The sequence below is a fragment of the Pelobates fuscus genome, chromosome 1 (assembly GCF_036172605.1).
Source record: "Pelobates fuscus isolate aPelFus1 chromosome 1, aPelFus1.pri, whole genome shotgun sequence".
Classification (NCBI taxonomy): Eukaryota; Metazoa; Chordata; class Amphibia; order Anura; family Pelobatidae; genus Pelobates; species Pelobates fuscus.
The window spans coordinates 224,070,409-224,142,497 of NC_086317.1; the positions used below are offsets into that span (position 1 = coordinate 224,070,409).

General features: G+C 42.5%; 1 long non-coding RNA gene across 1 annotated transcript; it reads right to left on the reverse strand.

Moving 5' to 3' along the window:
- Nucleotides 1-11,192: 11,192 nt before the first annotated feature.
- LOC134591893 (uncharacterized) lies at nucleotides 11,193-49,531 on the reverse strand. Its single transcript, XR_010088600.1, has 3 exons — nucleotides 49,469-49,531; nucleotides 37,887-37,936; nucleotides 11,193-11,299 (listed from the first exon to the last, which is right to left on the reverse strand). It is a non-coding gene; the product is annotated as an uncharacterized LOC134591893 (long non-coding RNA).
- Between the last annotated feature and the right edge of the window lie 22,558 nt (nucleotides 49,532-72,089).

The window sequence follows — 72,089 nt, forward strand, 5'->3', positions numbered from 1 at the left end:
CAAAAACTTAAGGATGTACCAAGGGAAGCAGTTATGGAGTACTGTATAGACTTGCAGAATATTTTGACTGATGATAAATCAGGAGATGCTGATCTGGATGGAGCACAACTTTGTGAGGAACTTACAATATTGGCTCGTATCTTGAGGCCTACAGTGACACCCAGTCAGATTCTAGCCTATGCACTTAAAAATGGCTTTGCTCCCAATGTGTCTATTGCACTTCGCATATTGTTGACATTGCCAATATCTGTTGCCTCTGGGGAGCGAAGCTTTTCAAAGCTGAAGTTAATAAAAAATTATCTTCGGTCCTCTGTGTCTCAAGAGAGATTGGTGGGACTTGCAATGATTTCCATTGAAAATCAGATTGCAAAAGATTGATTTTAAAACTCTGCTTCATGATTTTGTAAATGCGAAAGCAAGAAGGGTTAAGTTTTTGTAGGCTACCATTCTCACTTTGTTTGTGTGCAATATCTGTTAAAGCACTTTGCACTTGCAGAAACCTAAAGCGTACAGTTTTATTCATTGTATAAAAGTTATTTATAGTAATTATGTTGATATTAAAGCACCTTGATACTAGTTGCACTACGTCATGCAGTTTGAGTAATAGTTATTGCAGTTTACATGCACTTGAATTTATTATTTATTATTGTTCTGTTTTATAATTTTTGTTTTGTTGAATAAATGTTAATAAAATATACATTACAAAACCACAAATTTGTTCTTATTTTTCTCAAAAAAACAAACAAAAAAACACATGTTAAATATATAACATAACTATAACGTAATGGAGTGGTTTTGGTTAAAAGAGCTTGTCCCTGCAGTCTGACCGATGTAAATATTGCATTTCATAAGAAAAGGCAGAGTTTACATTTGCTTCTAAGGACATCTCTAGTGGCTGTCAAATGGCTTTATCTCTTAAAAAGTGTTTATCTATCTAAATATCTTTACAATATAGTGTTTTGTCACACCTCTAAAACATTTTAGAAACTGCAAGAAAAATGTATGGTGGAGGGGGGGGGCGGCAAAATACTCCTTCGCCTGTGTAGACAAAATTCCTTGCACCGGCCCTGACAGGATGGTAAAGATGGTATTGATCCTCCAGATGAGAAAATGGAAATAAAAGAGAGAAACACTCTGATAGTGTAGTAAGTACTGTAAAACCAGGGAAGTAGAATAAAGTATTGTACTTACAATTTATAGAGCAAGACCTGCTCTAGTAATCACAGCATGGGTGGTACTATCCCCACCTAAGGATATGATGGCACCAGGTAGTCAGCAGGACATCAAATGCAGATAAAATAAAAGATAAATGGCTAAATGCAATAAAATAAACTATTTATTATAAAATGTTAGCATATAAAAGTATAGGTACAAATGTCCAAAAGGAGGGGTGTCCCACTTGACGCGTTTCGCCTCTCCAGAGGCTTTATCAAAAGTGTGGGGTGGTTCCTCAATGTCCTGTATAAATATGAGCAAGTTGATTGTAGAACGCTACCTGGTGAGTGTTTCTTCTGGTTCCGTGATGTATACCGGAAGTGATGTGGCAAGAAAGGAGACGGTCGGCAAGTTCCGGCCGTGATGTGCGTACCATCGTGGACCGCACGCGTCATAACCGGAAGTGACGCGGCGCGGCCTGAGACTCAGCGGTCACGTGTCTTCTGCTTGGAACGCACGCATAATAAAAAATGGCGTGCGTTGCGTTCCAAGCATAGATAACCGATATCTCCCATAGATGGGGATGAGAGGAGTGATAGAAGAGGGAGAAAAGCACAGTGTAAATACACTAAACTATGCATAAATAAAAATTATGAATCATAAGAACGTCATAAAGATGCATGATCGAAATCTTCAAAGTTTAACTGCAATTGCCATAGGAACATATTTAGAATAACAAATTTGTAGATGAAGAACATATAGATTAACAGGCAATAGATAACAAAGTATAAATATTTGGATATACACAATCCTAAATAGCTATTTAGGATTGTGTATATCCAAATATTTATACTTTGTTATCTATTGCCTGTTAATCTATATGTTCTTCATCTACAAATTTGTTATTCTAAATATGTTCCTATGGCAATTGCAGTTAAACTTTGAAGATTTCGATCATGCATCTTTATGACGTTCTTATGATTCCTAATTTTTATTTATGCATAGTTTAGTGTATTTACACTGTGCTTTTCTCCCTCTTCTATCACTCCTCTCATCCTCATCTATGGGAGATATCGGTTATCTATGCTTGGAACGCAACGCACGCCATTTTTGATTATGCGTGCGTTCCAAGCAGAAGACACGTGACCGCTGAGTCTCAGGCCACGCCGCGTCACTTCCGGTTATGACGCGTGCGATCCACGATGGTACGCACATCACGGCCGGAACTTGCCGACCGTCTCCTTTCTTGCCACATCACTTCCGGTATACATCACGGAACCGGAAGAAACACTCACCAGGTAGCGTTCTACAATCAACTTGCTCATATTTATACAGGACATTGAGGAACCACCCCACACTTTTGATAAAGCCTCTGGAGAGGCGAAACGCGTCAAGTGGGACATCCCTCCTTTTGGACATTTGTACCTATACTTTTATATGATAAAATTTTATTGCATTTAGCCATTTATCTTTTATTATTTTATCTGTGTTTGATGTCCTGCTGACTACCTGGTGCCATCATATCCTTAGGTGGGGATAGTACCACCCATGCTGTGATTACTAGAGCAGGTCTTGCTCTATAAATTGTAAGTACAATACTTTATTCTACTACCCTGGTTTTACAGTACTTCCTACACTATCAGAGTGTTTCTCTCTTTTATTTCCATTTGTTCATCTGGAGGATCAATACCATCTTTACCATCCTGTATCCTTAGACGGGGATTATACCGTCCATGCTGAACAAAGTAGAGCTCTTATATAGCTCTACCCTATGTGAGCGATTTTCCTATAGTTACCCAGCACAAATATTTGCACTGTTATAAACTGTATTGCACTATTATTTTTTCCTCGGTTTTATTACTCCAAGGTATTTACCAACTCTCCTCTCAGAGGTGTATGTACATATTACCCTTGGGCGCAGTATACGCCATATTTTATATTTTCTGTTTCACCAATACACAAGGTTTTGGGAATCCTTGTATTGTATACAGCAGCCCTCACTGATTCATCACGTTATAGCGAGCGCCTATACACCTTGTTTTTTCTTACACTGTTTTGATACAGTAGCTTGAGGCACAATTAAAAAGAACAGCACAGGTATCCCAGGACAACTTGCACACACCCGGCTACGACGGAGGGAGACCTCAGCTCTGCGCCAAGAGGAGCTGTTGGCAGTTAAGTACAGAGACAAGAAGGACGTCCTGTAAGCCTGTGTACTTATGCACAAAGCGTTGTACGATCAGATTACACACATGTGCCATGCACGGCACATGTTTTAACTTGCCCAACATCAATGCCGCCAACAAATTTGTTCCGTTGTCACAAACCACTTTGCCGATCTCCAGTTGCTGCGGAGTCAGCCACTTTTCCACCTGTGCGTCCAGGGCGGACAGGAGTGCTGGTCCGGTGTGACTCTCTGCTTTCAAGCAAGTCAAACACAAGAAGGCGTGACACTGCCGTATCCGAGATGTGGAATAGTACCTGGGGAGCTGGGGGGTGCCGTTGATGTCGAGCAAGACGCAGCAGCAGAACAGGACTCAGCCGAGGAGGTTATGGAAGATGGAGCAGGAGGAGTAGAGGAGGTGGCAGCATGCCTGCCTGCAAGTCATGGCGGTGTCACCAACTCCTCTGCAGAGCCACGCATTCCATGCTTGGCAGCCGTCAGCAGGTTTACCCAATGCGCAGTGTAGGTGATATACCTGCCCTGACCATGCTTTGTAGACCAGGTATCAGTGGTCAGATGGACCCTTGCCCCAACACTGTGTGCCAGACATGCCATTACTTCCTTTTGCACAATCGAGTACAGGTTGGGGATTGCCTTTTGTGAAAATAAATTTTGGCCGGGTACGCCTCAGACTTGTATGGTAAAAGCTGGAGGGCTAATAGTTCAGACAAGCCAGGTGTCAGACGCCGGGCCAGGGGGTGACTTTCTGACATTGGCTTCTTACGCTCAAACATGTCCTTGACAGATACCTGACTGTGGGCAGATGAGGAGGCCTGACACACAGACGCTTGGAGACAACTGCTATTCAATCTATAACAGTGAAAAAAGTTTTTTGGTCTTTAAATGCAAGCTATTGGGACACCAGATATGAGTGGCACAGTGAACTGGCAAAGGTTGGCAGAGTACACGTTGTAGGCCTGACAGACGCTTGGAGACAACCAACTGCTATTCAATCTATAACAGTGAAAAAAGTTTTTTAGTTTTAAATGCACGCTATTGTGACACCAGATATGAGTGGCAAAGTACACTGGTAGAGGTCTACAGAGCACACGCTGAAGGCCTGACACACCCGCTTTAAGGACACTGACTGCTATCAGCTTACACTGAAAAAAACTCTTTGTAAAAGCACGCTATAGAGACTCCAGATATGAGTGGCAACTGGCAAAGTACACTGGCAGAAGTCTGCAGAGCAGACGCTGAAGGCCTGACACCCAGACACTTGCAGACAGCTAACTGCTATTCAATCTATTACAGAGAAAAAAAGTTATTTTTAAATGTCAAGCTTAAGCTATTGTGACACCAGATATGAGTGGTGGCACTGGGCAAATAGGCACAGTATCCACTGAGCCTGACACAGAAGCTGGCAGGCAGGCAGGCAACTGCAATTACATTACACAAAAAAAAAAAAAGCAGACTGATGTTCTAGCCCTAAAAAGGGCTTTTTGGGGTGCTGTCCTTACAGCAGAGATTAGTTTAGTCCTTCAGGACTGTAGTGGACACCGAATACCCTAGCCTAGCTATCAATTTCCCTATCTAATGAGCAGCAGCTACACTTTCCCTCCTCTCACTAAGCATGCAGCTTCAGAATGAATCTAAAATGGATGCTGGGAGGGAGGTGGGAGGGTCTGCTGCTAATTTGCTTGAATGTGTCTGCTGACCGTGAGGCACAGGGTCAAAGTTTGCTCAATGATGACGAATAGGGGGCGGATTGAACCGCGCATGTGTTCGCCCATGGTGGCGATCGCGAACACGCTATGTTAGCCGGCGAACAGTTCGGTACATCACTACTTCCTACTACTTTTCTTGTGAATGGGTACATTTGCAATCTTCTGGGAATACTTCTATTAATGATTGGTTAAATAAATTGTTTTTTTTTTCTCAATGTTAATTTTTATTCAAAGTATTTTCATAACAAGGGTAAATAAATCTTTTAATTGTTTCGCTAGTAGACCACTAAGCTCTTAATAACTTTATGTATTCCATCAGGCCCCATTGACTTGTCTTTACTTTTGACAGTTGAAATAGAACCTCTTCCTCGGTAAACTCACATGTAACAAATTACTAATTTGTCCTTTTTCCTAACTGAGGTCCCTTTCCTTCATTTTCAGCTGTAAATAACAAAAATATTAATTGAGGCAGTCAGCTAGACCTGTATCCTCTTCTACATACCTTCCATTTTTATTTAACCAACTAAATCATGGTTTTACTTTCCTTTTCTCATTTATCTAAAAAATATCCAATTCTTTTCTTTACACACTGCTTTTTTCCCTCTTTGGTGGGTGCTTTTGAGGTGAGGCTCTTATAACTTGCTTTTCCCCTATCTGCCCAATTTTATAGATCTGTCTCTTCTACACACGGTTTAAAAAAAAAAAAAATTTGTAAATAAATATACATATATATATATATATACATACATACATACATATACACACACACACACACACACATACACATATATACACACACATACACATATATACACACACATACACATATATACACACACATACACATATATACACTGGGATATTAAGCCGTATCTGGAGTAGTAGGTGATGATTGCTAGTCGGTGTGCCTGAATCGACGATTGGGTAGGCCTGAAATAATGAGGGCAAAAAAGTTTAATGCTTTATAAATTCACATGATCAATTCCTTGAAAGCTTTCCTAAGTTCTTTTTCTGGTTGTGGAATATATTTGCTGTAAGTTGCTGATTTCCACCTTCCTAGTTTTGTAATGATGTGTACGGGTACATTATTGCTGGATGCAGCTGAAGCGGCGCCGATCCTAAATGAGTATCCTGAGATGGACATGGGGTTGTGACCTAGTCTGACTGCCAAGGCCCTTACGTAGTATATGAATTTAGCCGTGGTCAGGGGTTTGTCGGCAATTGTGAGTAGGGGTGAGTAGCTTTGTTTGTCTTTGAGGGAAAGGCAGAAAGTATCTAGAACGGTCACCGGACACCATTTATTATGGGTCGGGAAGTACTGGATCTCTGTAGGAGGTCCCAACTGATTTGTTTTGGATTGTCTTAAAAGCAGTATGTAGTGGTCCCCCAATTTTCGTAGATCCCTTAATCTGATGTAACTTGTGTTGACAGAGACTATGCACCGTGAATTCATTGGGCCTTAAGAACCTGTAGAACGTGCTGTACATTGCCGTTTTGAGTATGCAGTTAGTACTAGGTTCAAATGGGCTGGAATCTAACAGATCTGATAGATCCTTAAATTTATTCCCGTCAATTGGTTGTCTTTTGGCTGTTGAAGGGCTGTGTGTGCAAAATATACCTTTCAGGACTTTTTTCAGGAGATAGGATGACATGAAAGGTTTGTGGCAGGGAAATAAGGTGAGTAAGTGGTGTTGTAGGCCCATGAGGTAAAGTATGATGTTGTTATGTGCCAGTTTAAAGTGTAGGTGGCAGTGAGCGGTGAAAGCAAGTACCGTATCGATGGAAAAGGTGTTGGTGATGTGGTGTTTGGAAGTGAACCTGGAGAAAATAGTAAGTGCCCTATCGTAGGACTTCTTGGTGTTGTCTGACAGAGCAGATTTTGCCAACGTTAGTGCGTGTTGTTTTCCATATCAGTCCATTATCAGGTCCTGAAATGTGGGGGTCAGGATGTGGTATTAAATGCCTGTAATGTTGAGGTTTCGGATGGCCATGAGTCACGGAACCACTGGTTGTTGTATATGGCCTCAAACCCTGTGTGGGCTGCTGCATCGGTCCATATGACCGGGGAATCTACATCGAGTGGGGGTATGAACATTGACCTCCCATTCCAGGAGGAAAGAAAGCTGCCCCACATCAGTAAGTCTGCTTTGGCATTATCATCAATGTCAATGTGAGTATTGTCGTGGGGGGTCTCCGTTAGGAGGTGTAGCAAGCGTAAAATGAATGCAGATTGCAAAGTTTAGTGAGCCCAGGAGAGACTGTAGCTCTTTGCGGGAGCAATTGTTTTTCCTGCATTCTAGGGTGCCCCCCCCGGGGTTGCCACTAGCCCCGTGTGGAATCCTACCGTGAACCCTGTGGTAAGGAACTCGACCAAGTGAGGGGAGAGGTGGTTGGAGAGATAATAGGTGAGGTTGCTAACATTAATTTCCATGAGTCATTGTCTAGGGAAAAGCTTATTAGGGCACATGGTCTTTGCATGTGCCCTAAAGCAAAGGGAACAGACATGCAACAAACGACAAGCGCTGAAGCTACAGCCTCCCGAATTGAAGTTATTGCATATCTGTGCTTTACTGAGGAAGACAATGGGTCTGCCTAATTTGTCCTTGATCACCCTGTCTGATTTGGGGGTGAGCTCTGCATGGCTAGTGGAGGGTTGGCTCAGTTCAGAGGGGCACAAATTGGTGGAATGTGCAGTTGATGTGCAAATGGCACAAGACGGAGGCTTGAGGCCAGCGAAGTGGCGGCAGAACAGTACCATGTCTAGTTGGCTAGATAGTCTGAGCATATGTTAAACTGAATCAGCACTGCCGCCGCCTTCGCCGAGAATGACCTATGATAATCATAGAAAGAGTAGCCTCCGTACTTGTTGCCTTGGTCCACCAATATGTGGAGGTAAAGGTCCAGCTCCTCTCTGCGTTGAGGGAAGACAGAACAGATGACGTCCCTGTATGAGCCAAAAGCTATCACAAAATCAGGGATGGCCAGCTTCTTGTTAAGCCTAGGGTCCCTAGCCTGGAGTACAACAGATACCTCCCCATAGCAGTAAGCCTTGTTTTCTACCAAGTCTTGGGATGCTATGAGGAGTGATACCAGGTTGACATCTCTCCCTTCTAAAATGTCTTAAAAGCCTGGGGCACTAAGTGGGCAGGCGTGATGATGTGTGGGTGTAGGTGCTGGGTTGGAAATTGTGCAGTTACTCGGGTTAGGCAAAGTCTGTGGTAGCCTGGAGGGGATAGCTGCTGGGGTGATTATGGCCACTTGATTTTCAAGTTTCTCCAGTCTCTCATTAATGAGGTTAACTGAAGAAAGAAGAGCGGACATTGTGGCCTGAAGTCCAAGTGTGCTTCCGTCGATTGCCTGTGTGCTGGTGCCTGGTGTCGGGGTTAGCGTTCAGGAGGCGGTCTAGTTCCGCTTTGCAGGCAGTGGCCGGGTATGGTATGCCTCGTCTCCTGAGTTCAGCAGCGATCTTGGGTATGGTCCAGGAGCGTAGAGACTCTGGACTAGCCGTCTCTACATTATCCACTGGGGTACTTGGGCTGGAGATTCTGGCTGGGGTGCTGGGTAGGGAGACATCCTCGGCTATGTCCGAAGCGTGTGACATTCTATAACATTAGTAAGTACATGCGTTAGGGGACATTGATTTGATTGGGGGAAGAGTATTACTAGGAGAGTTGTTTAAGTTTTTTGCGGGGAGTGAACTTCCTTGTAATGGAGGAGTGATTGGGGTGCTCGTACGTGTCTATGGTGAGTTTGCCCGTGATGCCGTTGGGCGAAGCGATCTTTGTTTGTGAGGGCCAAATAAGCGTGATGACGTGCAATGTAGAGTGAACTATGGAACGATGTGGGGGTGTCATGCCTTGGTGGAGAGTGATGGATTTATCCACTAAATGTGGACATGGTTAGGGACCATGATTGAATGGTGCCGTTGTGTTGGCTTTTTAACCTGTTGGTCTGTCAGGTGCGTGTCTGAAAGGGTGATTACTTAATGGGGTGTAAATAGATGGGAAAAGAAACAGGATACTTACTTGTGGTTAGAGAGTTTGCGCAATTGCCTTGAACTGCGGGAAGAAATTCATGTTTTCCAGACTGTTATGGCACGTCGGTGGCCTCAGATGGCTTAGAGACCTATGAAGAGTTAGTTAAAAAAAGATTAATAATAATTCTGACGTACGTAAGTGTGGGAATGTATTACCTGCACGAAACTTGTCCGGTGGATACGGGGGTTGAAGTTTGAGGACTATGCGTTGTCCCGGAAAGCCTAATTGATGATTAGAGTGAGTATGCGACTGTGATATTGATATTGCATTGACAAGATTCTCTCTCTTACTTACCTATGTATTTGTGGTAGTGCGGTACGCAATGATTTGGTATCCAATGTTAGGGATTGCTTAGATAAAATACACGTATGGGGAACAGAGAGAGTGAGTGAGTGAGTGTGTTCCCTTTAATAACGAACTTCTCTCCCTCCCTCCTTCCCTCTCCTGCCCCAGACTTTGAATATATTGTTGTGGTTGTATATAATTATATTATATAATTTTGAGATTGGCTGCGGCTGATTGGATTGATGGCTGGTTTATTAGGGCAGGAGGAAAACTGTAATTGTGCATACTTTAAAATAGCCATGTGGATATATTTATTGTAGACTTAATTTAGAACAGGAAAGTGGTTACCATAACAAATGACTGGAAAGGAAACATGCACTAAGTGCAATTTGACTCATGAGCTAGTGGGGGTCTTTGTTTGTGAAGAGCGGGGGGAGGGGGGGTTCGGCATTCGGCACTTGTGAGTGTGTGCTTGCCGGGCCGCTCTGCTCCCCTGATTGGTGGACTGTGTATCCGACACGTATAGAACTTGTGTGTGTGTGTGGGGGGGGGGGGGGTTGGCATTTGGCACTTGTGTGTTTGCCAGCCCCTCCGCTTGCCTGACAGGTGGACTGTGTGTCCGGAGTTTAAGGAGCGACCCGGAAGAAAGGCGTGGGGGGTTTGGCATTTGGCACTTGAGTGTGCTTGCCAGCCCCTCCGCTCCCCTGACTGTGTGTCCGGAGTTACGGAGCAACCCGGAAGGAGGCGAGTGCTGGGTACTCACGTGACCGGTAGTAATTGCGGCCTGGAAGGGACGGTGGCAACGAGCTGGCGGAAGCACGGCAACTGCCCAAAATTTCTCGTGGTCCTAGTGCAGGACCTGCCTGCGGCTGGCTGAATGCCGTCGGGAAGGGGGACATTCCGTTCATCGGGATGGTGCTGGATGCGTGCAATAGGAGTTTCCTTGTTGATTTGAGGTGGCTGCTGGACCAGAACCGGAAATGGACGCAGTGGAGTCTGGGTCAATCTCAGCCCTGATTAGAGGTAGGTCTGGGTATAAATAGGCCGGTTAACGCCTCCCACAACTACAGGCTCTGCCTTAACATATATATTTACTAAATGCCAACACTTACTATTTTGGACACTGCTGCGGAGTTACACAGCGGTTTCATTTTTCTGCTCTTACTGACAGGCCTAATGGAATTATCTGTTGCTTTCAGTAATGCAACTTATAAATAAGCAAATTTCTCCTGCATTCTGTTTAAACTGTTCCAGTCTGATAATGACTCCTTTACACATATTCTAGTTTTAGAAAAGTCTGTTTTTCTAAAGTCTAAAACTTTTATTTTTGTGTGGCGACTCAGTCACGGTTCTTATATCAAACCACACTGACCAATGATAACTGGATCCTAAACTTTCACCTACAGTAATATCTGATAGCAAATCTCCATTTGTTAACACTAAATCTAGTATGGCCTCTTTACGAGTTGGCTCCTCAATGACTTGTTTTAGAGACAATCCCAGTAGGGAGTTCAGAATTTGTGTGCTCCTGGCACAAGCAGCTATTTTGGTTTTCCAGTTCACATCAGGAAGATTAAATTCACCCATGATGTGCTTGTGGTTATATCCCTTTCACACACCGAGAATATAACCACATGCACATTTGCTTATCAAACGTTGTTGTATTGTTAAAATATTAGGTTTTCTGATAATCGTAACAATCCATTCAAAACATTACTGTTGGCATGTCACTGTCCTTTTCAAACTTTCACCCAATCAAAATCAGAACAAGAAATCAAATAGCTGTCAATGTTACATACCTTTTTGTCAGATTTGTTTTGGGCATTTTTATCCGGATGTAAACATGGTATGGTAAAATTTTTCTTCTTTCTCCCACGTTTTTTTGGTAAGTCAGATTGACTACTTGTTTCATGCAGTAGAGGTGTGTATTTCTAGTAAAAGACGACATTTGTGAATTCTATGAAGTCAAAACAAAATCTTCAATATAACTCGTACTTTGACACAATACATATTTTCTATGTGAATCTATGAATGTGATGTAATGCTTTAGTTTTCTTCAAACATTTTAACCCCCAGTGTGCCAGTTACATTAAAGCTATATAAGTTGAGAAGGTATTTCCTTAAAATGGCAAGGTTTTAATCCTCCCTTATAAAGCAATGGTTATTGTATTCTAGTTTCTACAGTATTAGGACACATTTTGATGGTTACCACAACTTTGTGTGACTCATCACCTGATCCTTTTTAAAATGATGCTGCTATTCTGATCAACGAAGGTGCACCTGGCATGTATTGGTGCCTCCAAATACCATAAAGAGAAACGTTTTGTGCATAGTTTGGGGACTTATGGGTTGAAGGCATATACAGTGCTCTATTTGTCAGAACATTAGCACTTCTTCCAGTATGCATGATAATTGTTTCTACAGGTCTATGGCTATCAATATATACTTCAACTTTAATAGGCCAGCAAATCATCAAGGAAGTACTAGTGGTGTAACTTGTAATGTAGCTTTTTCATGTTCATTTTAATAATAAAGAAAATACATGTTTGCTCTAAAATTAATTTACCAACAGAAGAGAAATCATTTCCCTCCCCGCCAAATAAATAAAAAAGGAAGGAGTTGTAGTCCAATATGCTCGACAAGAAAGGATGTTTTTGTGTCTACCTAATATTTATGCCATTTTAGAGGATACAGAGAGAGCATTGCCCCCCTCCCTATTTTTACGCCTTGATGGTAGAATCCCTCCAAATGATATAGCTGGAGTTTTCCTCTTGATACATTCTTCTTAAAAAACTTAGGACTGATGACTATACTAAAAAATAAAAGTGAAAAAATATCATCCTTGGATAAAGAAATCAACATGAAAAAGAAAAACTCCCTTTTAGAGATGGGCAGGAATATAAGCAAAACTATTCTGATACTTAGTAAGATAGAAGGTAGAAAAAGAAACAAAACATTAAGATAAAAGATACATTAGGGATAAACAGGACTATGTGGGGGAAAAAAAACAAAATATAAACGTACGTCATATCACACCAATAGCGAGCCTTCTCGCACTTCACCAAATAAAGGGAGAAACCGCATTAAAATGAAATATCATCAAAAACATTTCCAACACAGACACTTATGTACCTGACCCCTTCGAAGAAAGTTACTTTCAGCACCCCAGATACTACAAATCTGGATCAGCCATGCAAAAAAAATAAAAAATACTCCACCACTGCAACGTCACCTCACCTCAACACCAACCGTATAAAAAAGTCTTGCACATTGACCAAATACAAAATTACTCCAAGGCATTTTCATACCACCACACGAAGAGATTTGACCACTGAATTCATATTGGATTTCGCTTCTCCTAAACCACTGTAACGGCACCGCAGGCATAAAAGGGGTTAAAAGCCGTTTAGGAGATATTACCCTTCCATATATACAGGCAGCTACCAAAGACACCAATCCGCCGAACAGCAAACCATATGAATGCCGTAAACAGCAGAAAAGGAAAAACCATACGAATAGGTTTACACTCCTATCAGTCAAACTGGAACAGCATACAATAAATCCGCCCAAGAACGAGACAAGGCTCCGTGTTGAGGGTCAAGCAGTGAACAGACACAGCTGTGGGTTTATTGTTCTTATATACACATTAGTACCACCCACAGGGTTTTGGAAAACAACCAATAAACACGTACAATACACTCAGACACTCATCCACATTGGTCCATTGCTTCAAAAGATAGATCGAAGTCCTTTGTGACCAAAGGAAGCATGGCTTTTCTGCCCAAAACCAGTTCCACAGAGTCTATCCTGGAGGTAATTGGGAAGTAATCCAATTATCTCCAAGGACAGAGGCAAAACTCCATTAAGCACATGGCAGTAAAATACAATAAAATACACATAAAATATTACATAAAATACAGACATGCAACATATCCCCAGATAGCTTAGGTCTGAGCGCACATTATTACTGAATGGCTCTCAGACCACACACATACAGTTCAATTGCCATGGAGCCAAAGTCTTTTATTACACGAATAGGCTCCATGGCATAGCTATCTGGTTTAAATTAGTTCATTCCGTAATTCCGAGAATCTACCGAACGCCAGAGCAGAAATACATGAATAGACCTTTCTGCATAGGAAAACAAAGTATTTAAATGCCGGTCCATAGTCAAAAGGCAGCAGGCAGGCAACCATGCTCCTTCAATGCACAGTGGCGAGATTGGGCACATCACAACCACAAAGAAAAAAACACCACCACTCATTTTCTAAGACCCAATACTTCCAATAGACCATTTAAAAAGCTCCTCTATCCCCTAATGATTTAAGAAAAAGAAACAGATTCTACACCCTTTCCTCCAATTATACAGAGGACCATTTTTAGAAATGGGTACCACCTCACTTACCATACCCCATAGAGGAAAGGAAGAATAAAAGAAGCTTAACGCCAGAGGAAGGAGGAAGAAGAATTCAAGAAATGAAGCAGAGAATAAAAACTACTCAGCACCCACATCTTACATCAACATCAGGTATTTTTAACTTATCTAACAAAGTTCTAAATGCTACAGAAATTGCAGTCCTTAGTAAATGACTCAAATATGCCCCTACCTGCAATTGCAATCATTCCTCTGCCTTCATAGACATTAACAAATTCATAAGACATGCTACTCTAAAAAGATTTTATGCAAGTCACGATAATCAAAATACCACTGATACGGCCAACTTTCCAAATATTAATGCAACTGATACATACATGAACCTTAAACCCAAATCTGCCTTCTTTTCGTCCAACTTAAAGTCTGGCAGTGTTGACCTTTTTGAAAATTAGTAATAAAAAACCTAAAGGACATCAAAACATGAAAAAAGGAAGCCTTAGAACACAAAAAAAAAAAAAAAAACACATCGTTCAACTTGACAAAGGTGGCAGGTTTGTGATTTTATCTTCAGAAGCTTACATAAAAGGAAGCACTTTCCCAATTAGAGGACAAAACTGTATACATAATGCTCCTCCCAACCTCTGACATAAAAGCCATCGTAACTTTTCTTTTTACAAAGGCTTATAAAATCAAATCATCAAGAATGATAATTCCATTCATTTTTTTTTTTACCAAAAAATAATAGAGTTCCCACAGTAACAGTGATCAACTCTATCCTGTCCAATCTATCAGAATAGCTCAACATCCACCTACAACCCTATGTGTCTGCTATGAAATCCCACCTCAAAGATGGAAGGAGTCTGTTAAAGTTTTAAATGATTTGATGTGGAGATTCTTTTGTTTTATTTACTAGTGATGTACAATACCTCTACACGATCATTCCTCACAATTTAGTGTGTACTTCCATTAAAAATATTCTTGGGGAGGGTGGCAAGAAGAGTAGGGAAGGACACCCAGATTTCTCCTTCTCTTATAGATTTTATTTTCAAGTGATTGGTCATAATTTTAAGAACTCATCATTTCTGGTTTTAGGACTTAATCTTCAACTACAAGGCACAGATTTTGGTATGCAGGTAGGGCCGAGCGACGCTAATCTTTTTATGGCTGATTTGGAGGAGACTTATCAAGAATAACTCTAAAGGGATAAAAAAAAACAAACAAAACAAAAAAAAACCACACTATAGAAGATATCTAGATAACGGGTTTGGTTTTAATCTCGGATGGGACAATAGATAAATTGTTTACGTTTTTAAACAATGACAGGAGGCATCAAACTACAGACTTCAGCACCACAAACATACCTTGCATACCAAAACATTTTTATTTTATTTTTTTAAGTACACACAAATACCTACATAAACACCTCAAGCTGCCACTACCTTTCCCTTCTTAAAGGAATTCCTAAGAGCCAGTTAGTGAGATTAAGTATTATTAGAAAAATTATAACAAGGATCATATAGACACCCTAATTAGAAATAATTTTGACAGGAATCACCTCATAAATTCACTCACTAAAAATATTGTTTTACCCATTGTTTAAGATGAAAAAAAATTAAACACTGGCATATTTTAAAAGAAGATTATATTTTAAAAATGTTATTTCCCCAATTTTTATTGATTTTTCATAACCGGTATAAGAACACAAGTGAAGAAGAGCTCATATTAGGTTAGTGAAACGTAAGTAGTGAGCAAGTATGGCGCTTCCAAGGGAATAAATTGCCTTAAGGGTGTAATAGGCGTTTCCCCAACACCTAAACCGTGAAATATAAAACAATGTGTATAACCACAGTGTATAATACACCCTATAAGTTTGTTAAAAAAAACAAAACAAATGTATATACTTAAACACACAGTATTGGAGATAGTAATATAGCTCAAATTCAACCTATATGGACAAAATGAAAATACAACACAGACTGTAAAATCAGCTGAATAGAAATGTACTCCATGGTTAAACAAACAAATTTGAGAGCAGTCGTAGGCTCTGTATGATATTCCCAAGGGTACCTGTATAGGCAGAAGAGGCAACTTGTAGACTGGTCCAGTTAAGGAGTCCACCCAGTAAGTAGACAAATAGCAGCACCAAGATCACTAAATGGAATTTATTCAGGACTTATATAAAACCATTAAAAACAAAGTAATATATATGAAAAGTCCATGAAGTAGAGATCATATGTTTCGACTGTAAAAAGTCTCTCCATGTCTCTGCAATGTCCTGTATCTGCTGCTGTTTAAATAGCCCGCTCCTTTACTTGTCAATAATTCACATGTGGGTGGGTTTTGATTGGCGAGGGAATTTGTGATCATTTCCTGTTTGGATGGCAATATCGGCAGGACGCCCTTCCATCATTGGGACAGGTCAGCCATCTTTGTTGTGGGCTTTCTGCCCAAATGTCACTCAAACACTAAGACTAGAGTTAAAAACTGGTACTTAAAGGGTGGAGGCTGACTGCTGAACTGGCTGGTCACACGCTGCCCGAGCTCTGGGCCTGAGAGAATTGAAAAAAATAAAAAATAAAATAAAAAACACCCTAAACAGTTTCATGTCGCAACAAGCCATTCGTACACTTTCTGGGGACACCGGGCTTGCAGCTTCACAGCAGATGGTCAGTAACTCCATGTCAGATCAAAACTGCGGCCTGCAGGAGGGAGAGGCAGCTGCTTCCCTTGTCCTCAGGTCGACTATGGAACTCAAATATGATCCCACCCCCCAACCTATGGACTGGCAAGGGTTATATCGGTCCTCCCTGAGGGGAAACCATACTCAAACCGTCCAGACCCAAGGGGTCCAGTAGAGCCGGAATCCTGCACATTGAGAGCCAATATGGCTACCGACACGATGCCCAAGACCTAGGCCACACAAGTAGACAGCATCGCAAAGGCCTTTGCAAACTTCTAGTCTCAATACTGGGGAAAAACCCTACAGAGCAAGACAAGGTCTGCAACTGCAGCTCTGACCCAAACCAACTCCTCACGGAATGAAAAGACACCAAGATGGGCAGGGCTCAGGGCTACCACAGTACGGCTTGGAAGGAAGCAGAGGCATCACAAAAAAAGTCCCCACGCAGACAACTCTGACCAAAAGAAACCTGCTAAATAATAAACAAGCAGATGTTTGCTTACCCTTTTACTGTAAGAATATATAAATCTTGATGTAGGGCAATATGTAAAGAAAAAAAATTATAGAACAATTCTAGTGCAGATAGTACTTAAAAACAGTGCTGGATCCAAAATACATATAAGTAGACACTCACAATATTCAGTGCCTGAGGATAAGGCACTATATGAATGCAGATGTGCTTTTATAGGAAGCACCACACCACCTTGGATGAAATTAGGATCTCAAGGCAAGCAAAACAAGAGATTACGGTGCAGTAGGTATATATCAATCAGACTTGGGATCACTTTATAGAAGGGACTCTCACCTTAATAAGAGCCCATATGTGCCTTGGCTCTCAGGTGTAAATGCCTAGTGTCAAATTGTGGGGTGACACTCCCCAATCTGGAACAGGACAGACCTTCAGAAGATGCTAAAATCCACTATCAAAATAAAATCTTCATAAAAATACTTAAATAAAAGGGAACCTATCAGTCTATGGTAGTGCAGTCCTTGTGTGCCAAAATGCGTTTCGCGGTGAAAGCTTCTTCAGCTGGCTGTGAGGTCTTCCAGGTCCAGGAGTGCATTTAAATATCTGTGCTTAATTCATCTATTGCAGTCACGTGATGTATGTCCTCCAACCATTGAGCTTGTGGGCAGAATGCCCTTGCTGTGCCGAATGTGGTGCTTATTCTTCGTACGCCGGAAGTGAAATCACTTCCTGGTGGTCTTTGACGATGTCTGTCTCCGGCTGAGTCCACCGGAAGTGATGCGGCTAAACTTGTGGCGCGTCACTTCCGATTTCGTCAGTTAGTCTATCAGCAATACTCACAGTCCCCTATGTATATCTTCCCCCTCAGTGAAGTTAAAAACGTCTATGTTGGAAATAGGAAGGAAAAGGGAAAGGGAAAGAGGGGTATAAGGAGAATGTCAGACTGGGGTATTTATAGTAACAAGTATGGTAATTCATGTAAGCACATAAATGAAATAAGTATTTTGTACACTTATAAAAAGGTGCTAGAAGGAATTGTTAATACAATAAAAGATGACAGATACAAATTTGCGGTTTAATAGAAAGGTGTGTAGCTCAAAGTCGGCATTAAGGCCACCTAGTTGTAATGAATTTAAGTTAAAGATCCATTCCATTTCAGCCTTGCCCAGTTTTTTTTTTTTTATTCTTTATTTTTGTTCGTGCATAAGGGTAACAGGCGAATTTGTACTGCCACAATAGCTGGTACAGTCAAGTTTGCATGCAGTCTTAATCACATGGCATTAATGACATTGCACGTTTTTTTATTTTAAGTAGTTATGTAAACAAGATAATATCGTAAGCTTAGTAGTGATAGCAAATTAAAGACTTCGACAGACAGAGAAACAGTTATGTGTCCTATTAACTTTGCACAGTTTTATGGGTTAATACAGGAATGTAGGAGCATGCTAAGTCTATTGAGGCTATGGAGTGTTATGCAGGCTGAACATTATTATACATAGCCCTATAGAGTGTGTATAGGTTGTGCTTTGTTAAAAGTTTGGCACATGTTTATACTAGTGTTCGTCGATAGGCATACAAAAGAAACTGCAGTGGGTTAGCGTGTGAGTTGCAGAGCATAGCATATGAGCATGGGAGTAACACTATTTCTCAGGGGAACAAGAAAATGTCCTTAGTAGCAGGTAGGGACTTTATGAGGCATAGGGTGAATGATTCATCTGTGTTGTCAAATGTCCCAGTCAGCCAACACCTGCCAGATATATGTCACAGCCATATGCTTTGCCGCCTCTCGGGGGAGTGAGTGGACCAAACACTCCCGTTCGTTGGGCAGTGAGTTGGCTACGTGCTGCCTCTAGGTTTCCTGGTGGCTTGGAGTGGTGAGTGTTTGGGAGTCCTGTGTGTGCCTTTAGACCTGGAGGGTTGCTGTTCTGAGACGGAACCTGCCTGAGTGTGCTAGGGCGGTTCTTAGAGAGGACTTTTTGCGGGTGAGAGGGGTGGTGATGGGGCAGCCCTGGAGATCTTCTCCGTTGAGGCTTTGGGCAACTCACCAGCGATCTAAGAGTCGGGCACTGGGGCTTTCGGCGTTTCTTCCGCCTCTCACTCCCTGCTGTCTCGATCTTTCTCTGGTTCTGCACCGGAGCTGCAGGCTGCTGTGTAATGTCCTTTGTGGCTAATGCCGGTGGGACTTGTGTCCGGGTGTCTCTGCGGCTGGTGAGTTTGGGCCAAAAATTGCTGAATAGACGGTCTAGCGGCTCCGACAGTGGAGGCAAGCTGGGCTTGGATGCTGAGATCCACGTGGTCTCCGCCATGTCGTGAGTCAGCGGTCCGGCGGTGCAAGGTGGCTGAGCTCTGTTTCTCTGTCCTGATCCACATGCTCTGGTTGCCGGGATATCCCTCACCGGCAGGGGGGGGAGAGAGTGTTCTGGGGAGACCTCCTTTGTTACAGGCTGCAGTCAGCTGAGGAATCGTCCGCCTCCCCCATGCTTCCTGAGTAGGCCTCAGGTCCATCCCCTGGAATCGGTCGCATTTTGTGGTCCCAGGCTCGGTTATGCATTGTCTGGATATTAAGCCCCAGTGTCTGGGATGTAAAGGCATTGAATTTGCAGGTTTTGCAGCGATTTTGCTCATTTTTCAGGCTATTTAGACAGGAGCTCTGCTGAGGTGCGACCACTTTTTACCACATTTTCCCCTCTCCACTTGACAGTCATTTTCTGGATGCCCATAAATTGTAAACCTCGTGGGTCACAGTTGTGATGGTTTTTAAAATGTGTGGATACACAGTGTCCTTCATATGCTTTAATATTTCTAGTATGCTCTTCCACTCTAACGTTGAGAGTTCTTTGTGCAACCCACATAGGTGAATCCGCATGGGCATATTAATAGATATACAATGTTTCTGGTATGACATGTAATTAATTCTAATCTTGTAATTTTTGTGAATTCTTTGTAAGGGATTGTTAATCCCCTAGTGACCAGACCGTTTCTCAATTTTCTTACCATTAAGGACCAGGGCTGTTTTTACATTTCTGTGGTGTTTGTGTTCAGCTGTAATTTTCCTCTTACTCAATTACTGTACCCACACATTATATACAGGTTTTCTTGTCATTAAGTGGTCTTTCGAATACCATTTTCATCATATATTTACAATTTCTTTAATAAAATATGAAAAAAAAATTATATATATATATATATATATACACACACACACACATACATATATACATATATATATACATATATATATATATATATATATATATATATATATATATATATATATATACACATATACACACACATACATACACACACACACACACACACACACACTTTCTTACTTTGACCCCCAAAATCTGTTCCGCATCTACAACCGCCAAAAAACACCCATAATAAATAAATAGTTTCTAAAATTTAGTTCTGAGTTTAGAAATACCCAATGTTAACATGTTGGTTTAGCTTTTTTTGCAAGTTAAAAGGCTACAAGTAGAAGGGTTTCTAAATCTATATTTTTAAAACGTATCAATAGTGATATTAAAACCCTTATTTGTCATAAATCTTTGACTCACACCTCACATTTACATTCTTTTTTTAAAAGTAAACAACCCAGGGTATTCAATATGGGGTATGTCCAGTCTTTTTTTAGTAGCCACTTAGTCACAAACACTGGCCAAAGTTAGCATTTATATTTGTGTGTTAAAAATGCAAAAAACTATTATGAACACTAACTTTGGCCAGTGTTTGTCTGAACATACCCCATTTGCAATACCTTGGGTTGTCTTTTTTGCAAATGGGGGTAATTCTCATTCCTGGGCTACCATACGCTCTCAAAGGCAACATAACCAGAAAAGATAAGGAAAATAAATACGAATATTTTTAAGAAAAAATAAAATAAAAAGGACTTGGGGCTCCCTTAAAGATCATTTGTGGTTTCTCTGGTAGGGTGTCGTATTGTGTTGGGTCTTGTCTCAATATTGGCCAGTGTTTATGCACAATTTTCTTTAATAGAGGACAGATTATTAAAATTACTCAAAATTGGTACACCTTTATTCTCCCTAGTTATGTCTTTATTCTTGTATTTTAAAAGGCAATTTCTTTCAGTGTTTAAAACTATTTTCTTGCTTCCTCGTTATATCCTTTTAAAAAGTCTCTCCGTAGTTTGAACGCTTGTTCAATAAAGTGCTCTTCTTTTGTGCAATTTTTTTATTACCCTGAGAAATTGAGACTGAGGAATAACATTTAACCAGGGTGATTGTAGCAACTGGATGATTGAATAAAACTATTTACATCCACAGGTTTGAAGTATGTTTTTGTGCATATCCGATTATTTTCTATAAATATATGGAGATCTAAAAAAAAAAAAAAAAAAAAAAACACCGATGTACTAGAAGTAACTGTAAGGGCTATACCCCAATCATTTTGGTTAAAATAGCTGAAAAAGTTCTTTTGGGCCATTCCAAATTTTAAAAAAAATTATGTAATGTGTAGCGACAATATTAAATCCCACGATCTCCGCTGGTATTGAAGGTAATCCACAGTCAGCGCTGAAAAGTAAGGCAATATCCCAAATCCCCCAGTAACCGGACGAAACAGTCCTGGGAGTCAACTGAGGTCTTTATTCACAGCTTCCAGTATTTATGCAAGTCCCCATGCAAGGGGTTTCCTTACTGACATAGCAGGGGTAATACAGTAAGGGACTACATGGGGGACTTAACATTTGGAGTATTTCTCCCATCAGGCACTGCTGCACGAGAGGGATACTCCCACTGAAACACCACTGTTGAGACAAAGGATCCAAGAGGGCCGACCGCCGCGTGGTCGGTAGCCCAACAATGGCCATCTAGGAAAACCTTTAATTACGTCCCACACGTCCCTCTACGGGTGGTCTATTAGGGGGGCCTCATTCGGTTTACGAACAGCCCGTACAGTCGCTGTTCGTGAAACGAAATACATGAATGCTAGTTGCTTACGGCTGCTAGCATACAAATTCTATACACACACCACAATATACACCAAAGTTATACACATATCACAGCGATTATTACAGACAACCTCTTTATACATATAGTTCAGTATCCTAGAAGTGGCTAGGTTTGCCACACTATGTAACGGCAATAGGTGACCAGATTGCCCAGTTATACCCTTGGTGAACTAATTAACATTCCCAATCCACCATAAATAATTTGGTATAACTGGGTGCTAACCAGGTCCCCATCACCGCACCACAGAATTGGAGATAAAATTCATTAACTCAGAAATAATTGTTAAAATCAATTTGATGCCCTCAATAATAAAAATGTATTTGTTCTGGTTTAAATAGTTTAGACTTAAATATTTGGTTGCCTCACAGCCTTTTGCATGTGCTATGATGGTGTACAGTGAACCAACGTCCACTGTCACTAAAACATATTGATCCTGCCATTGAATATGATTTAAAATCTGTAAAATGTTAATTGTGTCTTTAAAGGTAACTCACTCTTCTGGACTATAGACTGGAGGCATCTGTCTATGTATTCCGAAACTTTGTTGGATAGTGAGTTTATGCCAGATACTATTTACCTCCCAGGGGCAATATGTGTGGTGCTCTTATGAATTTTGGGCAGGTAATAAAACACAGGTATTCTATATTGAGACACTTTTATTCTTTTTCTACTTAAAATACCTTGTTCTTTCCCCTTTTCAAATATTGCACACATTTTTCTTTATTATCCCGTGTATATCTAAAATATAATGATTACAAAAAAAAATTGAAAAAAACAAAAAGGAAATAAAGGAAAATAAAGAAAAAAAATATATATATAAATAAGAAATGATAAAAAAAAGCGTAAGCTCAATCTATATTGAGACTTTGAGGTACTAAAGTTTTAAGTTAAAAAATCCACCTCCCTTCCACTTTACTAAGCTTTTTAAAGTCATCTTCACCCCTCTTGATGACCAAGTATAAAACTATGTAATGAGGCATCATTCAGCACCATGATGTTCTGCAAAATGTGCGGAGACACCATGTTTAGCGTATTTCCTTTGTATATTATTTTCTTATTTGTATAGCACCAGCAAATTTCGTAGCGTTGTACAATGGCCATGTGTTCACGTATACGAGTTTTGTAAGGTCTTGTCATTCCCACATATTGTAGACCACAAGAGGAGATACACCACATTTGATAAATGACAAGTTAATACCGAATTGATTTTATATACTTTCTAGGTTGATTTAGATTTTTTTTTTTTTTAGGTGATATTATTCTTCATTTTCAGTTAATATATTGATTATTCATTTGACATGTCAAACACCGCCTTTCCAACTTAAGAGGAATTTTACATTTTAGCAAACACCCTAAGTATATTGGAGTAGTCAACAAATAGTCACTATATTATTCCAGTGTTTAACCATTGTTTAAGCCAGTTCGCTTTCCCTATGCATTTAGATACTCAGTGAGATAAGTGTCTGTCTAAACTATGTACTCTTCTCTATTTTTCTCCTATAGATTCACAACACATTTCTTCCCTATTATATACTATTGTTTTTTTATTTAAGTACCAGTTTTTAACTCTTAACTCTAGTCTATTCGTGTCTAATAGTGGCTTTTGGGTATAAAGCCCACGGAGATGGCAGACATGTCCCCATGATGGATGGAATGTCCTGCAGATAGTACCATCAAAGAGAAAATGACATGAAATTCCAGGAAAGCAAGCAACGTCACATGTCGCGCCGGAAGCCGACTCACGTGTGAATTATTGACAAGTAAAGGAGTGGGCTATTTAAACAGCAGCAGATACAGGACACTGCAGAGACATGGAGAAACTTTTTACAGTCGAAACATGATCTCTGCTTCAAGGACTATTCATATATATTACTTTGTTTTTTTTATATTGTTTTATACAAGTCCTGAATAAATTCCATTTATTGATCTTGATGCTGCTATTTGTCTACTTACTGGGTGGACTCCTTAACTGGACCAGTCTACAAGTTGCCTCTTTTGCCTATACAGGTACCCTTGGGAATATCATACAGAGCCTACGACTGCTCTCAAATTTGTGAGTTTAACCATGGAGTACATTTCCATTCAGCTGGTATTTTCATTTTGTCCATATAGGTCTAATTTGAGCTATACGACTATCTCCAATACGGTGTAAGTATATACATTTTTTTTAACAAACTTGTAGGGTGTATTATACACTGGTTATACACATGGTTTGGTCATATTAGGTTAGGACATAGAATCATGTATGTAACAAGTTACATCAGCAATACAAGGGCAAGGGGGAAGGTGGAAGAAGGTTAACACTATCTACTAATCCCAGCATTAACATTAATTCTAAGTTGGTTATTTGGTTTTCTTCACAGCCATGACTTCCACCAGACAGGCAGAGAGGGCAGTCAAGTCGTTAAATTAGTGTACGGATACTCCTGTGTTGCCCCTGAGGTTGACACAATGTTTCCAGTCCAAAATATAAATATGGGTGTAGCTCTTCCCAACCCCATGCACAACTGTTACACAAGTGCGCCCAGGTGGGCGTAGTAGTCTAACCATGGTTGCCACGTGGTTTGAAAGGACCTGTATGTTGTGGAAGAATCTATAGCCATATGTTCATATGTGTAGAATAAGTGTACTTTTTCTACTAGTAGAGATTTTGAGGGGCATGTCATTTATTTCAAATTGAGGGCAATCATGTGTCTGGCTACCAAAATAATTAAATATCCTATTTGCTTGGAATATTTGGGTAGTCTGTGAGGGAGAAGGAACAAGCACATGCCAGTGTTCAGTACTATATATATCCTGCAATTTTTCATAATTCCTTGTGGCATAGCAGGCGTATGAAACAAAATATGCATACACTCCACATTCAGGTAATCTTAACGGTCACTTTTAAATGTAAAATAAATCCCCAGAACCCCCCCATTGACTGTACAAATGAGGCTTGCAGCACCATAGTGTATTGAAGGAATCCTTTGCATGCGACAATGGTAAAATGGGTACTGCAGATGTGGTCCCCTTGATTGCTACGTACCTCCCAACATTGAATTGGTTTGGAAGGAGGATGGGGGGCAGGGTTAGTGGTAGTTGTGTCACTGCCCAAAGAGGACTAGTGGTAAAAATGCCATGTCAGCCTGGCATGAATACACAGCAGGCTGCATACCCATTGCACCAGCCAATGCACTGAGTGCAAGACATGGTAAAGCACTCCTAGACCAAACGCCCTCTGAGCAGTTTGCACAGCACTTGTGTGTCTGATGTGCTTGGGATATGCATTATGGGGATTTGGTCTCTGGGGTGCCCTGTTGCAGATCAGAGAGCAAGTTTGGGGCGGCAGGACATGACCCCAAATTTGTTGAATCTGATATGTAAATGATATAGGTTCACACTGTAATTGTACAAGTAAACTTAAAAACTGTATGAGCCAAGAGTGAACAAGACCACATTTATTTGTTGCCAAGGATTATGAATTGGAGACCATCATATGGTAAGTAGGTAACAAATAGGTTTCATACCTATTGTTTGAAGTCTCTTGCGTAACAAATGTATAGATTTTTTTTAATTCTTTATTTTTGTTGTGCAAAAGATTGACAGAAGCATGTTATGTCACGACAGCAAATACAGTCATTTTAACAGGCAGAATACGGTGACATGTAGTAGAACTGCACATTTAAGTAATATACAGGTTAATAGAAGTTATAAAGGACAAAATAAGATTGTAAAGTCTGAGAATAAACTCAGCTTATATGAATGGAGTGCTATATAGGGTTTAAAAGTAAAGGGTATACACTTACCACAAATAAATTAAACTCAGATCAGTGATATAGACATAAAAAAAGAGATAAAAACAGAGGGCCATATAGTGTAGATCTGTGTTAAACGTAGAGTCACTTATAAGCAAAGTGTATATTAACTCATATGGATAAGAGCCTCATAGGGAACAGGCTCAAAATCACAGCAGCGTTCGTGTCATATGGTGACACTCTACCTCTTCACATCCAAGGAGTATATACCCAAGAAAAGAGAAAAATAGACAGGAAGCAAAAAGATTCTGCCAAAATGGTTTGCTAATACACGTTGTGTCAAATAATGAGAGGTCATAAAAGTAATCGAGACATGCTATGTAGGCTGACAATGAAGTCAACAACAAAAAAATTTATCAAACTAAACTATATAGTTTAGTATGCTCTGGGTACTATTCTCAGTGAAGAATATGAAAATAAAATTTTAAATGTAATGGTTAAACTAGCATGCCTATCATGAGCTGAGATATCTACCTCAGGAAGAGGAATGTCTGCTAGATAGGCTGGTGTGGCATGGGACCAGGACCAGCGATACTATAAGACAAAGGCGGCATTTGCCTGAAGCGCCAACTTGCAGTGGGTATTAAATGGGTAGTTTCCTGGTGGGCTGCTCCTGTCTGGGGCTGGAGCACTGGGAGAGCGGCTCTTCAGCAACCCCCAGGACAGCCGTGTCAGCTGCTGGGCTCCCTCCATGTCACTGAGAGCTAGGACAAAGCCTGATATCCCGGCTGCCCCCTGCCTGTAAACACAGGAAACATGCTGGGGGAGTAGGAAGCAGCCTGTGCTCAGTGTATCTATAACTCCTGAAAATTGTAAGTGTGTTTTATACACCTCTTACCAACTGTCAGAAAATACTACACTATATTGTTTTCTCTTGGTTCTTCTCTCCACATATCCACTGATAGAAATGTCGCGAACACGAAATTTTCGGTTTGCGAACGGGAACTTTCGCAAACGTTCGCTAACCGGGCGAACCGCCATAGACTTCAATGGGCAGGTGAATTTTAAAACCCACAGAGACTCTTTCTGGCCACAATAGTGATGGAAAAGTTGTTTCAAGGGGACTAACACCTGGACTGTGGCATGCCGGAGGGGGATCCATGGCAAAACTCCCATGGGAAATTACATCGTTGATGCAGAGTCTGGTTTTAAACCATAAAGGGCAGAAATCACCTAACATTCCTAAATCACAATGGATATGGATTGACACCTGACATGACATATTGACACCTTGACATATGGATTGACACCTGTCCTCAGAGACCCTGATACACACTGACACAGAGCAGAATAGGGACTGTTCCCCCTACATAGGGTCACTTGGTAGATATGGCGTGGTCGTGGGAGGAGGATGACTTCCACCTCTTCCCCTGTTAGATTCCCGTTGTGCTGTGACATCACCCTTATACGCTGTGTAAAGCATACTTTTTAATTTATTTTGCAAATGCTGCATCCTTTCCGACTTGTGATTAGGTAACATTTCCGCCACTGTCTGCTTATACCGGGGGTCTAGTAGCGTGGACACCCAGCACAGGTCGTTCTCCTTCAGCCTTTTTATACGAGGGTCCCTCAACAGGCATGACAGCAAGAAAGACCCCATTTGCACAAGGTTGGATGCCGAGCTACTCATTTCCCATTCCTCCTCCTCACACAAAGCAGAATAGGGACTGTTCCCCCTACATAGGGTCACTTGGCAGATATGGATTGACACCTGTCCCAAGGATTCCAGTATTGGGGAACATTGTCGCCCAAAATAATTTATATGCCCATCAATTCCGAGCTACAAATCCGAACACTTTTTTGGCAAAGATACACACTGTGCCAGAATGTAAAAGATTCGGGGCATTGACTATGCTGATGGGCATCATAAAGAAGCCCTCCATCCGCTCCTACTGGAGCAGTAGCCCCATCTGCTCTACCCCCATTTACTCCCAATGTATGTCGAGGAAGAGGTATGAAATGATTCTGCATTTCATGCACTTCACCAACAACAGCCTGTGTCCCCCTAGGGAGCATACCCCAATTTGACAGGCTGTATAAAATCCGCCCCCTGATTACCCACTTTGCTGCCAGGTTTGCAGAGGCTTATACACCTGGAAGGAATATATGCGTGGATGAATCCCTGATGAAGTATAACGGAAGGCTGGGATTCAAGCAGTATGTTCCTTCCAAGCGCTCTAGGTATGGTGTAAAGATGTATAAACTCTGTGATAGCGAGACTGGGTATACTCAGGCCTTCCAAGTGTACGAGGGAAAGGATAGCCACCTTGACCCTCCAGGTTGCCCAGAACATATGGGAACCAGTGGCAAGATTGTCTGGGACCGGATATTCCCCCGATGAACAAAGGGTACCACTTGTATACTGACAATTTTTATACAAGTGTCCCTTTGTTCAAGCTACTGTACTGTTTTGATACAGTAGCTTGCGGCACAATTAAAAAGAACAGCACAGGTTTCCCAGGACAACTTGAACGCACCCGGCTACGAAGGGGGGAGACCTCAGCTCTGCACCAAGAGGAGCTGTTGGCAGTTAAGTACAGAGACAAGAAGGACATCCTGTAAGCCTGTGTACTTATGCATAAAGCGTTGTACGATCAGATTACACACATGTGCCATGCACGGCACATGTGTCAACTTGCCCAACAAATTTCTTCCGTTGTCACAAACCACTTTGCCGATCTCCAGTTGCTGCGGAGTCAGCCACTTTTCCACCTGTGCGTTCAGGGCGGACAGGAGTGCTTGTCCGGTGTGACTCTCTGCTTTCAAGCAAGTCAAACCCAATACGGCGTGACACTGCCGTATCCGGGATGTGGAATAGTACCTGGGGAGCTGGGGAGGTGCCTTTGAGCAAGACGCAGCAGCAGAAGAAGACTCAGCCGTGGAGGTTATGGAAGAGGATGGAGTAGGAGGAGTAGAGGAGGTGGCAGCAGGCCTGCCTGCAAGTCGTCGCGGTGTCACCAACTCCTCTGCAGAGCCACGCATTCCATGCTTGGCAGCCGTCAGCAGGCTTACCCAATGCGCAGTGTAGGTGATATACCTGCCCTGACCATGCTTTGCAGACCAGGTATCAGTGGTCAGATGGACCCTTGCCCCAACACTGTGTGCCATTACTTCCTTTTGCACAATCGAGTACAGGTTGGGGATTGCCTTTTGTGCAAAGAAATTTCGTCCGGGTACCTTCCACTGCGGTATCCCAATAGCCACAAATTTTTTGAACGCCTCAGACTCCACCAGCTTGTATGGTAAAAGCTGGCGGGCTAATAGTTCAGACAAGCCAGCTGTCAGATGCTGGGCAAGGGGTGACTTTCTGACATTGGCTTCCTACGCTCAAACATGTCCTTGACAGACACCTGACTGGGCAGATGAGCGGGAACTGCTCAAGGTGAGAGACGGAGGGGCGGATGGTGGAGAGGGGGCAAGGAGGACAGCAGTGGTTGACGTGGCTGAAGATGCTGGACCAGGAGGAGGATGGTGGCTTTGAGTTTGTGTGCTGCTTGTACTCATGTGTTGATCCCATAGGCGTTTGTGATGTGCGATCATGTGCCTACGCAAAGCAGTTGTACCTAGGTGGGTGTTGGACTTCCCACGACTCAGTTTAATTTGGCACAGGTTGCAAATTGCATCGCTGTTGTCAGAGGCAGACACACAAAAAAAATGCCACACTGCTGAGATCTGCAATGACTGCATTCTGGTGGTGGACACAGCATGTCGTGCTGTCGGGCTGACCCCGGGTGCCGATGCATGCTGTCTGACTGTGCCACTAGCATCTTGCGACGACCTCCCCCTGCTTCCAACTCGTCTCCTTCTCCTCTCTGTCTCCCCATCTGAACTTTCACCCTGTTCTTGTCGAGCAGGCACCCACGTGACATCCATGGACGCATCGTCATCATCAACCGCTTCACTTGTATCTGACAACTCAGCAAAGGAAGCAGCAGCGGGTACAACATCATCATCATCACACCGTACGTCCATGTGTGTAATGCTGCCTGCCTGAGACATATCCCTGTTATCTACATCCTCTGGAAATAATGGTTGCGCATCACTCATTTCTTCAAACGGATGTGTGAATAACTCCTCTGACATACCAAGTAAAGCGGCTGTGGTGCTAGTGTTGGTCGTGGCGGCAGGCGGGTGAGTGGTATCTTGAGAGGTGCCCGAAGCTAAGCTGGAGGAGGATGGTGCGTCAGGGTTCCGAGCGGAAGCTGTAGAAGATTGGGTGCCCTGTGTTAGCCAGTCAACTATGTCCTCAGAACTTTTCAAGTTCAGGGTACGTGGCCTCTGAAAACTGGGCATTATTCTAGGGCCAAAGGGAATCACAGCACCACGACCACGATGGCCCCTGCGGGGTGGCCTGCCTCTGCCGGTCATTTTTATTTGGATTAGTGGTACTATGCGTGCAAGCTACTGTCAGACCAGATATGAGTGGCACTGTGCAGTGGCAGAGGTTGGCAGAGTACACGCTGTAGGCCTGACACACCCGCTTGAAGACAAGTAACTGCTATTCAATCTAACAGTGAAAAAAGTTTTTGGGTTTTAAATGCACGCTATTGTGACACCAGATATTAGTGGCAATGTGCACTGGCAGAGGTTGGCAGAGTACACGCTGTAGGCCTGACACACCCGCTTGCAGACAAGTAACTGCTATTCAATCTATAACAGTGAAAAAAGTTTTTGGTTTTTAAATGCACGCTATTGTGCCGCCAGATATGAATGGCACTGTGCACACTGGCAGAGTACACGCTGTTGGCCTGACACACAGACAACTAACTGCTATTCAATCTATTACAGTGAAAAAAAAATACATTTTATTTTTAAATGCAAGCTATTGTGACACCAGATATGAGTGGTGGCAATGGGCAAGTGGGCACAGTATCCACTGTGAGCCTGACACACAGACTGTTGCAGACAACTAACTGCTATTCAATCTATTACAGTGAAAAAGTTTTGTTTTTAAATGCAAGCTTAAGCTATTGTGACACCAGATATGAGTGGTGGCACTGGGCAAGTGGGCACAGTATCCACTGTGAGCCTGACACAGAAGCTGGCAGGCAGGCAACTGCAATTAGAAAATAAAGCAGACTGACGTTCTAGCCGTAAAAAGGGCTTTTTGGGGTGCTGTTCTTACAGCAGAGATCAGATGAGTCCTTCAGGACTGTAGTGGACACTGAATACCCTAACCTAGCTATCCATTTCCCTATCAAATGAGCAGCAGCTACACTTTCCCTCCTCTATCTAAGAATGCAGCTTCAGAATGAATCTAAAATGGATGCTGTACAGGAGGTGGGAGGGTCTGGAAAGAAGGGTCTGCTTCTAATTTGCTGGAATGTGTCTGCTGACCGTGAGGCACAGGGTCAAAGTTTACTCAATGATGATGAATAGGGGGCGGATCGAACCGCGCATGTGTTCACCCGCCGTGGCAAACCCGCTATGTTCGCCGGGAACTCTTCGCTGGCGAACAGTTCGGTACATCACTAGTGAGCATCAGAAGTGACATTACAAAACATAATAGATGCAGTGTCTTAGAGAGCATATGTAGGTAGGGACAGTGTTGTGTAAAGTACATCATTTTTAATTGAGCCATATACACCTTAGGAGAAGCCAATGCAAGGACTCACAGAGTCCTAAAACATGGGAGGTAGGGGTTGACAGGAAGATTATCCTTGCCATCACATTCATTATAGATTGCAACATGACAAGCTGGGAACACGCAAGGCCACTAAGATGCAAATTTCAGAAGTCAAGGCGAGAGAGGCTAGCAGCATTGTCCAGCACCTTAGCCACGTCCAGCTTTAAATAGGGACACATGCTCGCAATCTGTTTTTTGGATGGAAGTGGCAGGATTTGGCAATTGATTGGGCCTGAGGGATGAAGGAGAGATTGGAATAAAAGCACATCTAGACAGCAATTCTGCAAAGTAGACCTAATTGTAGTGCCATTGATTTGAAGGGAGACAGACACAGGAGTAGCAACACTTGAGGAAGAGGTTTTGGACAGGTTAAGTTTAAGGAAGTCATCAGCCATCCAGTTATAAATAGCAGAGAGGCATTTAGAGACAAGTCTCTAAAGCGAGAGATTGTGAGAGGTCAGATTTTGAAAGTCAAAAGGAGCTGAATAGTTTACAAAGGGAGGCAGTATAGATCAAGAATAGTAGGGACCAAGGACAGAACCTTGGAAAACACCAACAGAGAGGTGTTGCGGAGAAGAGAGAGCCAGAGAAAAACACTGAAAGAGCGCTGGGAGAGGTAGTAGGAAAACCAGGAGAGAGTAGGGTCTCACAGCCAGAGTTTACAGAGGATGAGAAGTAGCTGTTGATTAACAGTGTCAAAAGCAGCAGAAAGGTCAAGGAGAATTAGGATAGAGTAGTGACTGCTGTGGAATCCAGACTGAAAATGGTCAAGCAGAGAGTTGGATTTAACCCCTTAAGGACCACACTTCTGGAATAAAAGGGAATCGTGACGTGTCAGACATGTCATGTGTCCTTAAGGGGTTAAGGAAGCTTGTCAATCTCACATCCACAAGTCTCAAGAATCTTGGAGGCAAACTATAGTATTAGGGTCAAGGTTGGGCTTTATTATAATATATTGATCTAGATATAAAAAAATAAAAAATAAAAATCAGGGTGACTGTTGCATGCTTGGAAGGAAGGAAATATGCCAGAGGAGAAGGAGAAATTGAATAGTTTAATGCGGGGCAGAGCAAGAGAATAAGTTCTGATGGAATGGAACAGGTGGTGGGGTAGGAGATGACGTGAACAAAGCAGAAACCTTTTCCAATCGTAGCAAATGCAAGGGAGCATAGAACAGTGAAGTAAGTAGGGTTGGGAGAAGTATTGGTAGAGGAAGGAGAGAGACATTAAATATGTTTTCTCTGATTGCCTAAATCTTCTAACTGAAGTGAGCAGCAACAGGGCAAAGTAGAGTTAAATGCACTTTATTTTAGCATCTACCATACCTAATCCATTACCTAGTTGTCAACTCACAAGAGAATTAAAATAGTGCCAACAGATTAAGCTGAAACAAATCTTGAAAAAAAATAAAAAAAAGTCACCAATGTGCATACTCAAGTCCCTTGCTAAATTGTGATCTCAAAATCTAAAAAAAAATAAAAAAAATTGATAGAACAAGGTCAAAAAAACTGAATAAAAAAAACAATTCACATTTGTTATGAATTTTAGTACATGGTCCCATAAAATTGTAGGTATCATCAACAAACATTGGTCCATTTTGAGTAAATGTCATCCTGACATGCCTGAATATTCTCTCTCGGTATCTTAAAAAAAAAAGAAAAAATTAAAATAAAAAATAAAATGTGCATTGATTAGAGCAAATCTCCTTCCATAAAAATAAAAAAAATAAAATAAAAAAAAAAAACACAGATTTCTAATTTCTGATATTTTATAATTAATATGAAATCTTTTTAGAATCGTGTCACTTGCAAACATAAAAAATAAGTTTTGTTTTTATTAGTAGGTTTATATTGATCTGGTGATCAGGTGGTGCTGGTTCCGGACAATTTTTTCACTTGGTGCTTGTGGTTATTCAGCAGAATACGTCTTTAAGAGACCATATCAGTTCACAAGACAAAATGGAAATGTACTTTGCATTAAACTGGATGAATGGATTTTTTGTTTTAACTTTTTTTTTTTTTTTTTAAACTTTAAAATTAAAAAAAAAAATATTCAATAATCGGAAGCTTGTAGAGCTCATAGAGTGAAACATGTTTAGCTGATTGTTCTGAACTTTTAATTGGACTTTAATTAGATTTTTTACTTTCTATTTATGTATTCATTTTGTTTTTACTGCACTGTCAATACATTTATACATATAAATTACTATTTTACACTTTAGTCCAAAGTCCTTTCTAGCAGTCAGGAACTCCATTGGGGAGAGTGCTATTCCCCCCTAAAATAGCACATTGTTTATCAACCTCAGAGCCAGGATTTCAGGGCTCTGGAGAAGGTGAGCACAACTATTTACACTTTTGATATTAATATAGTATGTGCTATTCTACACAGTCGCTTTTCTGCTTTCTTTCTCGTTGTATATTCCTAGAGGGATACTGCCTGGGATAAAGGGGTGTTTGCTGCCCAAAGAGCATAAAGGATCCTTTTACGGAGCCAATATTGCAAAGGCTCCTGTCCATGTGAGTGGTTTCAGTCATTTATTACCATCAATTGTCTATTTTGGGAAACAGTCTGCACTATATTTCTTGTTCCCTTTTATGTGTACATTCAAGTTTTTCAAGACTCACTGTATTAAAGGGGTGAGTAAACCCCTCTACCGTTTAGAGCGCTTCACTTGTTTGGTACATTTATACCTTATTTTTTGTGTGTGCGTGAATTGTCCTACTCACACAGAGTATGCCATGTTTGAATTTGACAGATGGAGGCTGATGGAGTTGCAAATTGAGACATCTCCATTGCCACCAATGACATTTGAAATGTGTTACGAGTGTCATTTCACCATGTGGTCATTTGCAAAATCTGCAATTACATAATTGATACATGACCTTGTTCAGCGCAACATACCACAGTTTTCAAGGCAATATCCTAGTGTGCCATTCTAGGCCTGGAAAGCACCAAGATTGTAGAACACTACATCATGCATATGCCTACTCAGTGCCTGTAGCCTCACTCTAGCAGTGTTCAGCCAACAGATCTCAATATTCATTCTATTTTAGCCACCTGCAAATGGGTGACATGATGCTGTGGCCAACCACCTCCTTTGTGCTAGTGGCCAAAGATGCAATTGCCACTCCTCCCTTGATCTATGCTGCTTATATAACAATCTATAAAAAATAAAATAAGAAGTATGATTATGTTTAAGGCTCACTATCCAGGTTTTCCAATATGGTTAAAGTAGACATATTACATGAATAGGCAAGTACCATACATACTCAAACAAATTTGACAGAGGCAAGAACGATTACATGCCGTTTATTTCTTGATACAGCCAGGCCAGTTTTGCCATAACTCTGTATATTTAAAAGGTCAGTTGATACAGAGTAGAAACAAATGATAGAAAAAAAAAAAGTTCTAATATGTGGGTACACTTTTTTATTATTAAGCATTCTCATAAAATTCTTGAATTTTGCAGAGATGTTAGATGTCAGCTATTATGAATCTTATAATTGCTCATTTTACGGTATCTATTAATTCGTCCCAAGATCCTCATTTAGAGCTGCCAATAACACACTGCATCTACAAGGGCTATTAAGGGAGTTTAGGAATTAAATGAAAAGACTTAATACAAAATACACAGAGGCCCAGAAGGCTATGCAATTAATTATATCAGCTTGTGACAGAACAACAACGCTGCTTTGGATTCAAGCCAGACACGAGCATGAAAATCGCACTGGGATAACCTGCGCGTCTAGACGTAGAGGAAGAAGAAAGGTAAATGATTTTGTTAAAGAGTATTAGAAGCGCATGGAGAGCAGTTTCTTCACATTAACCATTAAGCATGACAGAAATTGTAGACATGCAGCCTGCAGCAATACAAGAACGGAGAGACTAACTCACATCACAGCCAAATCAATCAGTGTTTCATGACAGAATCTACTCCAAAAGGAAGAATATACTCAAAGAGAGAGGGTATTCACAAACTAATTGTACTGAAATAATAATAAAATAAATAAATTCAGATTTAAATAATGAAAGGCTAAAATAATCAAACTGTGCCTAAAGCAAAGTTTTATAGTTTTTATAAATTAGCTACTTTAGCCTCAATTTTGCATTCTGGATTTTAATTTCTACAATACAGAGCAAGGCAGGGAACAAGCCCCCATTCTAAGAAGGGTACCACAGGCATTAGAGACTCAAAGGAGCTCTTACCTTTAAGTCTCTGAAAGGCAAGAAGTGCATTAAACAGGGAGAGCTGGCTGACTGGATATAACTGACTACTTGCTGCCTATCTCAAGGATATCAGTATTTAGGTAGGTAGGACATATGCCAGAACTAATTGTCTGCCTGATACGGAGCAGGAGATAGAGCAAATACTATAATGCCCAGAGCCCAACTCTGTCCCCAAGCACTATACTCCAGTAACATAATGGAGTCGTTGAAAAAAGCTATGGAGATTGAGTGGAAATAAAATAATGCTGATCTACGTGTATATTAGAAAGTATGTGTATCAGTCTCGGTCTTCATTTACATGCATGCATCTGTATGTCCTAGTGCCTATTGCCCATTAGATTGGTATGCATGTTTAAAGAGTTACTCCAACCTCCATGATCAAAAGTCACTTCCACTTTTAGAAGTGGTTATTGACCAAGTTGTAGTTGCAACTATGGCACATGTGACAGGGGCAGCCTGGAACACTGTTCTGGACTCCCTAATTGGAGTCATGTGCATAAAAAAAAAAAAATATATGAGGGGGTGTTATCTTGCATTGCAAGTTGACGAACATATACATTTTGATAAAAAAAAATAAAAATATGTGGAAAGTGGACTGTGAGGAAGGTCACAAGGATGATGAACCAGAAACTCATGAGAGACATGGCTTAGAATTAAACAATGGGCAATGTTTAATTAAATATATTTAAGAAAAACAACAGCAAACAGCTGGAAAACAAACCATTGTATCTGGAAAAATATTATATAAATCAAACTATACAACACCCACTGGTAGGAGGCCTATAACGTTAAATACCCATCAGAGCTCTGAATTATAAAAAGGAAAATTCTAAGAATTATAAAGAAATCTTTATATGATAAAATAAATGGGTGGGTCTACTCAGAAAAGGACATGGCCCAATGTAAAGGACCAGAGATTTCTGCTGAATCAATGTTGTCCTGGTGCCCATTCACAGCACAAGTGTGTCTAATGATGCGATCGCTGTGCTGCCTGACGACAGGTCACTAATGGCTCCAGATGCATGACACAAGGGAGCCAAGTCAGAATGGTGGGATAGGACCCTAAAATTGGGTCTCCATTGGGATGCCTGTAGACATTCTATTCACAATGCCAAGTAATTTGTTTACATCTATTAAAACAAAATTTTAGTTACCAATTTGATCTTCACTATATTGGACACAATACAGAGCATTAAATCCTACAGTTTCGAATCATCTAGGGATAAGATAATTATGGATGCATTTTTTTTTTAGAGTTGTGATCTGTCAAAGCTTTAGTTCTAGACTTTGGTCTTGTACATTCTAGTAGTCAAAAAAAAATAGCTTTCACCCTCTGACACTGCACATGTATGACAATACCATTAAACAAGGGCAAAGAGATGCAGCATTTAAAGGTAATCTGGTGCAGTAGCTGTAGGACTGATAAGGTACCAGCTCTCAAGGTGTTCTGCAGTGTAATGCAACCTGGTAATTCTCCAGTCAGACCTCTTCAAAGTAGCTACAACTAAACCTTATCACCTCTATGCTTAAAGTTTACACAAACACTAAACCAGCCCTAACCTTAGAAAGGGACACTATAGTCACCAAAACAACTACTGTGTAGCTTAATAAAGCAGTTTTGATATATAGGTCTGTCCCTGCTCAATTTCTTTGCCATTTAGGAGTTGTCACTTTGTTTATGCAGCCCTAGTCACATTTCTCTGCATGTGACTTACACAACCTTCCTAAACACTTCCTGTAAAGAGTCATCTAATATTTATACTTCCTTCATTGCAAAATCTGTTTAATGGAGACTATCTCCTGCCATGTTAATAGCTTGCTAAGAAAATTTACTTTGCAGAGCAGGATATTTTTAAAGTAATTAACATCTGACTGAAAAAGAAACTTTTTCATAGAGGCCAAGTCAGTCACAGCCAGTGGAAGTGTGACTAGGTCTGCATGGACAGAAAGGGATTTATCTTTAAAATCTAGATCTGGGCAATGAGACTGCATCTATATACAAAAACTGTTTCATCAACGGTTTGGTGATTATAGTGTTATTTCAAATGAGGTAAGTTAAGGGAATGGAGGTCATATTTGTAGCATTGCCAGACAAAGGGGGACACCATTTCACAATTTTAGTTCTGAAAATATTACCACTGTGTAGATTTAATTTCATAGCAAAAATCAAGGTGTTTTCAGCTCTCTAGATTTCAACCATAATACCATAAAACATACAACATTCCTTATGTAAACTGGAAGTGGAAAATAAACATATGCAAAGTAATGCAGCAGTCAGATTCAAAGTGCAGATCAGTAGCATAAATGGTTTGTGAAGACGTGCCATATTTCTCCCATGAGTAGACAGATAATCATTTCTGCAATGTACCTGCATCTCGATTCCTGTGATCTTGCCCTCTGCATCTCTCATTTTCCCTGCTAAAAATACAAAATGTTAACATTTTGATGCTTTAAACAATGTAATGAATTAACCCCTTAAGGACCAACATCTTATAGTATTAAGTACCCGAGCATTTCTAGTTTTTTTTCTTGACTATTGTTTAACGTTACGATTTTGACACCCCTTACAGAGTATATGTCCTCCTCCCAAATAGATAGAATTGTATTCAGATATATATTGTTATATATTGTTTTATATCATACATTTTCAAAGGTTTATCAAATACAAATTATAGAAATATTGCGTAAACAGCTCTAAAGGACAATCATGAATAGAGAAGTACTAGTCACAATTTATAACGAAACTGTAATGAATAATGAGCTAGAGGCTATACAGAACAATTTCATGATATGTCAAGTGCAAATGGAGTGTAAACCATGGAGGGATTTAGGGGATGGACGATAGACTGATGTGCACAATTTCTAAACTCCAAAATATATAGTGATTTTAAAAAAGAAGAAGAAAAAAAACACTGCAGTAGGAAAATTAAGGTTAGAATAGCCAATCCCTGGCTGCAGCAGAGTTATACAAGCTTTAGAAATCTTTTTTTTTTTTTAAAGATTAAAAAGTGCAATTCTGTTTTCAATTCACTAGAAAATTGTTTCAGAAGCCAAAAAAAAAAGAAGAAAAAAGCAACCTTTTAAAAATTAAATAAATTTAAAAAAAAGGAAAGTTAAGCAGGAGGGGAGTAAATACACACACAGACATTACACACACAACGCGGAGACACACACTTACATTCAGCTGCCCCCACAACACCACTCACAAAAGGAGTCCAGTGCTCTAGGAAGGGGTCCGGATCTAGCACACTTGAACTTGGACTAACTTTATCCGGCATTGATCCTCTCAGCCTGTTTTGAAACAGTAAACCTCCTCAAAAAGGTTTGGGGTTGGAGAAAACAGAACCCCATATACAGAAGAAGTAGGAACAAATTTGAGATCTGATCATTCCAATTGTTCAAATACAACTTCTCCCTTAAAGGGACTGTGGCAAACTCCCCTTATCCGAGTTTGCCACGAGCTCCTGGAGGAGCCTGTTTGCCAGCCTAGTGCCCACAGACTTTGGGCCCTGCAGGGAAACCTGTAAAAGATTACCGAACTTGACCGACTGTTATCACCGATTTCCCTGGAACTATTTTGGGCATTGGGCCATGCTTGCGGTCAGTCAAAACGGACTTCCAGGAAATTCCTTAACCGATCTAAGAGATTTTTGGATATGTTGTTCACATAGATCGGGGGATGTAACATACTTTATGGGGTTTGTGTGTTTTAAAAGGTACTTTTGGGGGTTTCATAAAATTGTATGTTGTTTCTGTGCTTGGAGATAATTGGTTTAGATTGGTACAGTTCCTTGTATGTACGTAGTGGGGAATCGCGATGCAGCCTAGAACAAAATCTAACCCCATTAAACCCCCCAATAACGACAGACCACTTAGTATGGATGAGACAGGCCACAGCATTTATTATCACAACTAAATTACTGCATAACACATCCATAACTTTATTTATTAAATCTCTTCTTTTCTGTAACCAAAACATTAGACATAAATAAGCATAAATTAACATAGATACATATATAACTCCACCCATAGTGTTATACAGTGACCCAACCGTCCTTGCCAATAAAACCATGGAGTGGTTCCTAATCACCACTCCCTCCCACCTCCCCCCTCGTCGTAAAAAATCCTTCCAATGCCTGCCATCAGCCGACCTTATCCACGCTCGATGGGCACGAGACCTCAGGCAACCTAAAGTTTAACCTTTAGAGCAGGGGAGGTTTGAGACCTTAAAAACTTGTTCATCTCATTCCATCTACTTAAACGTAACCTCAAACTCAATTGGCAAGGACATACCCCCGGCTAGCTGCGACAAAATATACTATAGGGTGGGCGGGAGGGAAGCTGTTTGTTGGCCCGAATCCCAAGTGGCACTGAGGTAAGACCTCCCCCACACTGTCTTACACAGAACATAATCACACCCACAGACTCTTCCCAACCAATCCCATGCATCTATCCCCACACTCCTACATGTGCCCTTGTCCGCTTAGCTGCGCTATCTCCCAAGCACAGAGGAGGAGGGATTCTATGTTTTGTGTATGGGAGTGTCTCACTGTTTGTATTGGTTTATTCACATTGTGTCCCTGTGCCAAACAAGGTCCACCTGGGTGTCCTTGTTGAGAAACTTGCAAAAAAATGCCAGTGTGCCTCCACTAAAATTCTATTCCAGCTTACACTCCAAAACTGTGTTGTCCTGTTAGAGGGAAAGAAGATTGACTTCTGTGTCTACTGTATCAGCTTGCAGGGGATTCAATGGGGAAAGTCCTTGTAAAGACTAGAGCCAATTCTCAATTCGGCTCCAGGAAAGAGCGGTTCCAAGGCCGCAGTCAAGCCATGGCGACTGTGGGCAGAAGTGCTGCGGTTTGTCCCCTGTTCCTGCTATGCTCTCTGGATTTGGAGAGGTCTACCCACTGGAAGCTGGATCCTGGTCTTGGGTGTAGGGTGGGTAGAGGACGACGAGAGCCCAACCAAGCTGGTTTGTGGGGTCTACGGTGGTTATGGTGTTCCAGTGCAGTAATTATGGTACTTACAAGTACTAGGAAGCAGCGACAGACGGAGGTACCCGGTCGGGGTGCCAGGCGGTCCATTACAGGGACACTATAGTAACCAGAACAACTACAGCTTAATGTAGTTCTGGTGTGCGTATTGCATGTACATGAAGTCATGTTAATGTTAAAACTGCCTTTATAGAGAATGCAGTGTTTGCATTAATGCCTAGGAACACCTCTAGTGGCAGTCACTCAGAGATGCTTCCTGGGTTCGTGCTGTAAAATATGTAGCACTGACGTACAGCACTTCCACACTCTGCATAGAGCTGCTGAATGTTCCTCAGAGATACAATGATTCCATGCATCTCTCTGAGGAGAGGCACAGACTTTTGCGGTATGTGTGCATTAGTCTCCCAATGCTTTCCTATGGGAAAACCTTGGTTTGGCCAAGATAGTCAATTCTGAAGATCTAAGCAAAGAAGGCAGAGTGGGGCAGAGCCAGCACCAGTAGACCCATGCTTTGCTTGCATAAAGGTAAGTTTTAACCCTTTTTAAGGGGGGGTAAGGGGGCACCAGCCACCCAACAGGCTTGTAACATAGGTTCTGGAATACACGTTTGTATTTATGTCCCTATAGTATTCCTTTAATAGTACCTGTAACGGACCCTCCGTAAATTGATGCTCCTAGTGCTTACCAAGGACCATCAGCACCGCACCAGACATCATTAGCACTGCAGACCCCACGAACTGCCACAGCTTGGTAAGGGTCTTGCTGTCTCCTACCCACAATGGACCTACGACAAGGAGTGGGTGAACCTCTCTTCCTTCAGAGAGCAAAGCAGGAACAACTCTTAGAAGAGCTAGTGATTAGCATCCAGGGGAGTATACAAAGTATAGCAATCCCCAGTGTGATATAGCAGTACCCTACAACATGAGACGAGGCTGTGAGTTGAGGGTAAGAAGGTCTGGTTTATGTGATATCATTAACAACTTACTTACTCTAAACAGAAAAAAAAAAAAAATTTTTTTTTTTTTTTTTACAAACCCCAAAAAGTACCCCAAAACACAACATATCTCCATAGCCCCGATCTGGGTGAACAACATATCCAAAAATCACCCAGATCAGTTCAGGAATTATCTGGAAGTATTATTTTTGCCCCACCGTTCACATGGCCCCATGCCCAAAACAGTTCCATACACTCAACGACAAAACACTGCTGGACAATTTAAGATGGCCGCCGCCACATGTTTGAATCTGTTCCAGTTAAAAGTCCAAGGGGCAGAAACAGTACTTTTGAACATGGGTTATCACAGGGTCCATAGTCCCAGGGTAGGAGGCTGGAAAACAGGCCCCTCCAAAAACCAGTGGCGAAGTTGCTTTCATCACAGTACCAGGTTATGCAAAGTTCACCTTGCACTGCTGGGTTTAAAAGGCTAGGCAAAAAGGCTCCATCTTCTCTCACATTCCTATACTCCTGTGTGCATAGGGGTGTGTTCTCCGTAACCTTTGAGGATCATTTGCAGTGCTGTATTTTCTGCAAGGCTGACACAGTATTTGCCTTGGGCAGCACTTTCCAGGTGGGGGCAGCAAAAAACACCACCCCAAGACACTCCAGCAGATGCCTTGTTAGCCTTGTTTTATAGGGGGCCACAAGAGCTAGCCAGCTGTGCATGTTAGGACCTGCTGAGGTGAGCGGTTGTGTGTGAGGGAGCACTGATCTCTGAGTTTAGAGCTTCATGCTCTGCTCCCTTGCACACTGCTTAGTGATGCCGGCAGGGCCGCCACCATAAATTTTGGGGCCCCTGACAAAGCATAAAGTCTGGGCCCCCCACACCCCCCTCACCCCCCGGCCGGCCTCCCCCCCGCAATGGATGCAGAGCGTGTGTCAGTGCAATGGATGCAGAGCGTGTGTCAGTGCAATGGATGCAGTGCGTGTGTCAGTGCAATGGATGCAGTGCGTGTGTCAGTGCAATGGATGCAGTGCGTGTGTCAGTGCAATGAATGCAGTGCGTGTGTCAGTGCAATGAATGCAGTGCGTGTGTCAGTGCAGTGAATGCAGTGCAGTGAATGCAGTGCGTGTGTCAGTGCAATGAATGCAGTGCAGTGAATGCAGTGCAGTGAATGCAGTGCGCGTCAGTGCAGTGGATGCAGTGCGCGTCAGTGCAGTGGATGCAGTGCGCGTCAGTGCAGTGGATGCAGTGCGCGTCAGTGCAGTGGATGCAGTGCGCGTGTCAGTGCAATGGATGCAGTGCGCGTGTCAGTGCAATGGATGCAGTGCGCGTGTCAGTGCAATGGATGCAGTGCGCGTGTCAGTGCAATGGATGCAGTGCGCGTGTCAGTGCAATGGATGCAGTGCGCGTGTCAGTGCAATGGATGCAGTGCGCGTGTCAGTGCAATGGATGCAGTGCGCGTGTCAGTGCAATGGATGCAGTGCGCGTGTCAGTGCAATGGATGCAGTGCGCGTGTCAGTGCAATGGATGCAGTGCGCGTGTCAGTGCAATGGATGCAGTGCGCGTGTCAGTGCAATGGATGCAGTGCGCGTGTCAGTGCAATGGATGCAGTGCGCGTGTCAGTGCAATGGATGCAGTGCGCGTGTCAGTGCAATGGATGCAGTGCGCGTGTCAGTGCAATGGATGCAGTGCGCGTGTCAGTGCAATGGATGCAGTGCGCGTGTCAGTGCAATGGATGCAGTGCGCGTGTCAGTGCAATGGATGCAGTGCGCGTGTCAGTGCAATGGATGCAGTGCGCGTGTCAGTGCAATGGATGCAGTGCGCGTGTCAGTGCAATGGATGCAGTGCGCGTGTCAGTGCAATGGATGCAGTGCGCGTGTCAGTGCAATGGATGCAGTGCGCGTGTCAGTGCAATGGATGCAGTGCGCGTGTCAGTGCAATGGATGCAGTGCGCGTGTCAGTGCAATGGATGCAGTGCGCGTGTCAGTGCAATGGATGCAGTGCGCGTGTCAGTGCAATGGATGCAGTGCGCGTGTCAGTGCAATGGATGCAGTGCGCGTGTCAGTGCAATGGATGCAGTGCGCGTGTCAGTGCAATGGATGCAGTGCGCGTGTCAGTGCAATGGATGCAGTGCGCGTGTCAGTGCAATGGATGCAGTGCGCGTGTCAGTGCAATGGATGCAGTGCGCGTGTCAGTGCAATGGATGCAGTGCGCGTGTCAGTGCAATGGATGCAGTGCGCGTGTCAGTGCAATGGATGCAGTGCGCGTGTCAGTGCAATGGATGCAGTGCGCGTGTCAGTGCAATGGATGCAGTGCGCGTGTCAGTGCAATGGATGCAGTGCGCGTGTCAGTGCAATGGATGCAGTGCGCGTGTCAGTGCAATGGATGCAGTGCGCGTGTCAGTGCAATGGATGCAGTGCGCGTGTCAGTGCAATGGATGCAGTGCGCGTGTCAGTGCAATGGATGCAGTGCGCGTGTCAGTGCAATGGATGCAGTGCGCGTGTCAGTGCAATGGATGCAGTGCGCGTGTCAGTGCAATGGATGCAGTGCGCGTGTCAGTGCAATGGATGCAGTGCGCGTGTCAGTGCAATGGATGCAGTGCGCGTGTCAGTGCAATGGATGCAGTGCGCGTGTCAGTGCAATGGATGCAGTGCGCGTGTCAGTGCAATGGATGCAGTGCGCGTGTCAGTGCAATGGATGCAGTGCGCGTGTCAGTGCAATGGATGCAGTGCGCGTGTCAGTGCAATGGATGCAGTGCGCGTGTCAGTGCAATGGATGCAGTGCGCGTGTCAGTGCAATGGATGCAGTGCGCGTGTCAGTGCAATGGATGCAGTGCGCGTGTCAGTGCAATGGATGCAGTGCGCGTGTCAGTGCAATGGATGCAGTGCGCGTGTCAGTGCAATGGATGCAGTGCGCGTGTCAGTGCAATGGATGCAGTGCGCGTGTCAGTGCAATGGATGCAGTGCGCGTGTCAGTGCAATGGATGCAGTGCGCGTGTCAGTGCAATGGATGCAGTGCGCGTGTCAGTGCAATGGATGCAGTGCGCGTGTCAGTGCAATGGATGCAGTGCGCGTGTCAGTGCAATGGATGCAGTGCGCGTGTCAGTGCAATGGATGCAGTGCGCGTGTCAGTGCAATGGATGCAGTGCGCGTGTCAGTGCAATGGATGCAGTGTGCGTGTCAGTGCAATGGATGCAGTGTGCGTGTCAGTGCAATGGATGCAGTGTGCGTGTCAGTGCAATGGATGCAGTGTGCGTGTCAGTGCAATGGATGCAGTGTGCGTGTCAGTGCAATGGATGCAGTGTGCGTGTCAGTGCAATGGATGCAGTGTGTGTGTCAGTGCAGTGGATGCAGTGTGTGTGTCAGTGCAGTGGATGCAGTGTGTGTGTCAGTGCAATGGATGCAGTGTGTGTGTCAGTGCAGTGGATGCAGTGTGTGTGTCAGTGCAGTGGATGCAGTGTGTGTGTCAGTGCAGTGGATGCAGTGTGTGTGTCAGTGCAGTGGATGCAGTGTGTGTGTTAGTGTAGAGGATGCAGTGTGTGTGTCAGTGTAGAGGATGCAGTGTGTGTGTTAGTGTAGAGGATGCAGTGTGTGTGTTAGTGTAGAGGATGCAGTGTGTGTGTTAGTGTAGAGGATGCAGTGTGTGTGTTAGTGTAGAGGATGCAGTGTGTGTGTTAGTGTAGAGGATGCAGTGTGTGTGTTAGTGTAGAGGATGCAGTGTGTGTGTGTGTTTAGTAGTGTATGCATGTAAATTTAATAAAAGTTATTCCCCCCTCCCTGTTTCTTACCTGGTTCAGGGAGGGGGGGGGGGGGTTCTTTGATCCCTGGTGGTCCGGTGCCATTGTGGGGCCCTCCCGGCTCCCTATACTTGCAAAGGGGTCCCAGCGGACTGCAGCTGTACTATACAGCATTTCCCCCTCTCTCTCACTCCCGTGAGATGTGGTGTGGCCATGGCAACGGCCGCACATCTCGCAGGAGTTAGAGAGAGAGGGAAATGCTGTATAGTACAGCTGCAGTCCGCTGGGCCCCCTCTGCAAGTATAGGGAGCCGGGGGGGGGGGGCCTGCGGCTGCACCTATATATAGCGATCATCGCTATATATAGGTGCAGAAAGTAATTGTGGGGCCCTGGACTGCCAAAGTTGTCACCCCCTGATGGCGGCCCTGGATGCCGGGGCCATAATGACTAAGCAGCGTGTGAGAGAGCAAGAAGATTAAAACTCCCTCACGGCCTCCTTTGCAGGCCTGCCTATTCAACAGCCAGCCCATCAGCCCCACTAAACCCCATTGGAAGAATCCACTCCAGCTCTCCCAAAAGGAAAGGAGACAGAGTAGATTTAAATTAAAATAAATATGTAATAATGTGTGTGTGTGTGTGTGTGTGTGTGTCAGTGAATGTGTTTCTGTAAGAGTGTGTCAAATCAGTGAGCATGTGTATGTCAGTGTATGAGTATCCAGGAGTGTACCTGCCAGTGAGTGGGCGTGTTAGTGTGTGTGTCTGTCAGAGAATACGTATGTTGGTTAAACAGTGTGTGGGCCAATGACGGTCAGTGAGTGTATGTCAGTGCATGCATCTGTGAGGGCATGAGTCTGTCAGTCAAAGTGTATGTTGGTCTTAAACAGAAAGAGGTGGAGCCTTGACAGGAAGGACTCTTCCATTCTTCCCTTTTTATTATGCTACATATGCAATTTATCTGGTGATATTTTCTCATTACCTATGCTGGTAAAAATTCTAAATAAAGAATTAAACCAAAAGGAAATGCAACTCATATGATGCTAAAATAGTCATTCACCTAGCTGAGAATATTGGAGGTTGTAGCTCAACTACAACTATGGAGGTATACCAGATGGTTCAACCAGTGGCGTACACACAACCCATGGGGCCCCGGTGCGAAAACTGATCCGTGCCCCCCCCCCCCCCCCCCCCCCCCGCTTACTCTGCCGGACTGACAGCCAGGAGGAAGAGGAGCTAGGCCACACTTCAGGGAAGGGGAGGGGAGGTGAGGTGAGGTGAGGTGAGGTGAGAAGAACATAGGGAGGGAGAGGGAGCAAGAAGAAAAAAAAAAAAAAACGTGGGGAGGGGGGAGTGTGTGTGTTTTAAAGTGACACTCCAGGCACCCAGACCACTTCTGCCCATTTGAGTGGTCTGGGTGCCAACTCCCACTACCCTTAACCCTGCAACTGTAATGATTGCAGTTTTCATAAACTGCAATAATTACATTGCAGGGTTAACTCCTCCTCTAGTGGCTGTCTACCAGACAGCTAATAGAGGGCCCTTCCTGCTTCATAGCACAGGTTTTCTGTGCTAGAGCGTCGCTGGACGTCCTCACTCTGTGTGAGGACCTCCAGCGTCTCTCATTTCCCCAGAGGAAAGCATTTTCAATGCTTTCCTTTGGAGAGCTCTAATGCGCATGCGCGCTCATTAGGTCTCCCAGCTGGCTGACATGATGAAGGGGAGGAGCGGTGGCGACCTGAAACCACCACCGAGCGACATCGGCGGGGGTCTCAGGTAAGTCACTGAAGGGGTTTTCACCCCTTCAGCAACCGGGGATGGGTGGTGGGAGGGAGAGGGGACCTGCAGTTCCAGGAAAACTGATTGTTTTCCTGGCACTGGAGAGTCCCTTTAAGCATGTTTGATTTAGTTATTGTGCACTTTAATGTATATTTGATTTTATGGTACAGTGGTGTTTTTTGCAAATGTTCACTTGTTGAAAATGTTAATGTTATGCACATTATATGCAACAGCAGTATTTGCACTGTAAGCTTTTTTTATTTATATAAAGTGTGGGTGAACTTAAACTGTATGGCTATGCTGTGGCTCCTGTAGGCTTTGCGTGCATGTGGGAGGGGGTGGGAGGGGGTGGGCCTTCCATGTCCATTTTGCTTGGGGCCCCCAAATTCCTTCAAACGATCCTGGGAATCCTTGTCTTTAAAACAATACAATATGCGTTTTGAATTATGTGTGGAACACAAATAGGCATTTTTCACTGTAGTTTACCATTTTAAATGCGGTCACTGTTTTGGCAGATGAAAACTTAACTTGAATAATCCACCACTCTCATAAGAGAAACTGCCATGTCCAACACCCTGGGCACTTTATAATGCTTTTACATACTGCCAATGGTGGGGGCAGGTGGGGACAATCGGGAGATCCTCTGAAGACTTGACACTTTGACATCATAGCTGCCTAGTCATTCTTTTTAAACTCCAACTACTGAGCAGTTTAGTGGGTGATGAAGAAACTAGTTTCTAGTCCTTCCTTATCATTCCCATTATATTACTAACCAACCTGCTGTTTAGGAAGTGGCATATTAAGAGCTGTTGGCAATGTTTAGGCTGTTTTACCCCTCCTATGGCATGCAGGGTGGGTTTAAGGGAGGATGTTAGCTTCCAATAGTTATGAGGGTCATCGGTTTCCTTATAGGAAAACAAAGCTGTTTTCCTAACACTATAGTGACCTACAATGCTCCCCTCATTCCCGATGGCACTGGAAGGGTTAAAGGGACTCTCCAGTGCCAGAAAAACAATCAGTTTTCCTAGCACTGCAGGTCCCCTCTCCCTCCCACCCCTCATCGCCAGTTAATGAAGGGATGAAAACCCTTTCAGTCACTTACCTGAGAACCCCGCCGATGTCCCTCGGCGGTGGTTTCAGGTCGCCTCCGCTCTTCCCCTTCGTTACATCAGCAGGGGGGGGGGGGGGGGGAGAGACTGATCCCGCCGGCTGAGAAAACCTAATGCGCATGCGCTGCAGTGCCGCGCATGCGCATTAGAGCTCTTCATAGGAAAGCATTGAAAAAGCTTTTCAATGCTTTCCTATGGGTTAATGAGTGACGCTGGAGGTCCTCACACAGCGTGAGGACGTCCAGCGACACTAGCACAGAAAACCTGTGCTATGAAGCAGGAACTGCCCTCTAGTGTCTGTCTAGTAGACAGCCACTAGGGGAGGACTTAACCTTGCAATGTAATTATTGCAGTTTATGAAAACTGCAATAATTACAGTTGCAGGGGTAAGGGTAGTGGGAGTTAGCACCCAGACAACTCCAATGGGCAGAAGTGGTCTGGGTGCCTGGAGTGTTCCTTTAAAAACCTGTCACTAACCTGATTCCAGTGCCGATGTCCCTCTGCGCTCGGTCAGGCTTTGCCAATGTCAGCCAGCAGTGGGGACCTAATGTGCATGCTTTCTGAATGCCAGTTTTGCAACAAGTAACGATTTTTAAAATTCAGGTCTGGATTTTAACAATCCAGTTTTGACTTTTCATCATCCAGGCCCAGATTTTAGAATCCGAATGGATTTGGATTATATTGGTAATATGGACTCTAGCAAATAAACCTTTAAAAAGGTTTGACCCAAGAGTAGTTGATTCGGGTTGTCCACTATTTTTGGCATGTGAGGGACAAGATGGTGGATCAATTCTAATCTTCTAGTGAAATAAGTTGCCAATATTTGTACCCGACTTCCAGGTTATTGCATCTACGTGCCATCTTTTCTATCCAAAAGGATACATGATCAAAATATTAAATGTAGAAAAACAACAGATTTGACTAACTGCCTTAGAAAACAAGAAAAAAAAATAAATAATGCCACAATTAGGCAATACAAAACATATCCAAATAGCCAATTAAACATGAATGCTGGAGATATGACTTTGGGTACTTCTGCCTATGAATTATTTCTTTGCACGATTTTTCAGGCTATGAAAGGTTTAAAATAAATATATATATATATATATATATATATATATATAAATAAATATATAATATATTAGCACGCGTGTTGTAGGAATGAGCTCAATCCATTAATTGGATTTCTCCCTTGCAGCATATGAATTCAAAAAGGCAGTACTTTTCATACACTGGCCATCACAAATTTTCTGCATATATCTAGAAAGTCATGGTGGATCAAGCAAACTATAAAACAGATCTTAAAGAGGAAATATTCTCTAGATTAGGATTGTAATTGCCATATATGATATATGCCATATCTGTTTCTTTTAATTAATAAGACTGAAGTAAAGTACCTGGGTTTTCATCAGCAGTAATATTTTCCTGAAGACCAGAATTCACAAAAGATTCTTTGCTGCTTACATCGGCGACATCTTCTTTGTGGATTATATAGGTTTTTCTTCTATCAATCAAATCTCTATCCAAACTTTCTTTTGCAACAGAAAATGTATCGGGAAGGCCAACCAAAGAATCATTTGTTTCAATATTAACAACATTGTCATTTTGATAATCTACCGACGCTCCTGTGCCACTTTTATCCACTATCTGCTTTTGTTTCTTTTTGGGAGGTGGCATTCCTTTTTTTGTATTTATTGTGTCTTGATAATGTTTCTAAAGACAATTAGCTAGTAATTCTAGAAGCACTTATATTTATCCAGTTCAGAGGATGTCTGTTTAATTAGAAATGATCACTTAATCTGTCACATTTCGTTAAGTCTCGTTACCAGTTAGTTTTTTAATTGATTTTGCATTTGATTGACAAATGCCTTTCCTATGCATTCTGTTGCTACTAATTGATACTTTGAACTCATGCATTTATATTATTATCATCTAATGACATGTATAATCTAATAAAAAAAAAAAAAAAAACAGTTCTCTATTTTTTAATCAAACACAAATAGGATGGTGTTTTTTTTTTTCTTATCACTGTCTAACAGCAAGTGAAAGGCTGTTCAGTTCATTTATTTGTTTAATGCTAGTTATAAAGTATCCCACATTTTTGGAACACTTAACAGGTGAGCAGCATGTGTCTTTTTTATTTGTAAAAGAATAGGTAAGTAATAGAAAAGAAATAAACATATTCCATCTATATTATTGCAGTGAGTGCATATGTTTGTTAAACCAATCATGCATTCCTGGATAAGCAATAACTGTAGCGAATAAAAATTAAGGCTAAAAAAGCTGTGACTTAAGTTACATTGCAGACATTTTCCCTATCATCTATTTTGCCTTAATATTTTCATTTAGAATGCATTTTTAAAACAAGGAAGCCCATCCATTCTGTGTTTTTACTTGCCCCTGTAGCAGAGGGTTGGTGAGAATAGGAAATATCTAAAAGCAGTTAAGTTTCTTATTTTGATTTGACCTCTCAACTGCATTTGAGATGTGATTCTGTTTTTAATAGGGTTATTTACTAAAGTGAGAATTCAAGATGAATTTTAAATTTAAGGTGAAAATAGCCAAACTTGAAAAATTCTCTCAATCAGCTATGCTTCCAATTCAGCTGCTCTGGCCTTAAAATTTTGATTCATTTTGAAGGCTTACTCTAGGTCAGGCTTCCCCAAACTCCGGCCCTCCAGATGTCGCTGAACTACAACTCCCATGATTCTATGAATGAAATAGATAGGCTGAGAATCATGGGAGTTGTAGTTCAACATCATCTGGAGGGCCGGAGTTTGGGAAAGCCTGATTTAGGGAAAAATGCTGAAAACAAATGACTAGATTCTTATGAATAGAAATATGTCTGACATCTGCATTTTTAGTTCTAATTTGCAGGTTTGCCAATGAAATATCTGTTGTAAATGCCAGAAATACAATTATGTGGTTTATTCACTAAACAACAAACTATTGAAAATTATAAATCCAAATTGAAAAAATTAGGCAACAATTTGAAAATCATTTCCAGCTTTGCCATAGCTTAGTCCTATTGACATATGTTTTGCATTTCAATTGATTCAATTGATTAACAATTTACTGTTTAGTGAATAAACCCTTTGGAGTTGAATTCTGGCAAAGTTTTCACAATGGTTTCTGCAATTTCGCAATTGTGTGCATAGATCTCCTGTGCAGATCATCACATAGATCCACACCTGAAACCTTCTTAACCCCTTAAGGACCAAACTTCTGGAATAAAGGGGAATCATGACATGTCACACATGTCATGTGTCTTTAAGGGGTTAAAGTACTATCAAATTTCAGGTAGGTTAAAGCAGATATAATTTATCTTTCTTATTGAGCACAGATAAATTGAACCATGATCTTTGAAATACTTTGTTTTCATTGAGTGTTTGTTTCAACGTATAACAATCAGCTTACATTTGTTACCAATATAGGTCGACAGTAGTTAACAAAGAGATAATGCTAAATTAAAACCTATTGACATCTTATACCGAGATTGCCTAGTTGTATTCTTGGTCGCATACATGTCGTGAGCTGTACAAAATGATCGGCTTAGTGAGTCATAACTATTTGTGTTTGAAGTTTCGTAGTGCCTTATGTATGATTTGTTGGCCTCTGTAATGTCCTTTAGAAAGTCATAGTGTTATTGGTCTTTTTGTCAGATTGCTGTGGATTTTGTATTGAACCCAGTTTTAATAGCTTGGTAATACCCATGCTCCGTTGTCTGGGTTGTGAGCTGATGTATGTGGAAATCAGTTGAGATGTGACTCCCACTTTAAAGCATACTCTGAGTTTCTGCATTCATTTGGTCGTTAAGATATCCCTTCGGGGGCAATGGACTATATAGTGTCCCTAAACATATTCCGTGTCGGTAGTGTAAGGCTTGTCTTCCGTCCGTCTGTCTGTCTGGTGGTGGCTGGTGCCCGTGTCCTGAGGAAGTCGGTTGTCCCATTTCGTTCTTTCGTGTCTGCGAGCTGGTTGTAGTTTTGTTTAGTTTTTTTTTCTCTTTATGTTAGGTGTGCGCTAGATGTCATGTGTGGTTTGTGTCTCTAACGTCCGTGGGAGGGGGTCGACTTTTCCTAATCTAGTGTTTCCTGTATGGGAATATTGTCATTATGCCTATCTATGAACCCCCCTGCACGCCTAAGCCCGGTGTCTATCTCGCGCCTTGCCTCCGGCCGCCACTGCCCGGCTCGCCGCTTGTGTGGATGGGGGGGCAGGGGAGGGGAGGATCACGGGTGGATGTAGCGGTGGGGGGGGGGAGGGCTGACGGTCTCTATCTCCACCCACAGGCCCCAGGCAGCCCAGGTCAAGTGTGCCACCTCCGTCCGCCCTGTGTTGTATGCTCTCCAGTTACCTTCCGGCCAGATAGAGGGTCCAGCACTGTTGATATTTTTCCATGTTGTTCCTTATTGCCGCCGTGAGCCTTTCCATTTCGTGTATCTCTTTGACTTTATCCATCCACTGCTGGAGTGTGGGTGTCTGTTCTGATAACCATCTGTTCGGGATCAGAGCCTTTGCCGCGTTGAGGAGGTGTTTTGTCAAGGATTTTTTATACTGCGAGAGAGGCGTCTGGGTGTGGTTGTTCTGATTTACAGAATATATAATGTGTCTGGGATTTTAAGTTTTTTTTAGTAGTTACAATTCACAAAGCACAAGGAGTAAAATAAACTTTTAATGTGGAGCGATTTTAGAATTTGGTATGTTTGTCTTGTAAGCTTAATAGCCATAAAAGAAAACATAATAGCCACACAAAAGTATATATTTATATAAAGCAGACATCACAGGCTATTTACCTAAGGTTGTAGGTAAAGGGTATCTCATATGGTGCATATTGTGCCTTAACATGCCCCCCATTTTTTCACCAATATATGCCAAAGTATGTGGTAAAAAATAATTTTGGCCATTTTTTACATATGGATTACATTTTTTGCTGGGCATTTTGTACATTTCATATGTGCCACTAAGTTAAAACCCCCCAAAGTATGCTCAGCTAAGTCTTCTGAGTAAAACAATATGCCCAATGTATGACTTAGACACTATTTTGTGAAGTTACACTGCTGTAAAAGAGACGTGACAAGTTAAGCAGGCTACATATTACAACTACACCATAGAGGCATACCATTTCTTAAACACATCCCAGGGTATTTCAAAAGGCATATTTTGAACCTTAGCGTGGGATAATTTTTCCGCTAGCTTGTACCAAGTGTAGTGGTAATAAGCGTTTTCAATATGCACAGTATATTTTGCAAATCGTATGTGTGCTACGACTGTATAATACTTCATATGTTGCTCAGCTATGTCGGCTGAGTACAGCAATACCCCCGTATGTACCTTTTGCCAAGTATATGTGGACATTGAAGGGGCACATTTGAGACACAGCCATTCCAGTTTTTTTCAAACTTTGAATTTTTATGCTGTGTCCATGTCCCATTTTAGAGTATTTTACAAGGCTATATAATGCAATTAACCCATAAAGGCATACCATTTCTTAAAGAAGATATCCCAGGGCAATTCAAAAGGCATATTTTGAACCTTAGCGTGGGATAATTTTTCCGCTAGCTTGTAGCAAGTGTAGTGGTAATAAGCATTTTTTCTGCCTTTTTGACACACAAAGTCAGTTTGCGCAGTATATTTTGCAGACCTTATGTGTGCTACGACTGTATAATACTTAATATGTTACTCAGCTATGTCGGCTGAGTACAGCAATACCCCCGTATGTACCTTTGCCAGGTATATGTAGACATCGAAGGGGCACATTTGAGACACAGCCATTCCAGTTTTTCTCACATTTTTAATTTTTATGCTGTGTCCATGAGCCATTTTAGAGTATTTTACAAGGCTATATAATCCAATTACACCATAAAGGCATACCATTTCTTAAAGAAGACATCCCAGGGTAATTCAAAAGGCATATTTTGAACCTTAGGGTGGGATCATTTTTCCGCTAGCTTGTACCAAGTGTAATGGTAATGAGCATTTTTTAATGTATTTTTTTACTTTGTAAACCTTTTTTTACTTTGTAAAACCTGTTTTTAAACTTTTTTTTAACTTATTAAATGTTTTACACTTTCTTAACTTTTTTTACACTTGTACATGTTTTTTTAAACTTTTCTTTTACCGTTAACCCCTAACTAGCAGTAAGCAGCGCTAACAGTAAATTCCCCCCTTTCCCATAACTCCCACCCACTCCAGCTAGCAAAATATATAATTATAAAATATTTAAATTCATTAAATAAATCGAACCCCTGTAGGCAGTGATCAACTGGCAGGGAAGGAGTTACTTTTTATTTAGACACTAACTTCCACCCATCCCAGCTAGCTAAATATATAATTTTTTAATATTTAAATTAATTAATAAAATAAATTTAACCCCTGAGGGTAAAAAAAATACAAATAATTAACCCTCAGGGTTAAAAAAAAAATATCAGATGACCGTAAAATGTAATCCCTGCCAATTGATCACAGTAGTCCGTGATCAATTGGCAGGGAAGGGGTTAATTTTATTAAAGCCAGGGAGAGGAGGATCATCACTGATCCGTCTCACTGCACTTCACACAGGACCCGGAAGTGCAGGGAGGCGGGAGGTGAGTATTTGCAGCACATGTGCTCGCTCTGACAGCTTGTCAGAGCGAGCACTGCTGCTGGGGCAGCCCGATCGGGTGCTCCCGGTCTGCCTCTAATACAGAGGCAGACAGGAGCACCGTTAACCCCGCAATTGCTGCGATTGCGGCGATCTGGGGTTAACTTTAATAAATTACAGAAATTTTCCGTCAACGGTCCTTAACTGAAGGACAAGATTGACGGAAAATTTCCGTCTGCGGTCGGGAAGGGGTTAAGCTAAAGTCGTTTTGTTGCTTATAGTGTCCCTTTTAATTGACCCTCAGTGTGGAATTCGTCTATTTTTTAATGCATTGTACAGATCATACATTAAAATATGTGAAACATGTAATCTAAAATAATAACGGATACTCAATTTTAAAGTTCATTCCTTTTGTGCAAATCAGCACAATTTACACCATCAGCCTTGAGCTTTGCATACTCTATAAAGTAGCTTGGGCAATCAGGAGCCTTTTAATTATAGTTTATGAAGTCTTCTGAGTCTACACTGCTGTTGACAAGTTTAACAAAGTACTGGAATTATTAAGGTGTAGAGAAGTTAGCTGATCATCTGTAATGATACTTACCTAGACCTCGAGACGATTAAAGACACACAGGGGGTGTCACATCACTTCCAGCTCAGCTTTGTCTACATCAGTTTGGCATCCCCGTTCATGCAAATTCTGGGGTCACATGCATGATGTGGACCAATCAAATCACACATATTGGTATTCTAACACCTCTGGGTCCCATTTAGACTGCTCTATTGTGGTTCCTGTTCTCAGTACCCTTTAGTGCATTACTTGTTTCATAGTTTTTGGTATTGACCTTGGCTTTGTTCTTGAGCCTGAATTTCATGTCTACTTGTTAGCCAGTTCTATGATCTGCCTTGTACCTGACTCCAATAAGTGCTCGTCTTCGCTGTCTCTCTGTTATCCTTACCTAGATTTGTATTTGACTACATTTCCTCTCTACTATATGTGTGAATAAACCTCACAGAGAAAAGTTATTTCCCCCTACCTATACAATTACTTGTACATTGCACCTTACAAGGAAGAAGACTTTGGAATATTGCAAGTGTGTATCCTTAAATAGCTTAATTGAATTTCTTCATGAAAAAAATATTAATGGAGCTGTGCATGTATTCAGAAGCTATAACTGGGCTTCCATTGATAGCACACTTTTTTCTTAGAGGAATATTCTAAATACCAGAGCAACTTTAACTTAATGAAGCAATTTTGGTATATACATCATACACCTTAGTCTCACTGCTCAATACTATGCCATTTAGGAGTTAAAGGGACACTATAGGAACTAGAACCTCTACAGTGGTCTGGGTGCCAGGTCCATCTAGGGTTAACCCTTCAGCTGTAAACATAGCAGTTTCAGAGAAACTGCTATGTTTACATTTGGGTTAATCCAGTCTCTGCAGAGAAACTGCAAGGGAATGATCTAAACACCAAAAGTGTCTTATTAAAAGGACACTATAGACACCAGAACAACCACAGTTTAACCCCTTCAGGACGGAGTCAATAGTACATGTTCTGATCAAAACAAAACGTAAACAAAAACTGGAATTTGCGCTATATGTCTGTTCACCCGTATTTCCCCTCTTTCATATTATATGCACCCACACTTATTATATATCATTTTGTTCAGGAGAAACAGGGCTTTAATTTCATATAAAATATTCATATATGAAACATAATTTATTATGAATAAAATTAAAAAAACTGTGAGAAATTTTAATTTTTTTTTAAATTTGTAGTTCCGCTTCACATTTTAGCTGTAAATGTCATGATACTGTTAGGTTTTACTGCAAAAAAATGCACATATTTGTAATCAGCGATGTCTCACGCGTATAACAGTACCCCCATTAACAGGTTTTATGGTGTTTTGGAAAGTTACAGGGTCAAATATAGAACGTTCCATTTTCAAATTGAAATTTTTCAGATTAGTAATGTTACCTTTGAGACGGTGTGGTAGCCCAGCAATGAGAATTACCCCCATAATGGCATACCATTTGAAAAAGTAGACAACCCAAGGTATTGAACGTGGGGTATGTTTAGCCTTTTTTTAGTAGTCATTTAGTCACAAACACTGGCCAAAGTTAGCGTTCATATTTGTTTTTGTGTGAAAAAAGCAAAAAACTAATATTTGGCCAGTGTTTGTGACTAAGTGGCTACTAAAAATTACTGGACATACCCCATTTGCAATACCTTGGGTTGTCTACTTTTGCAAATGGTGTGCCATCATGGGGGTAATTATTATTCCTGGGCTACCATGCGGTCTCAAAGGCAACATAACTAATCTGGCAAATTTCAATGACAAAAAAATGAAATGCAAGCCTTATATGTGACTCTCTCACTTTCCAAAACACCATAAAACCTGTACATGGGGGGTACTGTTATTCTTGGGAGATTTCACTAAACACAAATATTAGTATTTTAAAACAGTAAAACATATTACAACAATAATATAGTCCATAAAAGTGCCGTTTGTTTGTAAAAAATGCAAAAAACTTCACTTTTACTTAAAATATCATCGTTGTAATACAATTTACCAGTTTTAAACACTAATATTTGAGTTCAGCGAAGTCTCCCGAGTAAAACAGTACCCCCTATGTACAGGTTTTAGGGTGTCTTGGAGAGTTACAGGGTCAAATATAGTGCTTGTGAATTAAATTCTATGCACTTTCTCCCTGTGTTGTCAGGCATGTCAATCAAATTTTAATTAATCAAATGACATAATTATGTTAAAAAATTACTTAAATATACACGTAGAATTTTTATATATATGCATTTATAGGTATTTAAATTCTACGTGTATACTAATGTAATCTTTTATGTAATTATATGTATTTATCTCTATATATATATTTGCGGTTATTTGTATTTTATATATAGATAGCTATATATAGAATGTCATTCTAAGTGTATTCTGTTTCCAATATATATATATATTAATAACAAAATACAGTTAGAATGAAATTACATATGAATATATAATTTATTTTAAATTTTGTTTCAATATTTTATTTATTTAATTATTTTATTTATTTATTATTGTAATTATACGTATATATATAATATATATATGTAGATCTATTATATATAATATATATATACATATTATATATCTGTAACGTCATTCTAAGTGTATTTTAATATTAATATATATACTTATATTAGTATTAAAATACATTACGTATGACGTTACATATATATAATATGTATATATATATATATTATATATATTATATATATAAAAAAGACATTTAATTTATTTTATAACATCTTAATTATAATTTTTTTACATTACCTACCTTTGAGAGCGATCACATGGCCCCCGGGGGCCTCATTTGCCGGAGGGGGGCTGCCTGGGCTCTCAGGCAGCCCCCCAGAAGAGGATCGCGGCGGAGGTGAGTACCGCCGGACCTCCAGGGCTGCAAGCCGTTACGGCGTTCTATGCCGCCGCAACGGCTTTAAAGCCCTTTAAAGCCGCGACGGCATAGAACGCCGTAACGGCGTTAAGGGGTTAATATAGTTGTTTTGGTGAGTATAGTCAGTCCCTGCAAGATTTTTGTAGTAAACACTGTTTTTGTCAGAGATAAGGCAGTATTTACATTACAGCTTAGGGACATCCCAAGTGGCAACTCCTTAGATGGCTACTAGAGGTGCTTCCTTATGCAGTGCTGCACTGGCATTCCATGTCTCCACCCTCTGCATGGAGAAACTAAACATTTCTCTTTGTGTTTGGCTGAGATCATCATGTCTGATTATCTCAGCCAAGTAGGCAGATCAGGACAAAACCTGCATGAGCAGACTGGAAAAAGGCCCCGTCTGACAGGTAGCTGCTTACAGTGAGTGGGAGGAGGTAAGGACCCTCTCCAACTCTTTGCAAAATGAATGCCGGACCCTTATAGAGAGTGACTACAGAGTGACTACTTCAAAGAGTGACAGGCAGGAGAGGGCACTCTATGCACATATCAATCCCCCCACTCTCCCCTCTTGGAATGCTACTGCTGATTGTTTAAAAAGAAAACTTGAGTATACTGTGCATGACATGCGCACAGTCGTTACTCCGGCATGGGCGCTAATCCTACCCTGAACCCCATTAAAACACTGAAACAGATTTTACTGTTGGAAATATTAGTCTACAGTGTTATGAATTGTTAATTAAGGTATAACAAAACACCTTAAATATTTTATCAAAACCAAAATCCCCCCATACATAACCTGGCAATGACCCCACACCAATAATAACAATAAATAACAATATAAATAACAGATAACACATAACCTGGCCATCCCAACAGCCCCATTTCCACCGGATTAAATTGTAAGGGTGTACCAAGACACCCCTACACCCCCAGGTTTGGAGCCACAGAGCTTGAACCTACAAACAAACCGAATAGCCACCCTATCTGCCCTTAAGTCGACATCCAAATGCTGGACCCTGCCAACACCAGCCCGTTTGCTACTCAACAGTTCACCAATCCGCAAGGCCCCAAAAAACGCCCATGAGTAAGAATCCAAAATAACACCACCTCATAAGAAGACAAGCACACCTCTGGCAGCACTCCCACTAAGGTTAACAGAGATATTAATATATTAAATTAAAACCTATTAATAAATACCAATCAAATTAAATCTGCAAGAATTGGCAGTATTGAAGGATTTAAAAAAGACACCAGCATAGTTGTAAAAAACTGCCGATATGACATATGATATTTTATTTACTGCCCAAAATACATAAGAGTGTGACACAACCACCTAGTAGACTCATTATTTTGAGAATTGATTCAATTTCTTTCAGATTATCTGAGCATGTGGACCATCCTCCAGCCGTTGGTCCAAAACTGTCCATCATACGTAAAAGATACCACCAGTGTATTACAAATCCTAGAGGGTTTAAAATGGCAGAAAGATTTTCTTTTGGTGTCTGCAGTAGTGATGTCCCGAACGGTTCGCTGGCGAATAGTTCTGGCGAACATAGCGTGTTCGCGTTCGCCACAGATGGCGAACATATTCGATGTTCGGTCCGCCCCCTATTCGTCATCATTGAGTAAACTTTGACCCTGTACCTCACAGTCAGCAGACACATTCCAGCCAATCAGCAGCAGACCCTCCCTCCCAGACCTTCCCACCTCCTAGACAGCATACAATTTAAATTAATTCTGAAGCTGCATTCATTTTTTTTATTTTTTTTGTGGTCTTTCAGCCAAATTTACTAATACTAAGTAAAAATTACTTAGTATTAGTAAATTGTGCCCCTACGCATGTCTATTAAACAGTGTTAAAAAAAAAGTAAAAATAAAAGGGTCCAGCCTCCCTGAGCAGGTGGGGTCCCTAAAGAAAAAAAAGGGGTTAGGACCTATTGTCCTCCCCCTGGCCCCCACCCCTGAGCGGTGGGTGTGGGCCCTAAACACAAATGGGGGGCTAATGTCCTCCCCCCGGCTCCCACCCCTGAGCGGCGGGTGGGGGCCCTAAATACCAATGGGGGGACCTATTGTCCTGCCCCCGGCCCCCACCCCTGAGCGGTGGGTGCCCTAAATACCAATAGGGGGGACCTATTGTCCTCCCCCCGGCCCCCACCCCTGAGCGGCGGGTGGGGGCCCTAAAAAAAATGTCCCCCCCAGGTGACTAGGGGTCCCCAAACCCCTAGTCACCCCCTCCCCCCCAAAAAAATGATCCCCCTACCTGCCCCCCTCACCCTAAAAATAATGAGGGGGGGACATTTAACTAAGAACCTGTAAAAAAAAATAACTTGCCATTCGATGTTTTCTTTCTTCTAAAATCTTATTTTTTCAGCCCCAAAAAGGCCAAATAAACATCCATAATAACCGACGCAATAAAAAAAAAAACGAGCGCAAAAAAAATAATCCATCTTCACCCAGCGATGGCTCTGCGCAGACTGAGCTCTGCAGGGCGGGGGAAGGCTTATAAAGCCTTGCCCCGCCCTGCAATTAGGCTCAGAGCATTCTGATTGGTGGGTTTAAGCCATCCAATCAGAATGCTCTGACAGGTAAATTAAGAGACTGACAGGTAAGTCTCTACATTTACCTGTCACAGCACCCTGATTGGTTGGTTTGAAATCCACCAATCAGAGTGCTCTGTGTCATTTTACATTCTGTGGAATTTTCCCACGCTGTGTAATTTGACTCATAACACTCTGATTGGTGGATTAAGTAACCAATCAGAGAGTTATGAGTCAAATTACACAGCGTGGGAAAATTCCAAAGAACTTTTGGATTTCAAACCAACCAATCAGAGTGCTGTGACAGGTAAATGTAGCTTAAACCCACCAATCAGAATGCTCTGAGCCTAATTGCAGGGCGGGGCAAGGCTTTATAAGCCTTCCCCCGCCCTGCAGAGCTCAGTCTGCGCAGAGCCATCGCCGGGTGAAGATGGATTATTTTTTTTTGCGCTCGTTTTTTTTTTTTTACAGGTTCTTAGTTAAATGTCCCCCCCCTCATTTTTTTTAGGGTGAGGGGGGTAGGTAGGGGGATATTTTTTTTGTGGGGGAGGGGGTGACTAGGGGTTTGGGGACCCCTAGTCACCTGGGGGACATTTTTTGTAGGGCCCCCACCCGCCGCTCAGGGGTGGGGGCCGGGGGAGGACAATAGGTCCCCCCTATTGGTATTTAGGGCCCCCAGCCACCGCTCAGGGGTGGGGGCCGGGGGGGAGGACATTAGGTCCCCCCTATTGGTATTTAGGGCCCCCACCCGCCGCTCAGGGGTGGGGGCCAGGGGGGAGGACAATAGGTCCCCCACTATTGGTATTTAGGGTCCCCACCCGCCGCTCAGGGGTGGGGGCCGGGGGGAGGACAATAGGTCCCCCCTATTGGTATTTAGGGCCCCCACCCGTCGCTCAGGGGTAGGGGCCGGGGGAGAGGACATTAGGTCCACCCCCCTATTGGTATTTAGGGCCCCCACCCGCCGCTCAGGGGTGGGGGCCGGGGGGGAGGACATTAGGTCCGCCCCCTTATTGGTATTTAGGGCCCCCACCCGCCGCTCAGGGGTGGGGGCCATGGGGAGGACAATAGTTCCCCCCTATTGGTATTTAGGGCCCCCACTCGCCGCTCAGGGGTGGGGGCTGGGGGGAGACAATAGGTCCCCCACCCTATTGGTATTTAGGGCCCCCACCCACCGCTCAGGGGTGGGGGCCATGGGGGAGGACATTAGGTCCCCCCAATTTGTGTTTAGGGCCCCCACCCACCGCTCATGGGTGGGGGCCGGGGAGGAGGACAATAGGTCCCCCTATTGGTATTTAGGGCCCCCACCCGTCGCTCAGGGGTAGGGGCCGGGGGAGAGGACATTAGGTCCACCCCCCTATTGGTATTTAGGGCCCCCACCCGCCGCTCAGGGGTGGGGGCCGGGGGGAGGACATTAGGTCCGCCCCCTTATTGGTATTTAGGGTCCCCACCCGCCGCTCAGGGGTGGGGGCCGGGGGGGGAGGACATTAGGTCCACCCCCCTATTGGTATTTAGGGCCCCCACTCGCTGCTCAGGGGTGGGGGCTGGGGGGAGACAATAGGTCCCCCACCCTATTGGTATTTAGGGCCCCCACCCACTGCTCAGGGGTGGGGGCCAGGGGGGAGGATATTAGGTCCCCCTATTGGTATTTAGGGCCCCCACCCGTCGCTCAGGGGTAGGGGCCGGGGGAGAGGACATTAGGTCCACCCCCCTATTGGTATTTAGGGCCCCCACCCGCCGCTCAGGGGTGGGGGCCGGGGGGAGGACATTAGGTCCGCCCCCTTATTGGTATTTAGGGCCCCCACCCGCCGCTCAGGGGTGGGGGCCGGGGGGGAGGACATTAGGTCCACCCCCCTATTGGTATTTAGGGCCCCCACTCGCTGCTCAGGGGTGGGGGCTGGGGGGAGACAATAGGTCCCCCACCCTATTGGTATTTAGGGCCCCCACCCACTGCTCAGGGGTGGGGGCCAGGGGGGAGGATATTAGGTCCCCCCCAATTTGTGTTTAGGGCCCCCACCCACCGCTCAGGGGTGGGGGCCAGGGGGAGGACATTAGGTCCCCCCCCAATTTGTGTTTAGGGCCCCCACCACCACTCAGGTGGGTGGGGGGCCATCACTATTGTGGCCAGAAAGAGTCCCTCTGGGTTATACAATTTGCCTGCTATTGAAGTCTATGGCGGTTCGCCGGGTTCGCCCGTTTGCGAACATTTGCGGAAGTTCGTGTTCGCCATTCGCGATGGGAAAATTTAATGTTCATGACATCACTAGTCTGCAGACGTCTCCTCATTATACACCAGCATTAGACACAATTTAGGACTGAATGCAGTCAGACATATTTTGGAATCCGATTCCTTTTACCCTGAGGCCTGATTAATTTCGTTCTGGAGTCAATCCAACTTGTATTGGAAAATAATTATTTCTGCTTCCAGGGTGATTATTATCTTCAAAAGTGTGGTACTACTATGGGCACCAAGTTTGCCCCCAGTTACACCAATCTTTTTATGGCGCATTGGGAATCGATCTACATGGGTGAAACAAGTAGCTGGGGTGAAAACGTAGTGCTATTTAAATGTTACATAGATGATTTAATCATGGTGTGGAAAGGTGGAGAGGAACTTTTAAACATTTTTTATTGATTGTATAAATTCAAACAATTGGGGTATCAGTCGAACCTTCTTGTACAGTAACAAAGAGAAGTGTACAGGCACTCTTCCATCAAATAGGTGCTGGATATCTGGGTAACCCACTCCTGGTACCTCACAATAATATATACAACAACAAATGATACCGCACTCTATATTAAATAATGTAGAGCTGATTCTTGCAAATATAAATTTATTAAATATCTAAAGATAATGAAATATCTCGAAAAGTATTATTGATGGCAAAACGTATCTACAATCTCACCATGACACCTAAACAATAATAAATATATACACAGTAAGCCCCCAATATAAACCGAAAATGACAATAAAGCAGCGTGCACAGAGGCACTGAATGATAGAGAGCCCTCTATCTGCTATACACAATGTACACAAGAGTCCATCAATAATGTAGAAAAAATGTATGTTGAAAATGAAAAAAATGTCCAAAAAGTGAAAAAGGAAGAAAAAAAGGAAAAAAAGAAAAATATAAGAGAAAAATATTTACAGTCCAAATATGGCTATTCTAAATGAAGACCCCGTAGTGGCTATTCGGGTTGCGGACCAACGTTGGTCAATTTTGTAAGAGCCAAAAGAGGAGATAAGGGACCAGGCGGACCAGTCATGGTCAAAATCTGATGTGAAATAAAATAAAATCATGATGTTATAATGGTTACTCGGAGCTGCATACAGAGCATATAAGGTTAAACAATGAAAGCCTTCATTATAAAAAATGTTTCAAATCATAATCCTCATTTAAACCCTGTGGATATAATGTTTCCACTTGATCTCCTTACTTGGTCTCCTTACATAAAAGTGCCTTCTGTCTATCACCACCCCTACGTAGGGGCTTGACCGTATCGATCACTTGAAAGCGTAGTTGGTTAACGCTGTGACCGTGTTGGATAAAATGTCTAGGCACTGGTTTAGCATCTGTTCCCTTTTGTATAGCGGCCCTGATATCTCTCTTATGTTCTCCAATACGTTCTTTAATCGGTCTTGTAGTCTCTCCAACATAAAGAAAACCACAGGGACACTTCAATATGTACACCACATAATCTGAGTTACATGTGAAATAATCCGAGATTTTAAATTGTTTCCCCGATAAAGGGTGTGCAAAGTATTCACCCCTTATGATGCTATTACAATGTCTGCAATTCAGGCATGGGAAAGTACCTTTTTTAGGTTCAGAGAAAAATCTCCGTTGTTTTTTACTGCTCCCAATATCAGAATGTACCAATCTATCTTTCAAGTTCTGTGCCCTACGATAGGAGAACAGTGGGGGATTTGTAAACTCAGTTGGAAGATTAATATCTCCCTCAAAGATGTTCCAATGTTTAAGGATAATGTTTTTAATGTCCTTACTATAGGGGTTGTATGGAGATATAAAGGGTATTCTCTCCATTTTCTCTGTAGTTCTAGTGGGGTTAAGTATGATATTCCTGTCCATAAGTTGAACCCTTTCCTTATGTTTGTTGACTATATCTGATGGATAACCTCTATCCATAAATTTTTTACAGATCAAATCTAGTCCCGGTTCCACTTGACTATCTTGTGAAATAATGTGTTTAGATGTTTTACCCCAAGAGGTAGATATTCCCTCACTCAAACCGTTTGGTATATATTCTTGGATACTCTTGAAATAATATTACCAGTAACAAATTAATTTTTCGCTTACGTGACATAAGAGTTCCAGTACCAATTTGACGACATACGTAAACTACATTCTTAAAAAAGTTCTTCTGAGTTACAAATATATTCTATAATAGGGAAATCAAACAGTCATGATTAAATAACAGAGGACTAAATAAAGGGACTGTGTCTCTTTAAAAATGATATGGAGTAGACAACGGCCATATTATCTTACTACAATAGAAACGACATATGATCTTTATAACAATATTTTTCCTTTTAGTTATTAGCAATTTACAACCATAAATATATAACATACTAGTATCTTGGTTTTAGGTTTTATTTTATTTTTAACATGTTTAGAGTCTTTTCTGGGTATTCGGGAAGAGGATTGAGAGTTTGTAAATATGTAAATATGTTGATAAAGTTATTCTGAAAACTCCGCTTTACGGAGCACATTCATGCCGATCAATGTGTGACGTCATCACAGCGCGACCCGCGAGAAAGGGCGGGCGCGCCAAAGAGACATAAAAAGCATCTCACACTCACTCCCGATAGGGCCATTGAAGGGATCGTTGGATTCCGAGCGCGCAGCCCGTTACAGCACCCCACCGACGACAAACAGAGACCCTCTACAGCATCCAGCAAACAAAGAAAGATATAGGAGGACGCATTGGACAAGGGAGGACTCACTGGACGTCCCTCTATCCTGTCATAGACCGGAGATAATCCCTCAGTCACAGATACAACTAGAAGACGATAAAGGGAATCCTCTGACTTCTAATTGTGGTGAGATCTAACCATTAAGCATTTGGAGCAACATCTATATACAATTATCAGTGTACACATATTTGGACTGTAAATATTTTTCTCTTATATTTTTCTTTTTTTCCTTTTTTTCTTCCTTTTTCACTTTTTGGACATTTTTTCATTTTCAACATACATTTTTTCTACATTATTGATGGACTCTTGTGTACATTGTGTATAGCAGATAGAGGGCTCTCTATCATTCAGTGCCTCTGTGCACGCTGCTTTATTGTCATTTTCGGTTTATATTGGGGGCTTACTGTGTATATATTTATTATTGTTTAGGTGTCATGGTGAGATTGTAGATATGTTTTGCCATCAATAATACTTTTCGAGATATTTCATTATCTTTAGATATTTAATAAATTGATATTTGCAAGAATCAGCTCTACAGCATTATTTAATATAGAGTGCGGTATCATTTGTTGTTGTACTTCTTGTACAGTAGCAAGGAAATCAATTTCCTTGATCTTACCATATATATATAGAAGAAGACCGGGTAAAGACAACAACTTTTTTTTTAAGGCTGTAGATGTGAATAATTACATAAAGACCAATAGTTGCCACTACAGTCCGTGGCTAAAAAACGTACCTAAAAGCCAACTAACTAGGTTAAAAAAAACTGTACAGAGACAAGTGTTTTTATCCAACAAAGCCAAAAATGTGTTCAAGATTTTAAAGCTCGGGGGTTATAGTGAGGAAATGTTAAATACCGCAACTAAAGATGTACACGGCGATATAATTAAATTATTAGAATATAAAAAAAAGTCTGAAAAAGATTTCATTAGTGCAATACCATTTATATGTCAATACTCTGGCGCAGCATTTCCCAAACCAGTCCTCAAGACCCACCAACAGTATCTCCATTGGAATAAAACAGGGAAATACATAAATCCTGGACTATTGGTGGGCCATGAGGACTGGTTTGGGAACCATTGCTCTGGAGGACATAATCAGAAGGTAAAAAGGATTATAAATATTTATTGGCACATACTATTGGATGATCCAATCTTAAAAGATATTTTGCCTTTAAGACCAAAAATAGTACACAGAGGAGTATCCAACCTTAAAAGAATCCTCAGAGACAACATTTTAGAAGCCTCAGGAGAAAATTTAAAGAGAACCTTTTTAAACACATATCAAGGTTTTCTTTTAAATGTGGCAACTGCAACGCCTGTCAAAAAACTGGGGAAAAGAAAAAGTGTTATAACAAATTTGAAGCTAATGGTTGTTCATACGATATAAGACTTGGTATGACTTGCAGCTCTTGTAATGTTATATACATGCTCACTTGTCCCTGTGGACTTAACTATATAGACCGCACAACAAGTATGTTTCTCACGAGGATCTGTGAGCACTAGTGATGTCCCGAACTGTTCGCTGGCGAATAGTTCCTGGCGAACATCGCTTGTTCACGTTCGCTACGGATGGCGAACACATGCGCTGTTCGGTCTGCCCCCTATTCGTCATCATTGAGTAAACTTTGACCCTGGCCTGTACCTCTCAGTCAGCAGACACATTCCAGCCATTCAGCAGCAGACCCTGCCTCCCAGACCATCCCACCTCCTGGACAGCATCCATTTTACATTCATTGTGAAGCTGCATTCTTAGTGAGAGTTTTTTCTGTGTAATGTAATTGCAGTTGCCTGCCTGCCAGCCAGCCTGTGTGTCAGGCTCACAGAATATACTGTGCCCACTTGCCCAGTGCCACCACTCACTCACTGGTGTCACAATAGCTGGCATTTAAAAAAAAAAAAAAAAAACTTTTTTTAATGTAGTATAATAGCAGTCAGTTTCCTTCACTAGTGTGCGTTTCAGGGCCTGTCCAGTGCCACCACTCACTCACTGGTGTCACAATGGCTTGCATTTAACAAAAAAAAAAATTTGAACTGTAATATAATAGCAGTCAGTTTCCTTCACTAGTGTGCATTTCAGGGTTTGCAAGGGCACAGTGTCACACCAGTGCAACTCATATCTGGTGTAACAGTAGTGTACATTTAAAAAAAAAAAAAAAAATTTGACAGTAATAGATTGAATAGCAGTTAGTTGTCTGCCAGCGTGTGTGTCAGGCTCACAGCGTATACTGTGCCCAGTGCCACCACTCACTCACTGGTGTCACAATAGCTTGCATTTTAAAAAAAAAAAACTTTTTAGACTGTAATATAATAGCAGTCAGTTTCCTTCACGAGTGTGCATTTCAGGTCCTGCCAGGGCACAGTGTCACACTAGTGCAACTCATATCTGGTGTAACAGTAGTGTACATTTTTAAAAAAAAATGTTTTGACTGTAATAGATTGAATAGCAATTAGTTGTCTGCCAGCGTGTGTGTCAGGCTCGCAGCGTATACTGTGCCCACTTGCCCAGTGCCACCACTCATATCTGGTGTCCCAATAGCTTGCATTTAATAAAAAATAAACTTTTTGGACTGTAATATAATAGCAGTCAGTTTCCTTCATGAGTGTGTGTTTCAGGGCCTGCCAGGGCACAGTGTCACACCAGTGCCACTCATATATATTGTCACAGTAGCTTGCACGCATAGTACCACTAATCGGAAAAAAAATGACAGGCAGAGGCAGGCCACCCCGCAAGGGCCATCGTGGTCGTGGTTCTGTGATTCCCTTTGGCCCTAGAATAATGCCCAGTGTTCAGAGGCCACTTACCCTGAATTTGAAAAGTTCGGAGGACATAGTTGAGTGGCTAACACAGGACACCCAATCTTCTACAGCTTCCGCTCGGAACCTCAACGCACCATCCTCCTCCAGTTTAGCTTCGGGCACCTCTCAAGTTACCAATCGCCTGCCTGCCGCCACCACCAACACTAGCACCACAGTCGCTTCACTTGGTATGTCAGAGGAGTTATTTACACATCAGTTGGAAGAAATGAGTGATGCGCAAGCATTATTGCCAGAGGATGTAGATAACAGGGATATGTCTCAGTCGGGCAGCATTACACACGTACGGTGTGATGATGATGTTGTACCCACTGCTGCTTCCTTTGCAGAGTTGTCAGATACAAGTGAAGCGGTTGATGATGATGATGATGTGTCCATGGATGTCACGTGGGTGCCCGCTAGAAGAGAAGAAGAACAAGGGGAAAGTTCAGATTGGGAGACAGAGAGGAGGAGGAGGAGACGAGTTGGAAGCAGGGGGAGGTCGTCGCAAGGAGCTAGTGGCACAGGCAGCATGCATCGGCACTCGAGGTCAGCCAGACAGCACGCCAATCAACACATGCTGTTGCCACCACCAGAATGCTGTCATTGCAGAGCTCAGCAGTGTGGCATTTTTTTTGTGTGTCTGCCTCTGACTACAGTGATGCCATTTGCAACCTGTGCCAAAAGAAACGTAGTCGTCAGAAGTCCAACACCCACCTAGGTACAACTGCTTTGCAAAGACACATGATCGCACATCACAAACGCCTATGGGATCAACAAATGAGTACAAGCAGCACACAAACTCAAAGCCGCCATCCTCCTCCTGGTCCAGCATCTTCAGCCACGTTAACCACTGCTGTCCTCCTTGCCCCCTCTCAACCATCCGCCCCTCCGTCTCTCACCTTGAGCAGTTCCTGCTCATCTGCCCACAGTCAGGTGTCTGTCAAGGACATGTTTGAGCGTAAGAAGCCAATGTCACAAAGTCACCCCCTTGCCCGGCATCTGACAGCTGGCTTGACTGAACTATTAGCCCGCCAGCTTTTACCATACAAGCTGGTGGACTCTGAGGCGTTAAAAAAAATTGTAGCTATTGGGACACCGCAGTGGAAGGTACCCGGCCGAAATTTCTTTGCACAAAAGGCAATCCCCAACCTGTACTCGATTGTGCAAAAGGAAGTAATGGCATGTCTGGCAAACAGTGTTGGGGCAAGGGTCCATCTGACCACTGATACCTGGTCTGCAAAGCATGGTCAGGGCAGGTATATCACCTACGCTGCGCATTGGGTAAACCTGCTGACGGCTGCCAAGCATGGAATGCGTGGCTCTGCAGAGGAGTTAGTGACACCGCCACGACTTGCAGGCAGGCCTGCTGCCACCTCCTCTACTCCTCCTACTCCATCCTCTTCCATAACCTCCTCGACTGAGTCCTCTTCTGCTGCTGCATCTTGCTCCACATCAACGGCACCCCCCCAGCTCCCCAGGTACTGTTCCACATCCCGGATACGGCAGTGTCATGCCGTCTTGGGATTGACTTGCCTGAAAGCAGAGAGTCACACCGGACCAGCACTCCTGTCCGCCATGAACTCACAGGTGGATCAGTGGCTGACTCCGCAGCAACTGGAGATCGGCAAAGTGGTTTGTGACATGGAAGAAATTTGTTGGCGGCATTGCATTTGGGCAAGTTGACACATGTGCCGTGCATGGCACATGTGTGTAATCTGATCGTACAACGCTTTGTGCATAAGTACCCAGGCTTACAGGACATCCTTAAGCAGGCCAGGAAGGTGTGTGGCCATTTCAGGCGTTCCTACATGGCCATGGTGCACTTTTCCGATATCCAGCGGCAAAACAACATGCCAGTGAGGCGCTTGATTTGCGACAGCCCGACACGTTGGAATTCAACACTCCTAATGTTCGACCGCCTGCTCCATCAAGAAAAAGCCGTTAACGACTATTTGTATGACCGGGGTGCTAGGACAGCCTCTGCGGAGCTGGGAATTTTTTTGCCACGTTACTGGACGCTCATGCGCAATGCCTGTAGGCTCATGCGTCCTTTTGAGTAGGTGACAAACCTAGTCAGTCGCACTGAAGGCACCATCAGCGACATCATACCATTTGTTTTCTTCCTGGAGCGTGCCCTGCGAAGAGTGCTGGATCAGGCCGTAGATGAGCGTGAAGAGGAAGAGTTGTGGTCACCATCACCACCAGAAGCAGCCTTATCAGCATCGCTTGCTGGACCTGCGGCAACGCTGGAAGAGGATTGTGAGGAAGAGGAGTCAGAGGAGGAATGTGGCTTTGAGGAGGAGGAGGAAGACCAACCTCAACAGGCATCCCAGGGTGCTCGTTGTCACCTATCTGGTACCCAAGGTGTTGTACGTGGCTGGGGGGAAGAACATACCTTCAGAGAGTTCACTGAGGACGAGGAACAGGACATAAGTAGCTCGGCATCCAACCTTGTGCAAATGGGGTCTTTTATGCTGTCGTGCCTGTTGAGGGACCCTCGTATAAAAACGCTGAAGGAGAACGACCTGTTCTGGGTGTCCACGCTACTAGACCCCCGGTATAAGCAGAAAGTGCCTGAAATGTTACCGAATTACGGCAAGTCGGAAAGGATGCAGCAGTTCCAAAATCAATTAAAAAGTATTCTTTACACAGCGTATAAGGGTGATGTCACAGCACAACGGGAATCTAACAGGGGAAGAGGTGAAAGTAATCCTCCTCCTCCCCCGACCACGCTGGCAAGGACAGGACACTTTAAAGACGTGTTGTTGATGGAGGACATGCAGAGCTTTTTAAGTCCTACGCATCGCCACAGCCCTTCGCGGTCCACCCTCAGAGAACGACTCGACCGACAGGTAGCAGACTACCTCGCCTTAACTGCAGATATCGACACTCTGAGGAGCGATGAACCCCTTCACTACTGGGTGTGTAGGCTTGACCTGTGGCCTGAGCTATCCCAATTTGCGATAGAACTTTTGGCCTGCCCCGCTTCAAGTGTCCTGTCAGAAAGGACCTTCAGTGCAGCAGGAGGTATTGTCACTGAGAAGAGAAGTCGCCTAGGTTAAAAAAGTCTAGATTACCTCACCTTTATTAAGATGAATGAGGGATGGATCCCGAAGGGACTGACAGTGGTCGATACATTCGACTAAAAAAGGCCTGATGAGGGGGACTACTTAACACACCACTCCTATCCGGTGGCACATTAGATTTCACGTGCAGTGCCCCAAATTTGAAGTAGGAGGACCGACCAAGCATGTTTTTCCATCTCCCGCTTCCTAAAATCGATGCCTTATATACACGTCCCCTGATAGGTGACATAACAGGGATTAAACTGATAGGAGTGGTGTGTTAAGTAGTACTATTCCTATCAGTTTAATCCCTGTTACGTCCCCTATCAGGGGACATGTATATAATGCATCGATTTTAGGAAGCGGGAGATGGAAAAAGATGCTTGGTCGGTCCTCCTACTTCAAATTTGGGGCACTGCGCGTGCAATCTAATGTGCCACCAGATAGGAGTGGTGTGTTAAGTAGTACTATTCCTATCTGGTGGCACATTAGATTGCACGCGCAGTGCCCCAAATTTGAAGTAGGAGGACCGACCAAGCATCTTTTTCCATCTCCCGCTTCCTAAAATCGATGCATTATATACATGTCCCCTGATAGGGGACGTAACAGGGATTAAACTGATAGGAATAGTACTACTTAACAC